We start from the raw sequence: 68,162 nt of genomic DNA on the forward strand, positions 1-68,162 counted from the left end.
TTTCAGTCAAATTTTAGTGATGATTTCCAATAAATGTTACTACTAATCTAATAGACCTAGCAGACTATTTTTCGGTTTTCCAATCAGTGTCGCAGAAAAAAATTCTGTTAACGGGTATGATGCATATAAACATAAACAAATAGAATAAGAACAAGTATGTGTTGAAAAAAGTTTTAACCCGTAACAGGAGAGGTGCAAAAGTAGGGCACAACAGCGGACGTAAGGTCTCAGAAACTGCTTATTTTCAAATTTTTTTTAAATCATGCGATTAAGATACATTCCTGTAATTTCCTTTAAATGTACTTTCATCAGCACGAGAAAAAATATTTTTGAACTTTGAATTGAAATATGCCTTTTCCAAAGAAATTTAACCAGAGCCTTTTGAGAGAAATCATATGCTGTAGTAAATAATTTACTACTCACAATAAAAATTAATCCCTTATCAATTAATGATTTTATTTTAGTTGTTTAGTATATACAGAAAATCTTAATACCAGAAAATTGATTATATCACATTACGGGAAATTTTTGACAGCCCATTAACTGCTAGTATTTCCAGTAATAGTTCAGCCCTCATTGTCCCTAGAACATTGTTACGTAACTTTTGTGAACATTTCACACAACCTCATCTAGAATATTTTGCATTTCTTCCGCATAACACTGATAAGATAAATGAACCTATCTCCGTTAAGAGCCACGTCCACTATTGCCAAAAATTGTAACACTGAAGGAGAGGTGTTTTCTCACAGACCGCTTCTAAAGAATGCAATGAAATTTAAACCAAATGTACTCTCCAAAAGATACTGATAAGCAAAGGAGGTGTTCAAGGTCACAAAATAAAAAGTTATTGGGAAAAACTATTCAATCAGACTGAAAATAAAATAGGGGTGATGGAATGAACTTTCAAGCGGTCTGTGAGACAGCACGTCCCTTGTTATGGGTTAAAAAACTTTTCTCACTATATGTCTGTTGTACCACAAATTAGCTCAGGGGTTGTTTCCAAAATAAACTAACAAGTAAGCAATTTAAAAAAAAATGCATAAATATTTTAAATCTAAACTTTGATTGTTATAGTTAATCGCTTTGTTCAAAAATTTTAGATGCAGTTTTGATTTTTTAAAGTATTTTTTCTTTTTCTTTTTTTCAATAGTGGTAAATAGAGCATGGGAAACTATGTATTAGCTGAATTCCCCCACAAGTACACTTTTAAAACATCTCCATATAAAAATTTCTTGCATCAAAACAATACCTTAACTTATGAGGGAAAGGGATTTAAGCTTATAACACAAATATTTAGAATGCTGAAGAACAAAATCTTTTTGGCAGCACACAGTAACAGAATTTAAAAAAAAGTTTTTTTTTTACATCTTACCAGAATATTAGAATATTTAAGTTAAACTTACACCTGAAGTGATAAAACAAATATTTAAAAGAAATAACAATTAATGATTCAATGAGGATTTCAACGTGGTTTCTTAATCCCACATTTAAAAGTTCTTTTCCGCTTTATTTCACCAGCTGATTGCAAACCAATTAGTTTATTATCCAAAATCTTCCTTCTGAATAATGGAGTGGCAGATTTTGAAAATTTCCCGAAGGAATAAAGTGCATATTCTAAAGATTGATCTGATGATAAATTTTCTAAATTTTTTAAAAATGTCCCAAGGGCAGGTTTGAACGTCTGTGGAGACCTTGAAGTTCTTTCTTTTAATTTTGTGCAAATTTGATCCAGTAAGTTCAACACCGTGTGTACTTGCTGATTAGGTCTATTTTCTACAGAGCACGGAGGAGGATGTGGTGGTGGATGAAGAGTAGTCAGTAGACTATGCGGAGAAATTATAGGCTCCGGATTCTGATTTAAAACAGTCAAATGTTGACCCATAGTTTCATTACTTTGAGAAGCTAGTGTGATCGATTGATGAGTAGTATGCTCCAGGCGAATCAATAAACTTGATTCAGTCAGCATTGACTCGTGAGGATTGAGAGCAGCACTATGCTGTTGCAGAATATGACTTGTCTGCAGTAACGTATTTGAAGGCATCAGATTATTTGGCGGATTCAACACAGAGCTATGAGTCATATCTGAGTTATGATTGAGATTTTCGCACGCTCCATTTTCATCTAAGAAAAAGTCATTTCCACAAGGTTCTAAATCATGAATAGAGATATCGGGAGTAATCTCTTGCATGGCAGGACCAGTTTTGATTGCAGGCTCAACAGGTTCATTATTCTCAACTTCTTGTCCAGTAGCTAAATGGAATAACAGATTTTTATCGTTAGGAGAATTCGGAAGCACGCAGTCATAAACTGGAATGGGGAAATTTCGAAAGACAAGCAACTGGTGCTTGCATGGTGCACCTAACTTCCCGACTCTGCATTCACACATGCCTAAAGTCACATCTACTTGGTACGTCGTGTCTTTAGTATCATTATGTACTTCATACTCACTTTCAGAATTCTGTGTAATAGTATAAGCTTCTCTGGGCAGTTCTATAAATAAAAATCTCGCCAAACGAACAGAATCTAAACGATTATTTGCTAAATCTATCAGTCTTCTTTCGTAGAATGTGTCTAACCGGGACAAAAAATCTACTACTTGCAATGGGTTATAAGTTCGAGTGCGACTCAAAATAGGATCTTTCAAAATCAACATGGATGACTCCCAAAATGTTGAAATATCATTCACTCCTGGTAGCAAATTAGGTCTATAAATTAATGACCAGTCATGTTTGTGATTATAAATATGCTTCACATAATCAAGAAATATCGTATATGATTTAACTAAATTATCACCTATGGTATAAGCATAGTTCATTTCCAATTCTTCAGCACTCTGAGAATATAACAGCATTTTTATTTTAGAAAACAACATTGATCGATGATCTTTTTTTACTGAATTCTTTCTATCCCACAAAAAATTCCATGACGCTTGTAGAATATGTGATAAACATATGAGTAAATGCGATTTCGGGTAACATATTTTCAAACTTTGTCGCTCAATTTCACTGTCATTAGTAAAGAAAATATCCGGGCCATCGCTTTTGTTATAAAAGCAGCCTCCTGGTAGAATTTGTTTCCACAATTCTAGAGCAGCTCTGTAGCATTCAACACTAACCGATGTAGTAACGATGCAGCCCAGAGGAATAGCACCAATAGAACTGTAAGTGACAAACAGCAAAATACGACAGCTGTTAGGTTCATCCATATCTCCGTATGCATCCACAAAAACAAGCTCTCCACTCTGTTTTATTAAATTGTGAACACGGTTCATGAAAGGCGTACTCAAAGCCATCACTATGTGGTCAGAAACTATCTGCATCCCTGCAAGGCCTCCACTTTCACAGAACTTGCAAAGTACGCCTTCAAGTTGGCTCAACATTTCACTTTTAGCAATCAGAGAACTTTCCAGCTTACGTTTCTTTTTATTCTTTTTTTCTGCACTGACAGCTGAAGCATCTTGGCATAACACTTCTTCATTGAAGGAATCAACCTGAGAAGAGTTGAGGGAAGATGAATTTTCACAACTGGTGAGGGGAGCAAAATTTTTCTTATCAACAGCGGCATTTCCCGGCACATCTGTACCTGGGTTTTCATCATTCGAAGGGCAGGATTGCTTTCGTACAATTTTATAATAGAGCCTAAAAGGATAATAAATTGATTTTAGGGCAATGAAATGATGCATATGTAGTTATTAAATACAGCACGTTTTATTTCTGCTAAAACTTTATTTGAAGTTTAGGTGTAATGAGCGTTCAAACTACAACTTCTTTGTACTTTTATTTTTCAACTGAATTCAAAGAGATAATTTTGTGCTACCTGCCAACATTAAAAGCTGAAAATTAGGAAGACATAGGTGTAATTAGGATAAATTTAGGATAAATTATGCATAAATAAATTTAACAACAACAATTTCAGTGTAAGAGGGATATTTAAAGAATCAGCAGGAATGTTTTAAATTATGCCTGTACAGGATCCAAAATTTGGCATTCAGAAATCTGGCAGGGCTCAAAATTCAAAAATTCAAAATACTTTTATTACCTTTTAAAAGTTAAAAAAAGAAAGAAAATTTTAAAAGATATTTCAAAAGAGGCATAAGTTTGTTTTCTTTTAAAAGTGGTTAATTAGACATTCCCTGCAGTAGGTAAAAATTTAGGAAACACATAAAAAATATGGAAAGTTTCACAACATTTTTTGGGGAAGTACAAATTTTAAAAGAAAGAAAATGAAATAAACATGCATAAAAATCGACTGTCCATTTTTGGATTGTGATTGTTTTACTGCATAGATCTTTCCTGAAATTCTTACACTGAAAAATCTTTTTTTTTTAATGGAATTTCATCTTTTTGATGAAAATTCAGGTGATATTTACTTCATTGGGGGAGTAAGAGAGAAGTTTGTAAAGTTTAGGAGGCTCCAGAATAAATTGGGATTGTTGGCAGCTGTGATATATTAGGGAACTAGATGGAACTATATTCTCTTGGTAGCTAAAGATGTCATATTCAATGATGAATGGAACCACTGGGCAGTGTGGAAGTTTTCTGTTAGATCACATTTAGACGGGGCAGTGTTAAACCAGGATTGCAGGGTTGGAGTCACACCAAAGGTAAAGGATTCAGATTTGGTTGTGTTACAATTTCAGGAGTCAGAGTTCCTTATTTTGCTTGAAGTCTACAGCTTTTCCACCAGATTAATTTTGGGGCAAAAGAATCGAGCATTCTAAAATTCTAGAAGTTGGAGCCGCTCATTTTCCCTCCAATCCTTAGCCCTGGTTAACAACATGAACAATTCTTACATTCAAAATCCTGAATCAATTTAGACAGAATGATCAATATTAGTAGTCACCAACAAAGAAAAAATCTAAGTTTAAATAGGTAGCTGATAAAAAATATTACCATGATTTGTCCTCTTATTACCTGAGTAATTGTCACTTTCCCCCAAAAATACTGTTTTATTTTTGCTAAATAAGCTTTGCACTGGGTGGCACTACTAAAACAAAACCCTCTATTGCGGAAAAGTTTAATAATATGTCTTGTTATATTTGTTCAATCAGTAGTGAAATCTTTACTTTGCAATTAATTAGTTACATTGCTGTTTGCTTAAACTGTTATTAAAAAAAAAACATTTTAGTTGCAATTTAAAAGATAATTTATAGTTCAATATATATATTTTTTTCAATTTCTAAAAAAAAAAAAGTAGTGTTTAGAAAAAATAGAAAAAGAAAAAGAGGGGCAATCAGTACATTTGCTTTTTCAGGCTACTGGTGACAAGGAGAAATTCCCAATAGTGACCTTTTAACGGTTACAAAAAGTATAAATTTCAACAAAAATAAATAAATAAAATTATTGAATAAATGCATTCAAATAATTTCAAAACCTTTTAAAAAATCTGAATTTTTAAGGAGCAAATAGTTTTAAAACAAAGAAATACTTCTTTCATAATGGTTACTCATAAATTTTTACACTCATGGTGTACTGAAATATAGTAAATGTAGCAACAAATGCCAACAATAATATTTTAATTAACTCCATGTTCCAGTTAGTATTCCTATTATTCACGTATAGGGTTGGTGTTATGAAGGTATCATGTGTTTTGCTCCAACTAGTAGAGAAATCTTTTTCAACTAATTCTTTGAATCTACTTCAAGTCTAAACTTTAACTGGGTTTCATTCTAGTAGTTTCATTTACTTTTCATGGAGCCAAGTATTAAAGTAAACGTTTCTTTAGAGACATTAAGTTTAAAAAAAACTTAAAACAATTATAATGTACTTTTTAGAAGCATAAATTAATATATCTTTTCTGTTATTAATTGCAGGAAATACCCAACATTTACAAACAGTTAAAACTAAGTATTATTATGTTGCATATCATATTTTCTTCTAATTTTGTCCTTGAGAAAAATATTTACACATATCCTGGTGTTATTGCGGCTCTACTCAATAGTTTAGCAACAAAATGGAATTTTATATTTACGTGTAATATGTCATCAATGTACCCATTAAAATAACATCATTGCAACATAAATTTCCACTCAGTTGCAAGGATAATTTTCAATATTTTTAATTCTTCTATCGTATTTTAAATTATTGTAAAATGGGGTCTAATTTTTAGTTCTTACCTGTAGCAAAATTGAGGATCTGGTAATAAAGCTCGATCATGACAGATTTTTTCAAAATTCTCACCATGCTCTAACAGTAAATCATACTTATGCATATCTAGGGCTGTAGCTGGATTGTGCCCCAGTTTGAATAATGTAAGGATTTTTTCTTTTACTTCTGGAAGTACACTTCGGTGTTTCAAAATTTCAGGGGTCAATATAGCATGGTTGTGACGGAAATCCATCTGAATTACTGAAGGATAATCAGGTAGGTGAGGGTCTTTGGACCTAGGAATACAATACAAAATTTGTAACAGAAAAAAAAAAATAAGTTGAAAGAAGATTTACTGCAGAAATTAATAAATTTACAAAATACATATTTTAAAGCAGAGGGTCTCAACTGGTGGCTCCTAATCTCAAATGATATTATTTAGCAATCCTCATGGGGTCATTACTCAAGATATCATTCTTACTTTTAAAATAATAAATTACATAATTTTAAAACTATTAAATTATATAAATAAATACCTTTGTGCTGAGCAGTAAAGGAAGAAAAACAACGTTAAAACGAGCTGATGTGTGCATCACATGACTTCCTTTTACACCAATTTAATGTTATTTCTCTATTATTGCAATTTTAATGTGATTCTCTCTCTAACTCTCTAAATGTCACCAACAATGGCTACATTAAAACCAGATTTTAAAAAAAATAGCCAAATTTGTCGCCAAGTTGGCGAAAAAATTTGGCAACAAAACGGCTACCAAAAGACTGGCGATATATCGCCAAGTGTCCGCCAAATTGTAACACCACTTGAGTTTGCATCGAAATTAACAATGAATTTCCCCCAAAAAGGGGCAAAAGTCCCCGTTAGAAACACCCGAATGCAACCAAAAAAGGAGGTGCACAACTAAACCTCACTAGGAGTCTACTTACCAAATTTCAACTTTCTAGGACATTACCTTCTTGAGTTATGCGACATACATACGCACATACGTACATACAGACGTCACGAGAAAACTCGTTGTAATTAACTCGGGAAACTTCAAAATGGATATTTCGAGCGTCTATACGTTCTTAGGTACATATGTACGTGTGGTCGGGTCGAAAAAAAAAACTCAGCATTCATTTGGGGGTGAGCAAAATGGAAATTAAGGCCGATTTTTGAGTGAACATTTTTTCGCGAATACAATACTTCCTTTTTTGTAAAAGGAAGTAAAAAAGAGTCACCACTGAGCTGAATATATGTTTTTTTAATCTCATTCTTATAAAATAACAAATCAGGAATGGCTAGGTATATTTGGCAGGAGAACAATTAATTTATAAGAAGCACAAAAAAAAAAAAAAAAAAAAAAAATCGTCGCCAAGTTGGCGAAAAAACTTGGCGACCAAAAGCTTGGCGATACGTCACCAAGTGTTTACCAAATTATAACACCACTTAAGTTTGCATTGATATTAACAATGATTTCCCCCCAAAAAGGTGCAAAAGACCCCCTTAGGAACATCCGAAAGCAACCAAAAGGGGAGGTGCACAACTAGACCCCACTACGAGTCTATGTACCAAATTTCAACTTTCTAGGACATACCATTTTTGAGTTATGCGAGATACATACGCACATACACACATACACACATACGCACATACATACAGACGTCACGAGAAAAGTCGTTGTAATTACCTCGGTGATGGTCAAAATGGATATTTCGCGTGTCTATACATTCTTAGGCACTTTTCCGCATGTGGTCGAATCGAAAAAAAAAACTCAACATTCATTTGGGGGTGAGCAAAATGGAAATTAAGGGCGATTTTTTGAGTGAAAATTTTTTTCGCGAATACAATACTTCCTTTTTTGTAAAAGGAAGTAAAAAGCACAAATTTGCCAATTACAGCAGACACATGTTTCGGCGTTACAGGGAACGCCTTTTTCAACGCAAAAAGTAATGAGCTTATGGATGAAAAGAATTCTTTTGTTTATCGCGCAATTAATATTTGTTTTTCATCAGAACTTCTTAAAGTGGAACTTAATTATCTTAAAGCTGTGGCAATTGATAGAGACTATCCGCCAACTTTGATTGATTCCATTTATAGAAAACTTTCAAATAAATCCCAAACTAATGTTCTTAACCAAACCTTCATCAGAAAGAATTTGGTTGTTTTGCCATTCTTTCCATCTGAAAGCTATCAGGTTGCTAAGATTCTAAAACGTTTCCAATTCCAGGCGGTGTTCTCTCCTATTAATAAACTTTCATTCTCTTCTCTTAAAGATCCTATTCACCCTCTTAATTGTTGTGGAATTTATAGAATTAACTGTAGTTGTAAACTTGCCTATATTGGACAGACTCGGCGTGCTTTAAAAATTCGCTTGAAAGAGCATCAAAATTATGTGAAAAAACAACAATTAAATAAGTCTAGTATTGCTCAACATTGTTGGGATTCGAATCACTCTTTTGATTATCAGATATCATTACTCTTATCAGATTATCCAAAAATGCCCCAATTCATCAGATCTTAAATTTTGGGAATCTTTTCATATTTTGAGGAACAGTTCAAACTTAGTTAATGATCTTAAAGCAGTTCCATATTTTTCCAACATTTGGCTCCCATATCTTTAATATTGTCCTTTCCTCATTCCTCCTTTTCCCATTCATTTTTATCTATATTCCTTTAATTTTACCTTTTTTGTCTTGTTGACATCCCCCCCCCCCCATTTTCTTCTATTTATCTTTATTTTTCCTTTTTTCGAATATTTTTTTTTTCCTGTTTATTTTTTTTTCGTGGTGTTTTTTGCTTCCATTCAGCTTTTCCTTTCTTGCTGTTCATGGTTACTGACATTTTCTTTTTGTTTAAGCTTCGGCTTAATCTTTGTCCAATTGAATTCTTTCTTTCTGGGTTCTGTACCTAAGAGAAAGCTCTTGGCCTTTGCTTGCATTCCTATTGGTTCCTGATCGGTTTATGATTTTCTCATTGGTGTTTGGCTAATCCGTTATTTTTATCTTTTAAGCTGCATGCTTATCTGCTCTTGGCTTTTGTTGGATGTCTTTTCATCCATAAGCTCATTACTTTTTGCATTGAAAAAGGCACTCATTCCCTGTAACGCCGAAACACATGTCTGCTGTAATTGGCAAATTTGTGCTTTTTTTTTAACGTTGTTTTTCTTACTTTATTAAATGATATGTCTGCTGCTGTAGAACTGCATATATAATCATTATGCACGCTTCACCTGCATCTTTTGTTATTGCCTATCAAATCTGAGTTTTTTTTCTTTACTTTTTTTTGACAATATATTTATATTTTTACTTTTGAGCCTTATTTAATAAATTTATTTATTTATAAAAGTTTATTACTAGGTAGTGTGTATGCAAATTATACTGTAATAATGAACCCAATCTCTTACCCAATTGCAATCCTCTTCCTAAAATATAGCATTGATTTATGATCATTTATAATGTCAAAAATAACAAAAGATGCATGTGAATTGTCACAATGTTATATCAAGGTGATTCCACGTCAACTGACCCTGCTCGATTTTAGCAATTTTATAGAGATGTGGAGATGTCTTTGAAACTGACTTATGCAAATTTTCAGCTTCCGAGATCCGAATCCTGAGTATCTACGATCTCCAAAATATAGTGCTCCAAAATGGCGGATCAGCTTTTTGAGAAGAATTGCCATGTTGTGGTCAAGGTTACAGAAAATTTTATAACACTGGAAGCATGAAATTTTAAGAGCTTAAAGTACATTTGTTTGTTCTATTATTTATGTGAATTTGAGCTCATAAGATTTTGAGTAGCACGCTCATAAATTTGTGAAAAAACGCTCTTTTATACTGAAATCATCATTTTTGAGACTTTAAATACGTAAGATGATTAGGTCTCATGGTTTCTAACATGAGTCTAAAACTACACAACGTAGAGCACAATTACAGCTCTTGCTCAGTCATTGGCTCAGGCGCTTTAGAGTAATTGACCTAAAACTGATTATTTTTGTTTCAAATTATCAACTTTAAGACCATATAATTAAAAAAGTTGATTAGTTGCCATGAGTTTCTAACCTGGGCCTTAAACTACACGTTTCTAACCTGGATCTTAAACTACACAACTCGGACTATAACTACAGCTGTGTCCCAAAGTTGTTGACCTGTCACGATCAAAGTTATTGACCTCTAAACTTGGGCATTTTTAAAAAATCATCGTTTTTGAGACCATTCAATTACTAAAGTCAAGAGAAACGAAAGCTATTTTATATTTTTCTTAGTATTATACTGTGGTGAGTAGTTCTTCATGTACTTATTTCTGAGGGTTACTCATGGCTTTAGCAGATATCCAGGCCTAAACAAGGCAAAAAAAGGGAAAAAGAAGTAGCAGTTTCAATTGACCTTTGCACTCAAAGCCATGAGTGAGCCACCAAAATATTTATGCTAGCATGTACCTAGTATTAAGTAGTATCCTTATTTAAAAGAATTGGCTTCGTTCACTCAATGCTTTTGAAGCAAAGCAAGCATATATTTAGCTCTTTTTTCTCACGATCATAAACTTTGACCTCCACTCGGGGGCAAACAAGTCAAATTAGGGAAGAAAAAAGCTTCACTTTTTCTTATCACAATACTAGTAAAGTATTCTGAAAGTTTCAGGAAAATTGAAAATGTCAACCCATTCACTTTGTCCAGCTTTAAAAAAAAAAAAAAAAACCTCTTAATAAACTTAGGTAGAACAAATTCAGACAAGCTGCAATATTGAAACAGCATTTTTTGATTACTGGGGTAAGCGGGACAACCGCCACGTCATTGACCCACTCCACTCCCCCCACCCCGGAAGGTATGTGAGCGGCGGGTTCACGGCCACATTGATTCACTACACTACTCCCAGAGGTGACGTGAACGGCACATCCTCCTCCATGTCGCCCTACTCTACTTCTTCCGGAGGTGATGTTATAAGCAAGATGATCTTTGCTGATATGTTAATCTTTATGCAATACTGAGGCACTAAATTTTGCTTACTGGGGTACACAAGACATCTACTGCCATGTCGACCCATTCGGCTTTTCCCGGAGGTGAGGTGAACAGCACAATCATCGCCACAATGCCTGACTCTGCTCCTCCCGGAGGTGACGTTAAGAGTTACATGATCTTTGCTGATATATCAACCTTTATGCAATAATAAGGCAGCATTATTTGCTTACTGGGGTTAGCGGGACACCTGCTGACTACGTTGACCCGCTCGGCTCTTCTCAAAGGTGATGTGAGCAGCACAATCACCTCCAGGACAGCCTACTCTGCTCCTCCTATAAGTGAAGTGAGCGGCAAGCACTGCCACGTCGCCCCACTCTGCCCCTTCCGCAGGTGAAATTATAAGTTACATGATCTTTGCTGATATGTCAACCTTTATGCAATACTGAGGGAGCATTATTTGCTTGCTGGGGTTAGCAGGACACCTGCTGACTATGTCCACCCACTCAGTTCTTCCGGGAGGTGACGTGAGCAGCACAATCGCCTCCACGACAGCCCATTCCGCTCCTTCCACAAGTGAGGTGAGCGGCAAGCGCTGCCACGTTGCCCACTCTGCCCCTCCCAGAGGTGACATTATAAGTTACATGATCTTTGCTGATATGTCAACCTTTACGCAATACGCCTCCACATCCGCCCACTCCACTCCTCCCAGAAGTGAGGGGAATGCCAGCGCCACCACATAGCACCTCCCGGAGGTGAGGTTAAAAGCTACATGATCTTTGCTGATATGTCAACTTTAATGCAATACTGTGGCAAAATTTTTGCTTACACAGGGGTAGAAGTGACCGACTTGTCACATATAGGACATTTTCCACAAAAAATATAGGACAAATATAGGACACATTATATGAATAATTTTGCTATGAAAAAAGAAATAATACATATCATATATTATTTAGTTATTCTTATCAATGTTTTTGTTTCAAAAAAAAAAAAAAAAAAAAAAAAAACCCTCAAACAAAATTATAATTTTCATCTCAAATGACTTTCCTGTAGTTGAAAGAATAATTTTTGGAAAAAGTGTACTTTATAGACTAAATAACTGAACAAAATTTGAACAAAGCTGATTTTTATTTTTCTTCCTCACTCATGACCCAAGTACAAATTCCACTGTTATTTGATTTTATACCTAAATTGAACCTTTTACCACTTCTATTAAGAACAAACAGAGCTTGAGGAGGATCCTCCTGACGTTTTTCAGAGTTTTCTTTACGTTCGAATGTTTTAGCATGCTGTCTCAAATGGTTGAAAAATGACAAACAGTTGCAAAAATGACAAAAAGCGGTAAAATCATCTTTTCCTTTAGTGCACATGCACCAAAAGTTGTACAATTAATGTCCTCCTGGTTCAACCACTCCACACCAAATTCTGTTAAGCCATACGATTTCGCCATTATAATTCCACTTAATACCACAAACTACATTTTAACGTCATAAGGAACTAACATTCGATGATCCCAAAATTTTACAAAAAGAAAAGATTGCAAAAAGAACATTAGAAAATTCCAATTAGAAAATGCACTGAACACAAAAATATACCAACGATTTGATTTATGGTAACAGACATTGGGGTATTTAGCTATTCTCAGCGGAGAAGATTTTACCTCTAATAATCCACAACCTTTTTCCATATTTTATTTCCAGGACAATACACATGAAAGATGTACATTACGTAGGAATAAAAGTACACTCATGACTAGACGGGAATCGAACCTGCGCCTCTCTGCTTACAAAGCAAGTTGGCGAAACCACACGGCCACCAAGGCCCCTATACCAACCAAAACGAAAACCCCCATGATGGAAAACAAAACAAACGACCCCTCCCAAACGCAAAATTCTAAAACCAACTTCAGACTTAGTTCTTGAGACTCCACCAACTATAGAGTGATGTCACATTGCTGTAGCCAATGAGAGAAGATGCCTGTTGCAGGATTTAGTCAGTTGCGTTTTTTAATTTGAAATTCGTTCGGGCACGTACTTTCAGCGAAAAATCCGATGTCAGAAAGTTTATTTACTGTTCTTTTTAAAAGATATATAGGGTAAAAAAAGGGAATATAGAAAATATACGACATTTTTGAAAAATATAGGATATATAGGACAATTTTGATGCTTTTTTTGAAAATATAGGAAATATAGGATATATAGGACTACTTCGACCCCTGCTTACAGAGGTAAGTGGGATATCCACCGCCACGTTGACCCAGTCCGCTCCTCTCGGAAGTCACATAAATTACAAACAGCAAGAAATATTTTTCGAAGAATGCATTCAAGTGATGCCAAAACATTTTGAGAAATTTTATTTTTGAAGATTTTTTTGGAAAGTAGTCTTTGCATTCATGACAGGAAAATTGATTCATTAAAATTGCTTATTTACTCATAGGTTTATTTGTAGATTTAATTCGGAACTCCAGCGCTCGAATACGCTACCTTGCGGTGATTTTCAAAACTGCAAATGAAACTTAAACATTGCCACGCTGCGTTCCACGTGTGTCTGTTGACGTAAACACTGGCAGTTTGTTTTGAGTATTTATTAACGCAATCGATGTGTCTTAGTTTGCTTTCAGCTACAGAAATTAATTCTTCCCTTAGTAGTATTCTCGAGCTTCTCAAAATAATGTTAGTTTTCATTATTTCCTTAACAATTGGTGAAAGCAAAAATTCTGGATTAACAAACTTGGCTAACGTTATACAAGGTAAAAATTTTTATTGTTTTGTATGAATTTGTAAGAATATGGGGTTTTTTTAATCTTAAATTAATTAAACTTACCATATTTTACAGCAGCATTTAGTTGGAATGGACAGTATGCAAAATATTTTCTTGAATATATTATCGTAGAACAAAATGAATAACCGAGAAAGAATTTACTTTATTCCTTTTATTCTCAGCTGAAAGGTTTCGCCAAATTTGTTTAGGGTTATAGTTTTAATATAGTGCGAGCAAAGTAGCCTTGGCGAGATTTTGCGTTTTTAGTTAAACCATTTTTAATTTTTATCATGAGTGGAATAAAATGGTAGTAAGATTACAGAATTCGATAAGTGAAAGGAAATAATGGTCAATCAACTGAAAAGAAAACTACCACCATATATCCGTGAGAATTTTGTTGATGATTTGCATAACATGACACAATTAAATCGTAACTCAGAAATTAGAAAAATCGAAACAGAAAATTTTTAAATGAACCGATTCAGGAATTCGAGAGAAATAACTCAGCTACAAATGGAAAAAAAATAAGTGCTAGCCAAGCAAGGCAAAAAAGTATCATCTTCTTTCGATAACAATTTGTAATGTCACATTGAATTTTCTAGCATTAATTGTTATTCTTGTCAGGCCACAATTATTATTTAGTTTTATCAAGAATTGATAAATATCGAATTCAACATCGTGGAAATAGCTGCTTAGAACTACGAACTACGTAGTTTGCATTAATCTTTGACGTTTAGTAATGCTTCTTGAATTCTCATTTCTTTCTACGTGGGCCAGAATATCCACAAGACTTTGAAAATTAATTTAAAAAGAATAAAGCGAAAAAATCATACGTACGAACAAAAATCACAACACTTTTAGCATTTTCTTCGTTACCATGTGCGTTTGTTTTAGTTTTCAATTCCACCATTAGACAGTGACTTCAGTGCCCCCTATAGTTTGTTGGAGTTGCGAATACTTTTGATGCAAAAGAGCTCTTCTATTTGAATCAATATAATGTGTTAGATGCGTCCATAGGTAGAGTTGTGGAGGAAAAGTTAAAAGAAGTTAAGTGATTAATACGCACGGAAAGATTTTCTTTCCTTTAGTAACTTTAAGTATTATACAAATCAGCTGTTGCATTTACTCGGAAAAAGCGAACAATTAAAATTCTTCTGCGGGCCAAGGCAGATCCACTTTCTAGTTTTGGAGGGGATTATTATCAGAAGAGGTTCATAAGTAATATTCAAGCACAAAGGTTCTTCTGGTATTATAGAGGAGTTTAGTAAGACCTTATTTGAAGTATGCTGTTCAGCTTTGGTCTCCTTACCTTAGGAAAGATATTTCTGTAGTGGAAGGATTCAAAGAAGAGTTACTAGACTAGTAAGGGGACTTTCAGACTTAAACTATGATAACAGATAATATGTATAGCGCAGAAAAGGAGAGCTAGAGGGGATATGTTTCAGTTCTTTAACTTTGTCAAAAGGAAATATGTTAATGGGTTAAATTTTCTCACGGAAAGCAGGACGAGGGGTCATTGTTTTAAGCTATTCAAATCTCAGGCTGAGCTGGAAATAAGGAAAAACTACTTCTTTAGTAGGGTCGTGGGCACTTGGAACAGCTTACCAGAAGAGGTGGTAATGAGCAAATGGGTGGATAGCTTTAAGAGGGCCATTGACATTCATTGGGGACTTACAGACTGACTAGGACCAGCCTAGCTGGGCCCAGAGCCTGCTGCTGGTTGTCACATTTGTATTTGTAGGGTGATTTGCCAGTAGTTGACCATTTAGTGGAAATTTCTACAAGTTCTATTTAATTTCACAGGAAAAAAACTGGAAAAAAATTGAAATTTTTTCTGTGTGTCTCTAAAACTATCATGATCAATGGTTACTAATCATTCTTCTGTTTTACTTACTATTTTTCAAGTTATTTCGAATAGAAGTTAAAAAGGGAGATTTCGCCAGTAGTTGACCGCTTTTTAAACACTGTAAAATCTGAAATCTACACTATTAAGATCGGACCGGATGCATGCCTGTATGTTCTTATGTTCCCTTAAAGGTTGCCCATGATTGGTTGCTGGGTGGATGACATCATCACAAATGTCATGTGACTTTGATGATGGTTACTCGACAGTGATGACTAATAGGTTAAAATGTCATGAAAACTTAGTGACTAGTTGACGATAAAACTAAGTCACCAAAAAATGCTGCCAACTTTATATTATATCTTCAATTTCTTGCCAAGCCTGTTGACTACAAACTCATATGACATCGTTGAGAGACACCGAAAGCACTTCAGGCGGAGAATCTAGCACCCTAGACCGGTATAATGCTTAAATATCAAAACATTACTACTAAAAATAATGCATTGATATTATGGGTGATCAGTGTAAGTGCAGTAAACTCCCAATTATCAGCAGAATAGGGAGTCATGGTAATTGCGGATAAGTGAATTTCACGAATAATCCGCAAAATAAATTAAACGCAATAACTAAATAAATCAACACTCGCACATATTTTTAAACTCAGCCAGCAATGACCTATTAAATTTAAAAAAGTCACCGAATTTGGTGACATTTAGCAAATTTCTCGCCAAAAATAATGCCAACCTAGCGATATCTCTTTAATTTCTCGCAAAGTCCGTAGCATCCAGGCCAAGCAGATATGACGTCACCATCATGTGTCCCCGCAGGACTCGAACGTTCCCGTCTACCCGAATCCAGTCAGCATAGTTGCCAGAATAATGCCTAAATATTATAACATTACTATCAAGTAACCCTTACATGAAAAATGTTTAATAGTTTATACGGGTGTCCAAAAGTAACTTTCCCTATATACGGAGTCCTAGCGGCCTATTCTCTGAATCTATCGATCCAAAATTTTAGATACGGTTATTTGAAGGTATACGTATGAGATTGATGATTTTAAACAATGCAGTGATCTCATAGATGCGGTTACAGTGATAGAATCTCAAAATTTTCAAATGACACCACCCACTTTTTCCGTGCTCAAATCGGGGCCCGATTAACTAAAATTGAGGTCCTAGGCCCACAATAATTTGGAGGCCCTGTGAAGATTCTATAGCCAAATACAGTGGCTGATTTATAAGTTTGAGGCTCGGTGGAATGCATTTTTGGCTCCTCTTTGTCTATCACAGAACTAAGTAAATCATTTATCGTGTGCATTTATGAATCTCCTTCGGGGCCCCTCATAATTTTGACAGGGTAAATTCACTGCTGGCAGAATGAATAAAAATTTTCCTCTAAAGAAGTTTTTTTTTTCCTATTAACAAGTCATTACTTTTCTACTATTACTTTAAAAATACATGTATTATTTGTATAATTGCAATACTATGCATAATTCTTCAAGTAATTTGGGGCCCCTTAGAAAGATAAGGCCCCAGGCCTAGTTGGCCTGTGCGGTAATCAGGCCCTGGCTCAAACTGATCAGTGTATTGAGCCAGAGATGGTGTTAGATCGATCGACGTGTGACGAAAATTGTTTGTTCAAAAATTTAAGCACCGACTGAAGAAACATGCTTTCCACTTTGCATTTTAAAGATTTTTTTTTTTTTAAAGTTTTGAACATAGTGTTTAGTGTTGGTGCTTCTACTACTGTCTTACCCTGTGAGTTATGCAAAACGCTTCTCTTTTATACTGTCACTGGGATAAACAATTTTCATCTTTGCAGTTTTTGTCACACGCCACTCGTTACAACGCAATTTGAGGTTTTTCAATACGCGGATCAATTTGAGCAAGAAAAATGTGGGTGTTGCAATACAAAAGTTCCAAAATTGGTTTACTGTAACAGAAAATGTGTTGGTGCTACGTTGTTTAAAATTTTTGCAATTAGGAGAACATCTGTTCAAATAACCATGTTACAAATTTTGGTTCTATTGGTTCAGTGGACAGGCGGCTAGTAAATTACTTGCAAAAATACTGTTTTTTTGAACAAAAGTAGCATTATACTTTATCTTAAGCTAAAAAATGTTTGAAATCACTTTAGTTTCGAGAAAAAAGCTTTAAAACCAACATAAATTCATTACAGTGGAATACCTTTATAACGCCGACCTATATAACGCAATTCTCTATAAACCACACAACTTTTCTGAAGTAAACAATAGGTTTTGAAATTTAAAAAATCCCTCTGTTTTGCTTTACAAACATAAAAATTGTTAAGCAAATTAAATTTTGAAACAGTTTTTTATCTTTCCATCTTAATTTAAAGCTTTTAAATGAAAATGAGTATTCATAGTAAGCAGAAAATACCAGGTGGCTCTTGAAGATGCAGCTGTTATGCAAATCATGAATCTAGCACAAGTGCAGGATATTTCACTTTCTTTTAATTGTGAAACATATTTATTTGTGAATGGCTAATTGTAATGTTAGTGCTTTAATACTCATTGCAGATAAAACTCACTCTGAAGTGCTTTTTTATAGATATATTCTGAACATTACTTTCAAAATTTGTGAAATACAAATAAATACAAATACAAAAGTGACGACCAGCAACAGGCTCTGGGCCCAGCTAGACTGGTCCTAGTCAATTAAAATATAATGATCTATATAACGCAAAAGCTCTGGTCCCAAGGTGTGCATTATAACGGTCTTCTACTGTACTTGACCGTTCTAGTCAACTACTGGCATTAATAGCACTTTAGACAACCAGTAGTTGACCACCCCTCAATTCCAGCATAAATGATTAGTAAATTAATGCATTTTTTTTTATTTTCTTAGAACAAACATGGATGATCAGCATATATCAGTAAATGAACATGAAGAATTAAATTTAAGCTCGAGAAATACGATTAAGCATTTTATCCCATAACAATTCTCACTAGTAAGAAAAGTGATTTTCTTGAAATCTTTTGGATGGCTTTGTAAGTGTACCGTCATTACCTCCAACCAAGACTTTAGTTACAACTATAAATTATGAGAGAACACTTCATGGAATGCTAGAAATTATTTCTAGCAACCATACTTAAAATATCTATTTATTTGTTCTTGTTTTGCACATACAGTAAAACCTGTAAAGTTGACCACCTTTGTAAGTTGACCACCTGTCTATGTTGACCACTTTTGTCAGGAACGGAATTAGTCCTATCTTGTATAATGAAGGAAAACCTCTGTAACTTGACCACCTGTCTATCTTGACCACTAATGTACCCCAAATTTGGTTTGGAGTATTGTAAAAAACCCTTTGTAAGTTGACCACATGGTTTATTTTTTAAAACTTAATTTAGCAAATTATTTTATTTTATCATTATTTTTTTATATCTTTTCAAGAATATTTTTGATGCCAGACCAGCATTTTACCAACTAAATAAAACAGCAGCATAATTGAACCTCCTTGTAAGTTTAACCACATTGGAAAACTACTAAAAACACTTTTATACTCCAAACTTGTTTTTCTTTTGTTGTTCTATTTGAGATTACCTTTTTACTCTCTGTTCAATGAAAACATGTGTCAGTAGAAAAGTACAAAGTATTTTTTTCCAGTTGCAATATTTTGTGGCAACACTGGAATTGTGCTAAAGAGTAAAGTTACTTGCATTGCAGTATTTCTGGTGCAAGGGATTAAGAGATACGACATTTTTATTTTCAGCTGCCTTTATGAACTAGGACAGTCCAGCTTGTTGCTATTTGTGTTATAAGTTTTACATAAAATGGCTTGAAAAAGAAAGTTAGTTAAACTTGAGATTGATAAAAAGTACGAAATATTAAAATTAATTGAAAATTGAGAACTCCAGAGAAAATTAGCTGACACATATGGAATTTCCAAAACTAGTGTCTAATAAGTGCGTCAAACTTCAATAAGGAGTTATTTTTTTGAAAAGTAGATCATCATGGTTATAAATGTATTAAATGTATATGAGAAAAAAAATAAGCGAAAAATGTGTTATTTTTGATTAGCTATGAATTTTTAGGAACTATTTATATCAAATAACTTCTTATAAACTTTTTTTTTTGATCAATTTACTGAAATTTTAAATTTGCACGACACATTATATGTCATTCTGGGAAAATAACCTCCTTAAATATTTGAATAAAATTTTAAATTATTGTTTCAAAGTAATGTCAAACAATGAAAGTGACTTGAACGGAAAGAATAAGTGTCAATTAGTCAAAAAATGAATATATGGTGCAAGAAATGACAAAAAAAAAAAAAAAAAAATCATTACCCCCTTTATAAGTTGACCACCTGTCTAAGTTGACCACCAAAGTACTGCACCGCAAGTGGTCAACTTACACAGGTTTCACTGTATTAGTGCTTAGGTGGTCAACTACTGGCAGGTGGTCAACCACTGGCAAATCACCCTATATGTAAATAAGGAGGTTGGGTTCAAAATTATCAAATAAAAACCTACAAAATTTGGCTTAAGTTTTCAGTTGCTTGAAAGGATATAATCACATCTGTGGATTCTCATAGGCCTGTAGTTGTAACTTTTGAACTGACACACTACTATTTTACATTGTTATGACAGCAAAAAGTACATCAAACTACAAGCTAGTTAGTGGTTGAGTTTGCACTTTTGTACTTTTCAAAACATAAATTCTCATGACGATGGGTGATGCAATCAAAGTTTTGACAGAATTATTCTAATTATAAATTGTAAATATTAAAAAAGTATTTTTTAGTATTGTAATTTTACAAACCTGCTTTTTCTTTCAGTAACAACACGTTTTATTGTAATTCCCATTTTTGCTGGACAATCTGTATTTTTACAAGATTCCTTTTCTCTTGATTTTTCACTTCGAGGACGAGTGTTATGCTGGCATCGCAAATCAACCTGTGTTAAAAAATTTGGATAAATAAATTACTTTTCTTGTTAAGCACTGAGCTTTCTATATGATTGACCTTAGTACAAATTGCACATCAAAAACACATGAGAAATCATAGAAATTATGGCAAAAGAGAACATTATAATCAAAGCAATCACTGTATGTTGTTAATCATACATAAGGTGAGAAATAAAATCCGTTTTTTAAATTTACAGAAATAGGGGAGTCTGAGAAATTTTTGAAACTAGTTCTAGAAAACTGCAATTTTAGATTATCATTAGTCATGTTCGGCGGAAGGAGAGCATTTTTCGAAATTGAAATCTTAAAAATACAATTGCAGGCCTTCTTTGGTATGTTGGATACAGTAATGTTGTTTGGGAAGGGTTGAATGTGCTCCTTCTTTGGAGGTAGTACAACAGTACAACATACAACGGTAGGGGGAGTTGGGTACATTGATCTGCTTTTCTACTTTTCATTTCATCAAAACATTAAATGAGCAGTTTGATTTTCTACCCATGAGTTTCATTAAATATTTCTCATTGTCCCAAATTGTTTTGAAAGTGTTCAAATCACTAACTTTTTTTAGATTAATATTTTAACAGAACTATGTAAAGCAAATCAACATGCCCTATGCCTGGGTTTGTATATGAAAACAACTTTTCTTGCAATGAATTTGAATGATAAATATTGTCCAATATTGTGACTAACTTATTTTCTTTTGTGTTTAGAATGTGAAAACATAATGTTTAAAGAATGAAAATAACATATGAGTAAACCAAAGTAAATCAAATATTGCATTCAGAAACATCTACTTTAGCACTATTTATTTATGCCAGAACAATCTTCATCTTCACACAACTTGGATCTTTATAAACTTCACTGCAGGAATATTTCATTTTAAATTCTTCTGTAAAGGTTGGTTTTTGTGGTCGTCTAAAAATAAATAAACATGCCCCAGGTCCATGGTCTCAAAAAAGGCTATCATAAATTTTTTTCTCACATGCAGAAAATAATGAAATAACAAATACAAATACAAAAGTGACGACAAGCAACAGGCTCTTGGCCCAGCTAGACTGGTCCTAGTCAATTTACAATCCCCAGTGAAGATCAATGGCCCTCTTAAAACTATCTACTCCCTTGCTCATTACCACCTCTTCCGGTAAACTGTTCCAAACCAAAGTTCCACTCCCCTGCTAAAATAATAATTTTTCCTAACATCCATGTTAGCCTGAGATTTAAATAGCTTAAAACAATGACTCCTAGTCCTGTTTTCAGTGCTAAACTTCAGCCCCGTAATATCTTTCATTTTAATAAATTTAAACAACTGAATCATTTCCCCTCGGTCTCTTCTTTGCTCAAGACTGTATAATAACAAATAACTGTAAACTAAAAGAACTTACTTTAGGACAGAGGAATTCTATTTCTCACTACCATTGTGAAAAAAAAAATAAGTTTCAGACTTCTGAAAATTACTTGAACAGCTGAAATAACTTTCTGAAAAAAATTGTAACTGTATCATGTGATTTTATTATACAGGATTTATAGGACTATATGAGCTACTTGTAGGTCATGAATTAAAAAAAGGATAGTAAGAATATTAAAATTATTAAAAGCATTCTAATGTCCCCCTAGGTCGAATGAGTCCCGACTCAGGCTCCATATTAGAAATAACAAAATATTTACAAACACATACTTGTTTAAATCCACAACATAATTTTATACCTTTGAACAATTTTCTGAAATGAATAATAATACAGGAGAGTTGAAAATCCGAGTCTCAAAAGTTTGAGGTTCAGTTTAATTCACAGTGCTTTATTTATATTTTCCAATGTTATTTTTTAATAGCTGAAAAATGATTTTCATTAAAATTTGAAATATACTTTGCTATATATGAAATATTTTGATATATATTCTTACTGCATAAAATAATAAAAAAGAGTTTAAAGGTGGGTGTACCAAAACACACCAAGTGGCACGAAATATTTATTGGCTGCTAGAGATGGAATAATAGATGCCTTGGATTATATTTCATCTCGTTTTTTGTGCTCTCCTTCTTAAATTTTTCGAAATTGTAATTTTTTCATTTTTAGATTTCTTACAAGAGCATTTGGTCCCTTGTCCGGAAATTTTTTGTAATATACGTCTAAAAAATGCGACTGTAGACCATATTTGGTAACGTTAGGGTTTCGGAAATTTTTCAAATTTGAAGTTCCAAAAAAGCAATATTAAACGATTCTCAATGTTTTTAGAATGCGAGGTGTTAGGTAGTTCTCCCCTGGAATTTTTTTGAAATTCAAACCCTGAAAACGAGATTTTGATACACTCTTTAAAGGTTTCGGTGTTGAAAAGAGGGCTTCCCAACGATGAAGACTCTTATTTTTAGACCGACTAGGGAAAAAAATAATAGGAAGGGATATAATTAACTGATCAATAAACCGCCACGATTGAAAGTTTTTATTTCAAAGTTCTTTTCAAAAGAAATTTAGATTTTTTGTGACATTCTTTCTTTCAACTTATTAAAATAACTTTTTCCAAGGTCCGTTCTATTATTCTCTTTAATTATAGCGAGGGGCACGGGCCCTGTGCCCCTCCCCCTCACCAGAGGTGACCATCCCCCCTAAGTTCAAATTCCCCTCCCCCCTCCAAAAAAAATGTCTCATGTCTTTGCCCTTTTTCTATTTTTTTTTATTTGTCGCCCTTTTTATTTTATTCATTAAAAAATATTTTTAAATCATTTATTTCATTTTAAATTATTTTCATTATTTTTTATTATTTTGTTAAAAAAGTTCCACACTACATCAATAACACATACACACACACACACAAAATAATTAAATAAAATAAAATTTAATTGAAATAAAAAATAATATGAAATAAATAGTTTAAACTAAAGATAAATCAACAAATAAACTTGAATAAATAAATTAAAAAAGTCCCCCCCCCCCCATGCCCATTTACCCACGAGCCTTGTTTGCCTTCTTCCCCTCAAAATTCGCCTATACATTTTTTTAAGAAAACAAAACCGAAAAATTTCGGTGCAGAAACCCCCGGACTCCTTATTTCTGAGTGAATATTAATATTCTTACGATTTAAGTTCATACTACTAACATCTTCCAAGTTTCTGATCAATTTGTTTATTCAATAAAAGCAAAAATTAGTTACTTTTCAAAAAAGTAATTATTTGCTCCCTTTTACCAAAATGTTGTTTATTGATTTTATAAATATTAGCTTAATATTTAAATCAGTATTCCATAATTTATTTTAAATAATTAGTTGATCAGTCAATAAAATTAACAGTTATTTTTAAAATAAAACATGAATCTTTTTAATAATTATGTCCCTTACTATTAATTAAATATTTAATAATTAATATGATTTGTTTCAATTAATTTGGGAAGCGCCAGTTTTCCCTGTATGCCCGAGTCAAATTTTACTGCCAGTCGGACCCTGTTAGGTACACATGAGATTTTGGGGGAAGAGGAGCATTCCCCAATTCCCCTCCATGGCTTCGTCTCTGCCATTGTTTGATCGCTTTTCTCGGAGTTTTTCTTCATGTTCAAGTTCTATAAAACAGAAGAATTTTGCTGTACTCTGTTGAGAAAATTTTTAGGTACACGTCAGATTCTTTGGGAGAAGGGAGGGGAACATTCTCCCAGTTCCCTTCCATGGATCCGCCACTGCTATTGTTTGATCGCTTTTCCTGGAGCCTTTCTTCACATTCTAAAAAACGGAAAACAAATTCCGGTACACTGTTTTTTGAACTGTTTTAGGATCACTTGAAATATTTTTTTTTTTTTTTTTTGAGTGGAGAGTAGAACATTCTCCAGTTCTCCTCCTTGGATCCGCTTTTGCAATTCTCTCTTTGCTTTTCCTTGCACCTTTCTTCAAGTTCAAGTTTTATAAAACAGAATTTTCTTGATCTCTGTTCTAAAATGTTTTAGGTACACATGCGATTTTGGGGGGAGGAACATTTCTCCAGTTCTCCTCCCTAGATGCGCTTCCACTATTGTTTAATCGATTTTCCTGGAGATTTTTGTCAAGTTCTAAAAAACAGAAAAAAAAAATCCTGTGATTTGTTTTCTCAACAGTTTTAGGATCACTTGGGATTTTTTTTGAGGGGAGAGGAAATAATTCCCCAGTTCCTCTTCTTGGATCCGCTTTTGCAATTCTCTCTTCGCTTTTCCTTGTGCCTTTCTTCAAGTTCAAGTTCTATAAAACAGAAGAATTTTGTTGCACTCTGTTGTGAAAATTTTTAGGTACACATGAGATTTTGAGAGGAGGGGAACATTCCCCAGTTCCCCTCCACGGATCCCCCATTTGCCTCTGCTATTGTCGGATCACTTTTCCTGGAGCCTATTTTCAAGTTCAAGTTCTATAAAACAGAATTTTCTTGCTCTCTGTTCTAAAACGTTTTAGGTACACATGATATTTGGGGGGTGGGTGGGAGGAGGAGAACATTCCTCCAGTTCTCCTCCGTAGATCTACTTCTGCTATTTTCTATTTTTTATGGAGCTTTTCTTCAAGTTCAAGTTCTATATAAAATAGGAGAATTTTCCTGCCCTCTGTTGTGAAAATTTTTAGGTATAGGATTGGGGGGGGGGGGGGGCCTTAGCTCCCCTCCATGGATCTGCTTCTGTTATTGTCTAAGTGCTTTTCTTGATGACTTAGTTAATGTTCTAAAAAACGGAAAAATTTCCTACACTCCTGTTTTCTGAACAGTTTTAGCACACTTCGGATTTTTTTTTTTTGGCTGGTACAGTACCAGCCACAAATAAAATCACTGGATTATAAAATCAGCCGCTTTTTAAAATCAAATCTGGAAGAACAGAATCATTGCAATATCAAAACCTGTTAAAACCATCCTTTAATAAAATCACTATCACCGTTTTATAAAATCACTTTTAAACATCTTGGGTAAAAAAAATGATGAAGAAGCATCAAGAAAAAAAGGAGATGGTCTCAGAAGATGAAGAAATCTTATTGCCAAATTTCCCTTCTCCAATAGATGTCAGAAAAGGGCTGGTGTTATACGATTCACTTTAGAGTAAAGAGAAAAATATAGTGTTGAAAGTTACAATGCATTTTGTAAATTTTCAAACGATATTGAATCTTTATTCTTTTTAAAATATTGGCGTATTGTTGTCTAATTAATATCCTTGTGTCAATAAAAAGAATTAACTCAAGTTTAAAATGTTGACGGTATTTTGAAATTTTAATAAAAATAAATGAAATAATTCATTCTGTTTTCAGAGTGTTTAAGCTTAAAAACCTATCATTGTTTAAAATTTAGTGTACGTATGCCGGTTAATAAAATCAAATGTCCTGAGAACGATTGTGATTTTAATAAACGGTGGACACTGTACATTCCCATAGTTGCCCTCTTTGTATCTGCTTTTACAACTCTCTCCTCGCTTTTCCTGGTGCCTTTCTTGAAGTTCAAGTTTTAAAAAACAGATGAATTTTGCTGTATTCTGTTCTGAAATTTTTTTAGGTACACTTGGGATTTCGGGGGAGGGGGGGACGTTCTTCCAGTTCCCCTCCAGTGAATCCGCGCTTGGATGAAACAACTACAGTTGCAAGTTTTGAAAATCATGGGAATATGTACCCTGACAGCAGAAAAATGACACTTTATAAAGACTCGAAGTTTTTGCAAAGGCAATACAATTTAAACTTGACATGAAAAGCTAAAGTCATTGTATAAAATTAGGGCAATGATCTAATTCCAACTAGTTCATTGATTTTGAGTTTGTTGTGTCACATATAATCCTACTTTCCGTTACCGTTTCAAAACTTTGAGGTGCTTGAGCTACCCCTACATATTAAAACATATTGTTCAAACTTTACATACATTGTTTTTATAGCAAATGTAACCAAATAAAAGGGTGAGGCCTTTAAAAATATGATTTTTTTTTTTTTTTTTTTTTTTATGGCTCATAATAGACACCCTACTATTCATTGAACAAGGAAGTAAAATGTGCACATCTTTATACCGTTTAGATCAATAATCAATAAATTTTTTTTAGATAATACGAATTTTCAGTAACTAGAAGTGGTATGAGTCCCAATTACCTCAGATTTTCAAGACTCTACTATATTAACTGTATACTGGATTTTCTGATCATAATTGTTCTTACCTTGAAAACATTTTTTGTTCCACTATGAGGATAGGTTCTTTCTATTCTCATAGTGCACTTTGAATGCATTTGAAAGTCATCAAGCCATTTGTGTGCATACTCTTGGTTTTTACCACTCGTTCTCAATCGTGTCTTAAAGTTGGAACTGTCAGAATTAAAGTTGCAAACCAAGTACTCGTAATCATCGGGTAGGTAAGACTATAAATATAAAAATAATTAGCCTTTTAAAGAAGTACAAGAACAAAACATTAAAATATGACCACACAAATAAAAGAGTTGGAAAGGTGTCAAAAAGGTAATTTAAACACAAAAATAGGACTCCAACGAAGTTAATAGTCCCCGAAACACAATTTTATGCTATTTTGTATTTTTGGTTGAATTAAGAGGAAGTCGAGTCATGACGCCCCTGATCTCCACACTTGTACACATGAGGAATAGAAAAATCGCTGTGAAGATCGCTATCAGATTTTTCAAACACAAAAGTTGGATTCACACGAAGTTCCAAAAATCATGAAAACTGACATAAAATTTCTATCAGCAGTTTAATATTTATTTTGAGCATTGCAGTAAAATTTGAAACATATGAATTATATATAAAAATACGGTACAAAAATAGAAATTACCCTTAAAACATTAAAATTTTCAATATCTGGTTTACAAAATTGACATTTCACAATATTTGACATTGTGAAATTTGTCAACTTTTCGATCCAAAACAATAATACATTACTGGAAATTTACTAATTTTAAAGAAATTTAAGAGCATTTTATAGATTCGAAGAAAATTTTGAATATGCAGTTCTACTATATAACTGATTAAACATCGATATATCTCAAAGAGAGATCAAAACTCTCCACAACTTTTGTAAACAAGTCGCCATGCTTTAAACATGCAGAGTTGAGAAGAGCACTGCTGCGCAAATAAATAAATAAATAAATAAATAAATGAACTAAGGTTTGAGCTCACAACTTGCACTTCTACTTGCTATCGCAATCGTTTACTTATGTTTACATCATTTTCATTATGGATGGCCGAATCTACACGATAAAATTAGTCCGAAGGTTTTGTACTCAATTCAATGTCAATGTCAAGCATGTAATATTTTGCTAAAAATTGAAGCCGGTCCAAAAAGAATTTCAGAATTAAGTGATTGGTGCAACTCTGTTAATAAATAGCATGTGTCATTGTATTTAATTACTTAATTTTATGACATTTAAATACTGCAATGTCATGGCAGTTTGTTATTTAAAATAGAGTTAAGTAAGTTTTTCTAAATTTTTGCATTGAATTTTCCTTTTGACCTTAGAAATATATAAGTGGTATGAAACTTATAAAGTATCAAAATGAATGCATTTGCTTTTTTATGCTCCTTTCTTTGCATGGTATTAAATGTCAAAAACCTTGCGACAACATATTAGTTTCTAATTTGCTGCATTATTTTTTTTAAACAACGTTGAAGATTCCTATTGTTAAAATAGCAATTTAAAAGTTTTACATGTATGAATTTCCCACACATTTAAATGCTAAAAATGCATTTTATTTCTACTTAAATTGTTTGGATTTTAGGTACCCGGAAAGTAATTCTTTACTTTCGTTTAAAAATAATTCTAGTAATGAATTTTAAGTAACTGCTGCAGCATTGCTGGAGTGTTTCAATATTTAATCCAAAACGTGTTTCTATAAATACCTCAAAAACTCATTTCTGCAGATACTGCCGTTTACCTGCACAGAAAGTATTTGCAACTATGTTATCAAAAAAGTTTTTAAATTTATTTTATGAAATCTTAGTGTTCCAGGAATGTTTAAACGTAGCTGTAAAAATACTCAAATTGTAATTTTGTTTTCCAATTTTAATCCTACTCTTGAATAATGCAGTGCAAATATGTTTACTAGAATTTTTTTATTGAAGTACAATGGTTTCTTTTAATTTAAGCAGCATTATTTTTCTATAGATCTACAGTAACCACGTTTTTTTAATCCTCGAATGGACGGCGTGCTACAGCGGCATTTGTCACGTCTTTATGGTAGGGCTTTGTATGAACGACTATGTGAAAGGAAGAAACAAGTACGTCAGGAAAGAATATCAGTTGATGGTGAAATTATCAGGTATAGTCCATGGTTAATTTTTTAAGACCTCAACATCTTCTCAATATTATTTTTAAATGTCATGATGACATTAAGATGCTTCTAACTGCATGCCTCATGGTTTAAAATATTATCTTATAAACTGTTGGCTGGGTGATGTAGGAATTTCTGTATTGTAATGCATCACCAACCTTGCATTGTGATGTTGTGATGCTTCACAATGTTTGTTTTTTTTTACCTTAAACATGCTTATTTAAATTTTGCTAAATATATACAAGGTATAAAAATTGTTCATCAGGTCAGTCATGGGCATCCATATGCAAAATTTTAAGGAAGGGCTCAGATATTTCTCCTATAGTTTAGCAGGATATTTTCCCTATAGAAACTGATTTCAGTACATATTGGAGCTGAGTCATTTCACAGTATTTTTGACATTTATGTAGAGTCTGTAACATGACTTTTTCTTGCCCTAACTTTTTAATTTACTGTTTAATTTGCAAATTATTTAATTTGAGGTAGTGTGTTGGTAGGAACAGCTCAAAATAAAATAAGCTAATCAAACAGTAAATTAAAAAGTTATGGCAAAAAAGGTCACGTTACGGACTCTACATAAATGCCAAAAATACCATGCAATGACCTGGCCAGCTATTAAAATTTGACATTTTTAATAACTTATTTATTAACGGATGAAGAAGAAATATTTTTACATTTTTGCAAAGAAAAAAAAAGGAAAAAAGTTCGAATTTCTAGGGGGGGGGGGGGGCTTTGAGCCCCCACTTGCCCATGGGCCAGATATGCATTTACAGATTCTAGAACCAGAAAAAAATTACATATATAAAGCAGTGTTAAAAGCGCAAGTTAGCAAAAAATGTTGTAGATAAGTTTTAAGATTACAATGAAACCTAGTTTGTTCAATGGAAAAAAAGGTGAGCAAATGTATCCAAAGTCATGTTTTCGATTCAAAACCTCACATCTTCTTGCATGAAAAACAGGTTCCTTGTAACCAGTAGCATCGCAAGAGGGGGGGGGGGGGGTCCACCAGGAATAAATGCAAATACATAATATAAACTTTAATTCGGAAAATGTTTTACTCTTATTTGGGATCATTTTTATTAGAAAATATTATTTCTTTATTGTTCTCATACATTCTTAAAATATCAGAATGGGACAGAAGTCTTCCATTTTTTGAAGCTTGTAATTAAATGTTACTATTTTGTTCATGTCTGTAAGCCAAGGGCGTATATAAGGAAGGGGCTGAGGGGGCCCGCGCCCCCTCCAAAATCTGGAGAAAAATTTAAATAAAGGTAGTTATTATTTGGTTTTAGCTTGCAACTTGAAAAGTTTAAATCCCTCCACCTAGTAGTACTTTAAAATTTCGTTTTTTAGGACTTCAATTTCGAAGCAGTCTTTGCAGAGAGCTCCAGAACCGCCTGCCCGTACCATCATCAAAGTTAGTCTGAAACTGCTTTTTTAGAATTTCAACTCCGAAAAATTGGGAGGGGTGATCGATTTAGCTCTATTTTAAAAAAAATCGATTGTAGGTAACTTCAAAAAGTCCCATTCCTTTCATTACCCTAACTTCAATAAATATAGCCTGAAATGGCATTTTTAAGATTTCAATTTCAAAAAATTTCCCCAGAAGGTCCCCCGATTTTTTCCCCCGTAGCTTCATCAGAGACTGTCTAAAACTGCGTTCTTAGGACCACAATTTCAAAAAATTTCCGGGAGAAACCCCGGGCGCCCCCTATCAGAAGCGAGAATTTCTGAATTTATTGTGCCCACTAAAACTATTTTTGGTTGCGTCACTGGGTGATAGTATGAAGTTCTTGCCTTAACTCGAAGAAAATGAGAAGCTCAGAGCACTGTTTCTCCCCCCCCCCCCCAAATTGAAATTACAAAAAAAAACGCTGGGAGGATATCTAAACTTTGTTATATTTTGGGCCCCCTCCAAAATAAAAACATATATACGCCACTGCTGTAAGCCAGAACTTAATTTGCATAGAAGCTCAAGGAAGCTGAGCTTCTGCACTTCGTTTCAGCTTTTCATGCAAATTTTAACATTTTAGACAAAGGCTGTTGTTTACATGTAAAAATAAGTTGTGAGGACTCATGGGCTCCTGCACTTCTTTTGGTAGAAAGTAGTCCCTGCTTTAAACTATATTATTTTTCATTTCTTTTTATGACGCATAAATCAACTGGCATTTGATACAATAACCTTCTTAATTGTAACTTTGAATATTTTATTGTGCATTAAAAAAATACAATGGAAATAAAATTCCTAGTTGTCTGTTGACAAAATAAAATTTTATGGCATATGGTCGCCTCAAAGCAACAGTAGGATATCTTAGTGTTATTCCTGGGATTAGATGTCTTACTGTTGCTCTAAGGTGACCTTATGCAAATTTCAGAAAAGCAATATATTCTGCAAAATTGCCCCAAAACACTTGCGTTCAATAATATCCCTGAGCGCTAAAAGCATTTTTATTATAATTTTTACTCCTTTTACTGTAGACCTTTAAAAATGTTTCTATATATCAGTGTTTCATAATAGTTCATATTGCAGTAAAATTATATAAAATTTGAACATACATCTGTGTACGGCTAGAGCAGGTTAGGGACATTATATTCTGATTTTGTTCGAGTGCATTACACACGATCAAGTCATCCCTGTGCTCAGCTAACTTGAAATTATGGATCAAAGCAAGGATTTTTCTAAAAAATCACACCACATTTATTGAACTCTAAATGATTAAAAACAAAATCAGTAATAACTATACCTGTCAGTTTTTATGCATATGCTTAAAATTTATGCAATTTAACCTTTATTTATGCTTGGGCAAACTTTTTTATGCAATCCTTAGCTCAGAATCATCTCCCAACACAGGCTGGTTTTACTACATTTTATCGGTATCTTCAGTTAAATATTTATATTTTTTGAAAGATTATTATTTTAAAAAAAATAGGTTTTTTGTAAATGAGTACTTGTTGTTTTGCTGCTTAAAATAAATAGCTCATGAAATAGTTTTGAACTGATTAATACATGAACACATGCTTATTATGAGTATTTCTAAGTTTAGTAAGACAGTTTTATAGGTTTTCCATATTCAGGTACAGAATTGCCTTATTTAGTTTCAGTGAGTGCATTGTGTGTAATTGGGGAACAATCTTCTAGCATGTGTTTGTAACTGCACTTTTTCTGAAAATTTCCTCAATTGTTCTACAAATTCTATTGCGCTAAAATGCAAGGGTAATTTTTTCATTCCTTGTTTTTATGCGAGACATAATCCAGAAGTCATTCTTCCTCTTGTATTCAGTCCTCCAGTTCTTAAGGCAGGGTTTGATGATTTAAATCAGCTTGATTTAAATCAAGTGATTTTTTTTTTAATCATTGATTTAAATCAATTAATTTGAATCAAGTAATTTTTTCTTCTTTTTTTTGACAAAATCACTAATTGAAATCAATTCAATTTCTTTACTAATAATAAAGCTGAATGTCCTCTGTCCGGATCTCTGTCTGTCAGGATCTCTGTGACGCGCATAGCGCCTAGACCGTTCGGCCGATTTTCATGAAATTTGGCACAAAGTTAGTTTGTAGCATGGGGGTGTGCACCTCGAAGCAATTTTTTAAAAATTCAGTTTTGTTCTTTTTCTATTTCAATTTTAAGAACATTTTCCGGAGCAAAATTATCATAAGATGGACAAGTAAATTACGAAATTATCATGACGTGGAATGTGAGAGCGAATGAACATAGCCAATTGGCGAGAAATTCGTCATCCATTATTTGTAAATATGCAGGCGAACCGAATGAGCTTTTAATTTTCAACTACGGGCAAAGCCGTGCCGGTACCGCTAGTATTTTTATAAATTAATTTAGCATTTTTAGAATGTTTTGCTCTAAATTCAACTACACTTTATTATACAAGGCAAAACTACATAGATCCCTACATCCCTTCCCTTTGCTGGAAATGACTGAGCTGGCGGTGTATTTCACGTATTTCTGCTTCAGCCCTGGCTAATGGGCGGTAATTTATTGAATATACATAGATCCCTCTTTCTGTGTGTGAAACAATTTCACTCTTGCAATGTTGCTTTTACTTCAAAATTAAAGTTTAATTCAGTTCAGAACAAAAGAAAAATTTGCAGTTTTTCTTATACCCATCACTAATATAGTTAAGAAAAGTAATTGCTCAACATATTATTTTACACTAAAACATACATGATGATGGAAACCTTATTTTTAAGCAAAGCATAAAACAAAATCACTTCTAATCTAAGTATTATAATGTATTTATAAATCTTTAAAATGTATTGAATAGTTACAGAACTTATCTTGGTGTTAAAAGTAAGCTGGTTGGATTCATGTACTGTATGAAGCATATTATGTTTATGAATATAAAGTAATAATTACAAATTTTTGAAGAATTAAAAAATCAAAAAAATCTTATTTAAATAAAAAAAAATTGATTTAAATTTTAAAAATCCAACTTTTTGGGTTTTTTTTTTTAAAAATCACAAAGCCTGCCCTAAGGTAACATGATGAAGAGAGACTGTATATGTTATATGATATTGAAATATACTGGTAGTTGTATTTGTAATTTTTGTTTCAGTTATGCTCCTGATGACTTCAACCATGTTGGTATGTATGTTGCTGCCGATGCTTTAAAGCCAGATCGAAATTATTTTGAAATAGAAATAATTGACAGTGGTGTGAGTGGCAGCATCGCTATTGGGTTAGTCTCTGCTAAACATCCACTGGACCAATATCCAGGATGGGTATGCAATTCAATAGGCTATCATGCTGAAGATGGAAGGTAGTTTTATTTATTTATTTATTTATTTTAATTTAAAAAAAAATGTTCTTTCAAAACTGAATATAAATATACATAGTATGTTTTTATAAAGTTACAATGTTTACTAGTTGCAATTAAATAGCATTTATATGTCTGTTGAAATGAATGAGTAATGGTATTATTCTGTAAATAAAATTGTCTTAGTTTTGTTTCTACTGCCAATTTCTATTTAAACCCCCAAAATAAATTGGTTTAAATAAATGCAAAAATAATTGCAATAAAAAACAAAAATAGAAATTTAGGGTCTTACACAGTATTTTATTATAAATATTTTTAAAAACTTAATGACGCTTTAAAAAAATTGTGTTTACAACATCAGCTATTTATTTACTTTTTAGCTCATTTAGCACCTTGGCCTTTATGCCCCCAAAAAATGGTTAATACATATTTGCTATAACCGTCCTATGTTAGGATAAAAATAAACCAACTTTTATCATTTGAGTATATGAATTTTAATTTATGTATTTTGCTAAAGCTTAATTCATTAGTTTCCCTAGCCTCAAATTTGCTTTCTGTACAAAATAATTAAGATTTCACAAAAAAAAACCTAATAAATTTTTTTGAGAGCCCCTACTGCTGTTATGTACTGATTTGGGTCAGTGATGTAACCTGAATTTTTCTTTGTGTGGCCGATGTCTTTAATTTGTATTTGCGTCATAGATTGCTTTTCTTATAGGTTGTACAGAGATGCTGATAAAGGAATGGAATTTGGCCCGAAATGTGATTCAGGTGATCGCATGGGGTGTGGTATAATTTATGATACACCTTCTCAAAATAACAAAAGATATGCTTTTGTATTCTTTACAAAAAATGGAAAAGCTGTAAGTATTTTAACAATACAAATAAGATTATGCATCATGTGTGTATGTGTGTGTATGCAAACTTGTTTTTATAAATGGGCATTAAATATTAGGCCACAGAGCTGCTACAACAAGAATATATGCAAGAGAGTTTGAATATTAAATTTAACATCTAGATTACTTTTTAGCAAGTCCTGTGGATTAAGTGCAAATATTGAGTAACTGTTGGTTAAATGCAAATAATTTGCACAAAAATATCAAGAGTTTGAAGGAAAATGTTGTAAATAAGGGGAAAATTTCCTGATAACTATGGAAAAATCTTAATGTTAGCTAGTTAGCTAGTAAACAATTCCTCACTAAGTCATTGGCATGCAGCTTATGAACCTATTGGTATAAGATAGAAAGAAAGCTCTTGGTGGGTAAATGATGATAACAAATCTTTTTGAAAGATAAAACATGAAATTAATTCAGAAAGCGTACTGCAAGTGAACTAAAATAAATGCAATTGGAATGAATTGTGATGCATTTCAATTCATGCACGTTTGACTAATTATAAAAGCTCCCATCTCATTTCAAAAAAAATGTCTAGGGAGCTGATTAAAAATAAAGGGTGTCCCAAAATTAACGCAAGATTTGAATTTGCCGCCATTTTTGCAATAAATTGTGGGCAATCTTGAAAAAAGAACAATTTGGCAGCTGAGGGTCTAGGGTTATTACAAATGGAGCATTTTCGATTCTATAATGCGTTTTCATTATCGAACAATTATTTGAAAAATAATGAAAGTTTGGGCAGGTCAAGCGGTTTACTGTTATTGGCGCTCGATATCGCAATTAGGTAATGCCCGGGTGGTTGTGGGATTGCTGACATAGACATTTGACTTCAAATAACCCCATAGGAAGAAGTCTAATGATGTAAAATCACACTATCTAGGGTACAATTTGTATCACCGAAACGAGAGAGTACACGAACAGGAAATTCCTCATGCAGTGATTGAATTGTTTCGCTGGCTGTATAATAGCATAACACTCCATTTTTACTAACCCTAAACTCCCAGCTGTAAAATTGTTCTTTTTCCATGGCTGCCAACAATTTACAGCAAAAATGGTGGCAAATTCAAATCTTGCGTTAATTTTGGGACACCCTTTACATATGAGGAAAAAACAATTGAAAATCCTTTTATTGACCTGTAAAATAACTAATTGAAAATCATTTTCGTGGAAAAACAAGTTGAAAAGTAATTTCTTTACCTATTAATTTTTCCACGGTTATTTTTTTCTAACTAGTCACCAAGGGAGCTGCACCAACCTTGCCCCCTCCGGTAGGTGTACAGCTCCATTTCCGCGAAGTAGCCACCTTCTTTGGGGGCTTCACTCTCTTTTTTCAGTTTCTAAGAAACTGGCAGAACCAAAAATTCTTGAAAAGAGTTTTTGGTGTGCAACTGCTACTTTCACAGCAACATCAAAGATCCTTATAAAAACTAACTGGTCCAGTGGACCAATAAGCTTAAAGATATACTGTTCTGCAAATACCATGACTGGTCCACTTAACATGAAATGTAGTTAAGGATGAACTATGTTTCTTCATAAATTTATAAATATTTTATTTACATCTTATTTACTTTCCACCAAATCTTTACAATGTAGCTTATTATTGGATTCAATTTAAAACTCATGTCAGAAAATTTTTCCTGAATGTAAGAAAACAAAAATAATGTAAATTAAAAAAATTGTGCGGAATTAAATGGCATGAATTTATTAATTGACTCTAATGGACCACTAGATTCAGACTATGAATTCTATTTAATAGTAGGCTGAAGCAACTGTCACTGGTCTAAGAGGAAAGGACCAATGATTTTGAATGCTGCACAGAACAGGGATAGATAATCAAGAATTAGTTATAATGCAATCAGGGCCGGATTTGGAAGTGTGGAGGCCCCTAATCAGGGTTCGAAAAGATCATCATAGTTTCGAAAATATCCAATACTTTGCTGCATATCCGAATACTTTGATATAGATGTATATATCCGCTGTTTTCGATTAGCACTTTAATAGTAAATACATCCTGAAGTTACTGATATTTATTTTTTATATTATTGTTGTTTTAATTTATAGACTTAAAATTACTGTTTCTTATTTGTATCTAAACATTTCATTTTAAATGTTATGTATTTTTAAGGTTATTTTCATATGATATTTATAATCATTTGCAAAATCTGATAACTTAATGTTATAAAAATAAAACACATATATGTATTGATATTGATTGGTTATTAGTTTGGATGTTGAATATTATATTTATACATGCTTTGTAAAACTGACATATATACCTTGACTCATAGGTATAAATTACAAATTAAATGAATAAAAAATATATATATATATAGCCACTGAAATGCTCGATCAAATGAAAAATTGACAGTTAATGGATACTTGCAATCAGGGCTTTCTGATATATCGATTATAATATTATTTTTGCGCATTCTTTGTAGAAATATTCTTTGTAGGGGCAGTAGCCCCGCCTGCCCTCCCCTAAATCCGGCCCTGAATGCAATTATTTTAACATACATTTCTAAAAACATTCAAAAGTGGTTGCATCATTTAATTATTTTTTTTTTCAAAGTAACCGAACATCATGCAAAATAACCTTTCACACTTTTTCTTTGTTGCAAAATTCAAGTTTTATGTGTATTTTCAGACTTTTTGTACTCTCATACCTCTTTTAACTTCAGGTTGGTGCTTCTGTGTATGGAATGCCAACAAGTGTAGTGTACCCAGCCGTAGGTCTTCATTCAGCTGGGGGAGAAGTTCGTTTAACCCTAGGAATTAAATGGCTCTCTGATGACGACATGCTTATGTGTGTTGATAGCAATGAAGAAGAGTGGTCTAGACTACATGATATAAAGTTGAATGGAACTGTAAGTATGCTAATTGTCTTGACTCAAAGATTATTTGGTGAGCTTTGAACAACCTATAGAAATTTATGTGGCATCCACATTCAACAGTGCCAGAGGTTTTTCCCATTGGAGAAAGTCATTTCTTCTTGAGCTACCTAGAAGAATTTCGGGAAATCTAGTAACCAGATGCTTGAATTTTTCCCCAGGATCTTGGCGCTTTCAATAAAAGCCTTAAAATCATGACATTTTGTGCAAAATTCTTGGGTTATGAGTTTTTTCATGAAAAAGATACACTTATTAACTATAAAAAAAGAATTATTCATCGAATTTTTTCAAATTAGACTATATACCTTCCCTTCACTAATCTAGGCAAACTGAAAATTTCAATGACATTGGTCTGGTAGTTTTGGAGTTTACCCCCAGACATAGAAATTTGGAGTTTGTGTTTTACTTATATGAAGATATTACCTATAAATAGGCTTGCCAGACATCCTAGTTTCCAAACAAAATCCTGGTGTCCAGGCTAGTTTGCTTCACATCCCAGTAAAAGATAAATTTGATTACAGATAACCAAAGTCTCAAAATAATTAACCTTGAAGGATTACTTAGGATAATAACTTTGTCATTTGTAATTTTTTAAATTTTATTTTATGAATGCCGATTATTTATGCCGATGATTTTATGAACTAGTTTTTTCCCCCAAAAAGTGTTACCTTAAGGGGATATCACACGAGAGAAATTGCAGGACATCGCAACCGCAATAGCAACCGTAACGCTATCTGGAACTGGTTTTTCTACTCACTTCCACAAACGATTGCTCCAAAATACTCGTGTGCTATGAAAATTCGCAGTTGCTCGTATAGGGGCAAATTTTTTCCTCCGCTAGAAAAAAATTGCCTTTAATTCTAGGCAAGTTACGGAGGAACCAATCAAGGCGCTGGGATTTCGTGACGTCAGGCAGCGTCACTGTAAAATACTTTTGCAATCGTGGCGACGGAAATGTGGGAATTCCTTTTTATTGTTGTATTTATTTTATGTTTCAATAATTTTCAGTTACACTTTAAAAAAACGTATGAGCGACATTTAACCTCTGGTTTTGCATCTGATTTTGAATTTAAATTGCTACTTATATGTTAGTTAACATCAGTGCAAATTTTATGCATTTATTAATTTATATTGTTTTTTTTTTTTGTTTCATTGGGTTTTTGAAAATTGTTTTGCACAAATGTTACAATGGGGTCGTTTCCAAAATTTTGAAAGTATTTTTTTTTTGAAAGAGCATGCTTAAAAACATAAGATCTGACCATTTTTTAAATAATTTGTTTTTGTTTAATATTTTAAAAAAATTACTTAAATCGTTGCGCTTTTATTGTTTATATTTCTGTCGTGTGACGTCACAAGTGATGAAATGCCATTTCGTGTTGCCATTCACAGCGCAAAATATTTAATTCGCATCTTTACTCACGTGTATTGGCAACGATAGGGTTGATAGCAAGCATAGAGTGCAATTTTAATTCGCTTCTTGATTATCATAACGTGGAAACATGGTGAAAGGTGCGGCTAAGTGCATCATTTTTGACGTCATCAAGATCACACCTTGTTTGAAAAATAGGGATTTAAAAAAATTGATTAAAAAATAACGGTTGGGAAAATGAAAGTATTTTCTGGGTCCAAATCAGGGTTGTCCGAATTGGACCCAATTGGGTTGGACCCAATGTTTTTTTTTGAAAAAACCCATTTAAAAAAACCCATTATTTAGCCCACTTTTGGGTTTTTTTTAATTTTGTGAGAAGTTAAAAAAAATTAATTAATTTAAATATTTTTACAATTTAAACTTTTTTTTTTATTTGTTCTTCACCACAGACAATGAACATAAAAAATGAATTTTGAGCTTTAATAGTATTTCTTAACTCTTAACAGCATTAAAAATATACTTCAAAGATTTTAAATAAATGTATTTAACTTTTTCTTCTGGTCAATAAATAACTCAAATTATCTTGACCAAGTCCTGTCACGTCTGATTTTCTCAATATTGGTAGATTGTACAGAGGAAACTAATCTAGTTAAAAGGCTTTCATGTAAATTATTTTCTGCTAACCAACACGTCACAAATCTTGAATAAACACAAGGTAAATTTTTTAGAAATAAACAGATTTTTCAAACGGTCGACGGAAAACAGAACAGGTACAGTATTTTCATTATTTTACAAAAAAGTTTAATATTTCTTACCCTGAAAACAAATAGAAAAACAGGCAACATAAAATTCAAAGAAATGTCTTGATTAAGCTGGAATTCAGTAAAAAGGGATTTAAACTAATTGAGGTTCTACAGTAGTTTTGCATAAAAAAAATGAAATACTATAAAGTAAAATGCAAAAAAAAAATTTAGTAATTAAAAACGAACAATAGATTTTATCACCCGAGAAGTAACTTAGCCTTAACTATTGGTAATATTGAAAATTAAAAAATCTGAAACTTAAACATTCTTGGGTTTTTTCGTCTTTTATACTTTTCTCCATAAAACTCTGAATTTTAACTAGTTTTCCAGCTTTTTACCCGAAGATAATTTTTGCGCTTTGTCCATATACTTATGCTACAATATGCTACAAGTACCCCACATTTTCCCTAAAAAAAGACAAAAAAACCCACATTTCTTTTAAAAAAACCCAACTTTAGTTGGTTTTTTTTTGGGTTTTATTTAAAAAATCCCAAAAAACCCTGGGTCCATGGGCTTTTTTAAAAAAACCCGGGTTTTTGCCAACCCTGGTCCAAATTATTATTTTTTTTTTTTTTCGCTTATTCTATCAATTTCATTGACTATAAGTACTACTTTTGACTGGAGGAAACCACCCCATTCTGATACTTGAACAATTACAGTAAGCTTTTTCCTTGAAAAAGTTACTTGAAAATTCCTTTTTAAAAATCATAGCATTGAAGCTGTACTTTTTTTTTTAATTCAAACTGATGGGTACATACAGTATCTTCCATTTTAAAATACTTGAAATGTAGGGGAATGTAAGGCAAAGTGAAGTGGTGAAATATTTACTCTACTTTTAGCGCCACCTATTTAGTAATATTTTGACTGTAGTAACACAGGTACTTTATTTCAGTCAAGAAAAAAAATCCCTCTGAAAATCAAAGAATATGATAATACAAAGAATTTTTTAAAAATGATACGCACATTGTAATATTTTGTTGAGATGTCAAAAAATGTTTGTCATTATTAAATGCTAAAGTTCTTTTTATTAACATTTGAAATATTGATTGAGACCTACTAATATTCAATGCAGTGTTTATTTGCTCAGTATTAAGCTTATTTGTATTATAAATGCTTGTATAGTTAAGCATGTCCATGCGGGGCAAAGTGAAATATTTCGTATCATATTCGGTCTTTGATAAAATCACTTATGTATTCATTTATTAATTAGTTCGTTTACATTCCTTCTACAATACTTCCCTTATTTATTCATTTATTGACTTATTTTCTTAATAATTCGCTATTTTATGTATTCATTAATTTATTTTCGTTTATTCCTTCATTTTCTTTTCACTTATTCATTCTTTCTTTTATTTACACACTTATTTGACAAAAAATATCTTTAACGATAGAATGAAAAAACTTTCGTTAGAAAAATATTTAATTTTTCACTTTGCCCCATGGAAAAAAAAAGATGAAAAATTACCACCTTTTTTTTTTTTTTTTTGAGGCACAAACTTACTGCCAAAAATAAAAAATACTTATTCAATGCGAGTTTTAACGCAAAACATATTTTCCTTCCTTTCTGTACCGTAATTTTCAGAAGGAATTTTTAATTTGTTCATTTTGAAAAAAGTAAGTTAACTATTTCACTTTGCCCCACATTCCCCTACAGTGTTTTTTAAATTTATTACTTTGATAATATTTATTATATTAATTTTTTATAATAAAATGAAATTTCCATCATACTATACAGAATGGTGTATAGTAGCATGTAAGGCAAACATCTATTGTACAATAGAAATCTAGAATATTATGAAAAGTTTTAATTTTCTCAACTTTTTAACGTTACTATGCAAGATTCTGATAGTGTTAAACAGTTTCGCAGCTCAAATTATGAGAGTTCAGTCTGCAATCCCAGTTATTTACACGTAGCATATTTAACTGAAATTTTAATGGTTTTATTAATCGACTAAAAGAATGTTTTTAAAAAGTTTCAAAATTGTACATTAAATAATACTGGCTTTTTGCGCTTCATCGTTTCATCACATTTTTTTTTAAGCGTCATTTTATTTTTAAATGTCTGGAACTATTTTAATAAACTCGAACAGACATTTTCCTGTGTGCAATATGTATCTAGAGGTATTATATTTGTGTAGGTTAAAGAGTTAGCACATCCAATAAACTCGAAGTTTAAAAAAACTATGAAAGACCTATTGATCAGAGTTTGCTGGCTTTTTTTTTTTTTTTGAATTCTTTATGTTTGTTTTTAGCAATGAATTTAGGTATAATTTGTTAGAGTTAATTTTTTTTCTTACTTGTCAATAAGTGACTAATAATTCCTATCTAAAATTAAAATTTTGTTTAGTAGTTATGGGAAAAATAAGCCTAGAGAAGTCATATATTCTGTATGTCTTCTTTAAATGTAACAAGAGTATCACTTTAAATCAAACATTCAATTAATAGTAATAAAATTTTTCTGTTTTTCTGAAATTTTCACCATAAGTTCTACAAATTAATGTTAAAACTCAACTATGAATTTAACAGGAGGAGCTTTGGTGACTGCATGAAATAATAATTGATGCTCTAGCTCTAAAATCATTGCCTTGATCATTTCCCTTTTTTTTTGGCCATCTTTTCACAAATCCGCATACAATTAAAGCTGCAAGAGCTGCATTAAGTATTTGATTACTAATTTCATCCATAAGTGTCAAATTAACGCGACGCAGTGTGATAACCAAATGCGGAATTGACGAAACGCGATGAACAAGCGCAAACACATGGATGTAAGCTAAAAAGTGGTAGCCCCCGTTGTGAACAAATCGAGCAACCGGCAGTAACCCTGTAGGCAACTTCCCGTCCGAAAAACCAGTTCCAGATAGCGTTGACGGTTCCAATTGCGGTTGCGATGTCCCGTAATTTCTCTCGTGTGATATCCCCTTTAAAACAATGTAATATTTCAAACCTTTTTATGAACTCAATGCAAGGTCAAAAGTAGCTGTCATTGCTTTTATCTCTATAAAGATGCTCAGCAGACCTTACAATATGAATCTTTGGTTATATGAGGTTTTTTTTTTATCTGGTGCTAAACAAAAATGAAATTATTTTTAGTATTGATAAAATAAAAAAATGTTCTGACATTATGTCTAAAGAAACCATAATTAAAATTTTCTTCAAAATGTGATGCTTATATATGGATAAGTAGTATTTTAATTTCTTGCAATATTTTTTTCTTAGCATGCAATGCACATGCAATTTGTTCCGTTTAAAATCTTTGTTTTACATATGGCTTACCATATAAATACATATACTATCTGGAGCATCTAGTTTTCAATGCTTTTCAATTTTATGCACTTTTGTTGTTACAAACTTTTTGTAGTTTCAAGGAGTTCATGTAATTCAGCCTGAAATGTATGCATTGACAAATTATTTTCTTTGAAAAAAAAGTTGTGTATTGATCAATTCAGTTGTGAATCCTTTAGTAAAATACAAAATAACTTTTTTTTTTTAATTTTAAACAGGTTTTGGAATATGCTGGTAGAGGGAAAAGTATCATCGATGTTGGGTTAGCTCAAGCCAAATACCCTTTAGACACAACTCACCATTACTTTGAAATAGAAATAATGGATCCTGGAGAAAATTGTTACATTGCTATTGGATTAGCTAGAAAAGTAATTGATTACTTTATACCATTTTCATAATGACTAGCTATGTGGTTGTAATTATTTTATTCGTCAAAATGCAGGTTTTTCCTATTATCTCTTTTCAGCATTGAAAGATTTTTTTTTTAAATAAAATGTTTTATATTAAATAAGGAAGGTTTTTAAATTGATCACCTAAATGTTATTAAATTGAATGCAGACTACAAAATGGATATTAAGCTTTAGAACTTGATAAAATTTAAATTGAGAAATGTTGAGAATTTTTTTAACTGTGGACATTTTTTCAGTCCTTTCAAACAAACATAACTCTCAAGTTTTAACGAGTAGTTATGCATGTAAAACTGTGTATAATTTTCTTATTTTTTTCTTCTTCATTAATTGCAATTGAATTTAGAATGCAGTGTTTCTGCTTTTTAATTACTTTAAAATGTCATTTGTGTCTTTAGAAAAGTTATTTAAGCCAGCATTTCTCAACTTTTTTTTTTTGACCTGCGAACCAGAAAGGGTTTGATTTTTTATTCTATTCATGTACCCCTTGTCCTGTTTTCAGTGCTAAACTTCAGCCCCGTAGCATCTTTCATTTTAATAAATTTAAACAACTGAATCATGTCCCCTCGGTCTCTTCTTTGCTCAAGGCTGTACATTTTTAGCCTTCTAAGCCTGGAATCATAGTCTAAATGAGAAAGTTCCCAGGTAGCATCAACTCATCGGATTTTGCTCGGCCGATCATTGACTCCTCCTAAACTCATCGCGTAATGCACGCTGATATCGTTGCGATCAGAATCCGAGAACGGTTTTCGATGAGCTGTTTTCTATCGGGAAAACTATATCCTTACGATCAAATTTTCCGATGAAAATTTGCTGAGCTGCATTTTGTCCGAAAAAGAGATCGTGACGATCAAATTTTCCGATGAAAATTTGCCGAGCTACATTTCATCGGAAAAAGAGATCGTAACGATCAAATTTTTCGATGAAAATTTGCCGAGCTACATTTTATCGGAAAAAGAGATCGTAATGATCAAATTTTCTGATGAAAATTTGCCGAGCTACATTTCATCGGAAGAAGAGATCGTAACGATCAAATTTTCCGATGAAAATTTGCCGAGCTGCATTTCATCGGAAAAAGAGATTGTAACGATCAAATTTTCCGATGAAAATTTGCCGAGCTGCATGTCATCAGAAAAAGAGATCGTAACGATCAAATTTTCTGATGAAAATTTGCCGAGTTACATTTCATCGGAAAAAAAGTAGATCGTTTAAATTTTCCAATAAAAATTTTCCCAATCTAAAATTTTTGGAAATCTCCCAACTGTTAAAATAGGATAAGTTTTATTATTCGAATATCCGACTATTGATCAAACGTAAGGCTATACGGATCAACATTCAGGGTTGAGAATTGGAGGAAAAATGACTGAGACGTTGACTCCGAATCCGACTCCTGGATTTTGGAAGGGTTTACTCCGATTTGCTGCAAAATCAATTCAACTTTAACTCCATGATTCCAACCCCGATTACCTCACTGGAATTGCGAACAAAATGAGACTCCGACTCTTGAATGATTTCTCTCTATCTCCAAAACAATTCCACTCCGTTCAATTTGACTCCCAAAACTACCGACTCCGACTCGGTTTGCGGGCAAAATGATCTACTCCGACTCTTTACTAGCTGGTGCCACAAGTATATTCACTGAATAAAATTCTCACTTTCCGTTCAGAAATCTGTCATGGCCTTGCCCCCCGATAGATCGCGCCACAAATGATTTTCCATTTAATATATTATTTTCCTCCTTGGAAAGAGCATTACTTGTCTAGTGGTTAGCATATGAATCTCGTATTCCACAGGTCTAGGGTTCGATTCCCGGCTAGAGCAACTTAGATTGAGCTCATGAATCACGTTCATCAAAAGTTGTTAAATTAGAAATTAAATAAACAAGTTATTAAAAAAATGAAAATATATTAAATAATTGTCCCAAATGACGTCATCCGAAAATACCCCTCCTGAAAGTTTTCAAGATGGCGGAAGGGTCACGTGATCATCCAAGATGAAGGACCCCCCCCCTTTCCCACTGTTAGTTTTTTTCCTCCTACTTGTCCCTATATCGCAGTTGTTACTACTTCTCATCGTATTTTCATCCTAAATTCATCGCCTCGGAACAGCACTGCTCGTATATTGCTCCAAATCTTATCGTATTTTCATCCAAAATTCATCGCCTCGGAACAGCACTGCTCGTATATTACTCCAAATCTCATTGTATTTTCATTCAAAATTCATCGCCTCGGAACAGCACTGCTCGTATATTGCTCCAAATCTCATCGGTATAGGGAGCAAAATTCATCGAATTCCGATGATCGGATTCTATTATTGCCGATGAGACATATTGGAGCAATTTCCGATGAAAACTCATCGGAATCCGATCATCGTCCGATCAAAGTTTCATCGGATTTCGATGACCGGCCGATGATCGTCCGATGAGTTGATGCTACTCGGGTTCATTTATTAACCTTGTAGCCCGCCTTTGAACCCTTTCCAATGCGTTAATGTCTTTCTTAAGATAAGGAGACCAAAACTGAACAGCATACTCCAAATGGGGTCTTACCAAACTTCTATATAAGGACAGAAGAACTTCTTTAGATTTGTTTGAAATAGATCTATTGATAAACCCAAGCATCTTATTGGCCTTGTTACTAGCAATGCTGCACTGTTGGCTAAACTTTAAATCCTGACTTATTAAGACCCCCAGATCAGTAACTTTGTCTGCCTGACTAATGACTGAGCCTTGCAAATAATAACTTGTACACTTATTTCCATGCCCTAAATGTAGCACTTGACATTTCCCAACATTAACAGCCATACCCCATTTATCAGCCCACTCTGTAATATGATCTAGATCAGCGGTTCCCAACCTTTTTCTCTTTGCGAACCCCTTGGAACAGGCAAAAAAGTTCGCGAACCCCCTGATGTTGAAATTAGTAACATGTAAGAAACAATAAAAAAACAGCATGTTTGCTTTCCATTTTTTGCAGCATTTGATTGCAATAAACAAAAATATAATTATAAAATATCATTAAGTGCAAACATTAATAAAAAGTTAAAACTACATCTACAAGAAAAATTATGAACAAGAAGTTGAAGTTTTATAAACCAACTATTTTTCTTAAGCATACTTTAAATTGGGGAAAAAATCCTTAATGCGATATTTGTGGCTGTTTGACGGAACAAAGAAACTGAAAGTTTGGTTTAATGTCTGACAGTTTGAGTCTTAAATCAGGCTCTGCATTCAATCTGCTTCGGTATTTATCTTTGAGATAAGTATAGGAGGAAAATCCTTTCTCGCACAGATATGTTGTACAAAATGGTAATAAAATTCGAATTGCTTTTTTGGACAAAACGGTATAGTCATTTCTTACATTGAGCCAGAAGTCAATTAACGAGAGCTCTTTAAAGGTAGTTTTCAATGAATTATCACAGGATAACTCGATGAGCATTTCCTTTTCAGGTAATGTCAGGGTGTTCTCTAAGCATGGATTTCCTTCAAAAGGATTGCGTATCCAGTTGTTTGAGAGAGGGACGTTACGCCTATTAGGAAAATACTCGTCAAAAGTTAGTTCAAGATGTTGCAGATGTTCACATACATTTCTTTTAACGCTTTCATCAAGTTTCATTGAGTTTTCTGATAAAAAACTACTAAGAGAAGTGAAACAAGAAAACTCACCCATTTCCAGGCATTGGATCCAGAAATTCAATTTTTTTACCATAGCTTCAATTTTATCATATACAACGAAAATATTAACAACTGCACCTTGCAAGGATAGATTTAATTCATTTAATTTTGAAAAGATGTCAGCTAAATATGCAAGCCTTTGCATCCAAAGAGGATCGAATATGCAAGTGGACAAGTGAAATGGATGATCAACAAAAAATGCTTGGACTTCTGACTTCAATTCAAATAAGCGTGTCAAAATTTTGCCACGGGAAAGCCATCTAACTTCTGTGTGAAGAAGTAAAGTAACATGAAGGCTTCTCAATTCCTCACAAAACGCGTGAAATAGACGGCAGTTTGTGGCACGTGATTTTATGAAATTTACAATTTTTACCGCATCATTCAAAGTAGCGGATAATTCTGCGGGAATACGCTTACATGCTAATGCTTGTCTATGAATGCAGCAATGAGTCCATTCAATTTTCTCGTTGATCGTCTTTACTCGCACCACAAAGCCAACAAATTTTCCTGTCATTGATTTTGCACCATCCGTGCACACACCCACACACAAAGACCAATCTATTCCATTTTCTTCAAAGTAACTGTTGACCAGTTCGAAAATTGCTTCTCCAGTTGTGTTGGTTTTCAAAGGTTTTGCAAATAGTACATCTTCTTTAATTGTATCGTTAAAAATATACCTAACATAGACAAGTAATATTGCAGCGTTTGCTACATCAGTCGACTCATCAAGCTGGATCGCAAAATTATTCTCTTTTATTCTATTCACAAGTTCTCCACATTACTTGCCAAATCAGTAATTCTGCGTGATACTGTGTTGTTTGATAGCGGAACCAGGTCAATTTTTTTGCTGACTTTTCTCCCTGCATACACTTAGGGCACCTTTATCTTTAGCACACGGTCCAATTAAATTTTCTGCAATTGTATGTGCCTGTCCAGATCTTGCAATTCTCTAACTGACTCGATATGAAACTTCAAGGGCCATTTTACTACCTTCGTTGGATTCTAACAGGAACGTAGAGACGCTACACTTTTTATTATATTCCAATTTTCTTTTAAAATATTCGATAGGTTTGTCCTTGTGTGTTGGATGCTTTGTTTCGAGGTGTCTTCTCAGAAGTGACGGTTTCAAACTGCTGTTCGCTAGAACTTCGTTGCAGAGAAGACAAAGCGGTCTAGGTTCAGACTCTTCTCCAGTAAAATAAAAGCCCATTTGTAAATAGTCACTGTCATATTTTCGCTTTTTTCCTTTCTTCTCCCCTAGTTCACTTTTCTGTTTAGTCGGGGGAGGCGGCAGTTCATTACAGCTATCTATTTCAATATCCTGTGTTGATTCGAAAGTTACTGCTGATGTTGAGGGTTGATCGATTGACTGCTTGTCCATTTGTCGCTCAACCAAACTACCAGTTTTCAACCATCGATCCATAACAGCAGAAAGTTATTAAATCATAAAAATTACCAACACGATTATAACTTCACAAACAGAGTAGCAAGTTCACGTAGCAAAACCAATTGCAAACAAAATCACTTGTTTTCAAGCATCTCTAAAGTATCTCTAAATACGTCTGTTAACAACTATTCCCCCAGAACTATGAGCATGCTGATGTTATATATTTTTGAAAACGAACAGATGGGTAAAATCCAGTAATAAATTTTAAGTTTGGAGCCTTTTGCTGTCATGTCTGCTATTCGATGACTGAATTCGAAGGAAATTCCCGAGTTATATTTCAACCAGATTAGAAATAATACTCTTATGATGCATTGTTTGAGAATTCTTTATTTTTTTCGACATATGTATATTATGTATATTGTTTGATTGACTCCACGCGATGGCGCCTTTTTAAAGGTCATCGTGATCCCCGCCACAGCTTAATACAACGTTTCTGCATGGCGCCTCGCAATAAAGAAGGAAGGATATCTCTTTTTGTTGTCTATCGAAAAAAAAATGAGAATTTCTTTTCAACCAAGATTATAAAACCGCTAAAAGATTTTTTTTTTTTTTTTTGAGCTTAATACAAGAGTCTGGCGCGTTTTCAAATTAAAAAAAAAATAGTAACTATGTGTGCAAATTTAATATTTTATAATTTTTTACCAAACTAGGAAAAATCCGCCATTGCACCGAAATTTTCGCGAACCCTCTTCCTGCACCTCGCGAACCCCTGGGGGTTCGCGAACCACCGGTTGGGAACCTCTGATCTAGATCCTCTTGCAGCTGTTTTGCTTGTTCTTCATTTTCTACAGTCCCCATAACTTTGACATCATCAGCAAAACAATTCATGTTCCCTGAATTATTTTTGTGAATATCGTTCATAAAAACAATGAACAAAACAGGCCCTAACACTGATCCTTGAGGAACCTCGCTTAAAACCTCACTCCAATTAGAATAATTTCCCTTTACAACTACCCTTTGTTTCTTTCCGGTCAGCCAGTTTTTTTCCCCAAATGAAAGTTTTCCCTCCTATTCCTATATCAGCTAATTTGCGAAGTAGAGCAACATGCAGTACCTTATCGAAAGCTTTTTGAAAATCAATGTAAACATCTACAGGCTTCTTATTGTCCAAAGCCATGGTAACTTTATCATAGAAATGTAATAAATTAATTGCACAAGATTTACTTTTCCTGAAACCGTACTGAAAACTAGTCAATAGATTATTAGTCTCTAGAAAATTTATTATCTTAATTTTCATCAATGTTTCAAAAATTTTGCAAACCACCGAAGTCAAGTTAGACTCAAGGGTCTATAATTTCCCACTTTCCCTTTAGACCCTTTCTTGAAGAGCGGTGTAATGTTAGCCAGCTTCCAGTCCTCTGGCACTGTCCCCGAGTTATAAGAATCATTGAAAGTATTTACGATTACATCTGCTAATTCCTCTGCACATTCAACTAAAATTTTTGAATAAATATTATCAGGTCCCGGAGCCTTAGTCTCTTTATTTTTTTTCAAATGAAGTAAAACGTCATCTCTGGATTTGTTTACAGTAGACCCTCGTTTTACGCGAGTTTATTTTATTCGGTTTCGATTATATGTGGTATAAGATTTGACACCTTTATTTTAATTTATGCGGATGCAGCAATGCAAACAGATAACATTTCACCCTTTTTAAAAATCCAAACTCCTAAATATTGCAGATTACACTCAATAAATTGCATTTTCCCTTGCTAATAATTGAGCTTGGCCACTGGAGACAATTTATGCGATTGGTTCCAGAGCTCTTTCCAGAAGTAAAGTTATTAAACTCACACACTTCGGAGCTTACTGGAAGAAGAGATTTTAGGAGTGACAAAGGAAGACAAAACCAACGAGGATACCAACAACCTTGACACACCACCAAAAGCATTCACATTGAAAATTTTGAGCCATTCCTAGACAATAGAAATGATCTTCCTGATTTGTTAGTGAAGGAAGATTCTATCATGGAAATAACCCAAGTGATCATGGATGCGTTAATGCTGTGCAAAGAATTACAGAGAAAAGTTCTCAATGAATGCCAAAAGACTATCATAGCCAGCTCTTCTTTACAAACAGAATATGAAATTAATTTATGTTTTCTTCAAACATGTTGTGCTTAAAAATCGATATAAGTACACATTAAGCTCCTTATACAATTAGTCGTCACTAGGATGAAGTATTCTTTTATCTACAGAACCTAACCCCTATTTTAACACTACTATTAGGTCTCAATTTACTCAGTTTCGATTTACATGGCATTTCTATGGAACATAACCACCACGTAAAATTAGGGTCTACTGTATTTAATTATTTCTTTAATTAATTTTTTTAATCTTATTTTTTTTTTCACAAAAAGAGAAAACAAAGAGGGACTTTATCTCACTGACCGTTAAGAGTTAATGAAAAAAAAAATGGACCAGTGAGGTTTTTCCTATCTTTTCTTTTGCGAATCATCAAAAACACATCATGACACATTAAAAACTGGTGAAAAATGTTTGTGAACCAGTGAGGGATTTTTTAAATTTTTTTTAAAGAAAATAAAGAAATAAATAAAAAATGAAACTTTTTTTTTTTTGATATTAAGTAATTTCACAAAGCAATATTTAAATGAAAAAATACGTAATTATTGCATCGGTTAGGTGTAAGTCAATAAGCATTTGGAAAAACTTATGTAAATTAAAGCAATTGCAAAATTCACGTAGAAAATGTGGTATATGATAGAATAATACTACTATGATTTTGTTTTCTTTTTTTTTCTCTTTTTTTAGTATGGAATTTTTTTTAACTTGAACTTGCATAAATCTCTGAGGTTCAATCAAATCCTTGTGCGGACTAGTGCCGGTTTGTCAGACCATTCGTTGAGAATCGCTGATTTAAGCAATCATCATTCTAAGTGCAACTTATCTGTCATTTATTAAACGACTTATCTATTCATTTATTTGTTAATTAATTCATTTGCATTCCTTTGTTTACTAATTCACTTATTTATTCATTCATTCACATATTTTCTTATTTATTTACTCATTTAGTTTTTCTTCTATATTAATTAGTTTGTTCATTTACTTATTTGTTCATTATCTATTCATTTGTTTACTTATTCATTTGATCAAAAATATTTTTATTTATCGAATAGAAAGTATTTCATTAGAAAAATATTTTATTTTTGACTTTGCCCCAAAAATAAATAAAAATGGTCCCTTTTTTTTTGAAGGTACAAATTTATTGCTGAAAATAAATAATATTTCAATGCAAGTTTTATCATAAAATACGTTGTTCTTTCTTTTGTGTACTGTAATTTTCAAAACAAATTTCTAACTTGTTCGTTTTGAACAAAGTTATCTTAACTATTTCACTTTGTCTTACATTCCTCTGCAACTCTTGCCCCAAAGCAGAGAAGAGGTTCTACTATTGGTACTGTTTATCTACAAATTTTTAATTTTGGATCCCTTTGCTTCTTGATGCTTCTATTTTCGAAATTTTCTGTCAGCTTAAAGCTAAATATTGGCCATTTATTATTTTGTGGGAAACACTAAAAACGATTTAATTTTGATAAGGTGACAAAAATTAATATGTCGTCATGTTAATCTTACATGTGTTTATGTATGTATGTGGTTTTATTTATTTTTAGGACTATCCCAAATATAGGCATCCTGGGTGGAATAAGGGATCTATAGCATATCATGCAGGTAAAAGTGTTTAATAGCATAAATATTTATTTCAGCACGTTGTAAAAAATTCACCTTTTTACTTATTAATTTATTTCATACATTTAGTTTCCTTAAAAGATTTATTCAGAATTGATTATTCATGTGTAATTTTTTTCTCCCAATATCTCAAACCTGAGCTGTAATGCCGAAATAATGCTCTTTTGAGATAACACATGTTAATTTTCGTGCAGCACTTTTAATACTAACATTCGACATAAATGTGAATATATATAACACCATTAATTGAGATTTTCTCTCCAGCAAGCACTTCAAGAGCATATAGTGCAGTACGTTTTAGTTTCTGTTAAATATAGACTATGAATTTTCCATTTAAAAGATATTAAGTATATTTAAAGACTGGATGTTTAATGTCGATTAAGTTTCTTGATAGTTACTTCATTTTCAACATATGAGAATAATGACTACACTATAATTTTTGTAAGGCCATTTTGGATTTGTCCAAGGAGGGGGTGGAGCAAAGAGGGATACAATCGGATCCTGCTACAATGCGATTCGACTTACGCGAAACGGCTATAACGCAAGTTTTTCATGAGTGATGAATTTTTTAATGCAGACACAAATGACTCACCTGCAACATGAAATTTTCCGGAAAAGAGCGGCAGACAGAATGGGCTTCGTTGACACTTAATATTGCTTTTGTTAATGGACTTTCATCCCTTTAGCATCACTGAAAGCGGAAGTTAACCCACTGTATTACTCTAAACAATGCTTTGCTTTAGTTTATACAAATAACCACTCCGATTCATAACTTTTTTTTTTCATTTTACATGTGAACATTGATAAAATACGTTGAACGTTGATAACAGTCTGATCGGGCAGCATAAACCTTCTTCATTTTTTAAATTACAAATATATTTACAATATTGATATTGTTAAATGCTATAATAATGCTGTAGTGTACACACTGTAAGTACCATACTGCTTTATTTTAAGTTTCTCCCCCCCCCCCCATTAATCATTGATTTTGTGCTAAATTACAGAATTTTATGTCAAATAATAACGCTTTTTCTAAAATACAGAGCAAGTCTGTTCTTTGTAAAAGATACTCCAATATATAGTTAATAAATGGTTTGAAACAATATGAGGGGTTCTTACAAACATCTGAAACAATTGGATATGCTTATAAAAAATAACTAAACATACCTTGTTCCACAACGCGAAATTCCGACTTACGCGAGGTGTCTTGGAACGCATCCCTCGCGTAAGTCGGGACTCGACTGTATACAGTCAAACCGGCTTAATGGAATAGCCATTTTTTCGCAAAAAATATTCTAAAAAGGAAGATATTCCAATTAACGGAATCAAAATAACACATTACATTGGTTTGGTACATTGAAAATATATTGTATTAAGCAGGATATTCTTTTAACGGATGTTCCAATAAGCGGGCTTGACTGTATTCAATGCAAGTTATACCAAAAAAAAACAGACCCATCCCCACTTACATGCAAATGCATTTATTTTTCAAAACCCAAGGGAGGGATCAACTCCCCCCCCCCCCCCAACCCCCACATGACGGGCCTGATTTGGGTGCAGTTTTAATTTATTTTATCTTACTTATTTTGTGGTTAGGATTTTATTTTTGGTGTTATTTTTGTATGCATTGCATTGCACAATTTTTGCTAAACTTTTTGCAACTTATACCCTTTATCCAAAAAAAAAAAAAAAACCTTTCCCTGCAGTACTTGTTTCAAATTTTAAACAATGAAGTATTACTCTTCTTTACTTGATGAATATTACTCAGAATGTTTTACCGTAAACCGTACAATTGAACTATTTTAAACTTTTATTTGAAAGATCTATAATTATTCTTCCTTTCATTTACAATAACATTTTAATGCTTTCTGCAGATGATGGTAAAATTTTTGTTGGCAGTGGTGTTGGTGATCCTTTTGGTCCTCGTTGTCATAAAGGCAAGTTGCATTTTTTGTTTTCAGTGTGTATGATTTACATAACAGTGTTGTGTCGTTGAACTGAACAAATGTTACTTTTATGTTATCTAATTGTAAAACAATTGCAGCAGTTCAGTATTTTGAAGTTACCGAATAATTGCTTGTTATCTGTTTCAAACTCAAGAAGTTAATTGCTTTTTTTTTTGTGAAAGGACCCACATTTCTTCCATTAATGGGTTCTTTGTAGTTCAGAGTGAAAACTTTCAAAATGCTTTCATTACTGAGGAAAAAACAAATGATCCAGGTTAATTTGGCTGTACTAACTTCAAATTTGAACTCCTTTCTCTAACACATCAGAATCTAAAGTTATAAAAGCTACCAATGTAGATTTGGCATTATTGAGACTTGTTTTTATGTCCAAAATTTAAGCAATATTATTATATTTAAACTTCTAAAGTAGCATTTAAAAAAGTAGATTTTGCCCTTTAGAAAGAGATAAAGCGTGCATGCTAAAGGATTTTCTCTGACCCTTTTGCCTATCATTAGTTTCCCTGTTCAGAAAAATCACCCATCGTGGTTTGATCATAAATGCTGTGTGCATTCATTTGCAAAATAATAATAAAGTTTATTATTTATAAATTGTAGCAGGAAGTTGAAATTGAAGTAGTTAGAAGCAATGGGATGTGGCTGAACATTTTAAAGGTTTTGAGTAAAAGCTCAAACCTTAGGTAGGATTTCATTGAAATTATTCTTTAAATCATGCTGTTCAGCAGCAACCTGAACTTAAATTTTTGGGAGAAGGGTATTTCTCAATTTTTCGATGGAAACTCTGAATTTTAATGATTGATAAAATATGAGCATAGGTACATACCTGCATTTACTGAGGAGAGACATAAAAGATCATGATTATTATTATATATGTATTTTTTTTTTAAGTTTGAAAAATGGCAACTTTACAATGCTGTCATCAAAATTGCTGAATCGTCTGACAAAGTTTGCTAAATTTTTGTGAGGTCACTGACCTGTGGTGACCTCCCATTGAGACCCCTCTGCCCACCAGAGCTACCAGTACAGTCTCTTGTCCCAAAACTGTTGAGAATTTCTTCTCCCATTTTAACTAGTTATCTCTAAATTTGGAATTTACCACTTGGTTTCTAAGTGCATCATTTTATATCTATTAGTTCAAGTATGTCTTAGTGTTTTTATTTTCGATTTTTTTTATATTTTGATCCATAAAACTATTATGTTATGAGTTACAATTTGAAGAAATGTAAAAATGTTTCTTTTCTTAGGTGATGTAATGGGTTGTGGAATCATATTTCCAAGAGACTTTGTGTGTTTCTATGACTGTGATGCTTCTAGTGAAAATAGTTCTCCTTTGAATGCAGACTATGACGATCTGTCAAATTCATTAAGTGAGTCTGAAGATGAAGAGTGGTGGAAAGAAAAGGAAAATGTTGAAACAGGTGTTACTGTACAGGTAACTTGTGAGGTATAATATGTTATATAAGTTGTGAGCAATGGAGAGCTTTTAATTGGTGATAATGAGTTATTTATTGTTTGAATATAATTTTTTCTATCATAAATAAAATGTTTGAAAACTTATAAACGTTTTATTTTGTTAATTTTTTAAAAATGTATTTTCTTTGATTTCTTTTTTTGGTCTTTTAACAATTTAGTGACACTAGAGCTTTGAAGATGCAAAACATATTATTTGTTGGAGATGAGTATTTACCCATTTATCTTCATCATTATCCTCTAACTCTATTGTAGAAACACCCCACCGCCTTTCTTTGTAATATATCCGTGTTGCTTTACGAATAGATTTCGGAGGCCTCTGTAATGCAGAAATATGAGGGGTTTTGTATTGCTTAAAATGCAGTGTTGTTGCTGTGCAATATAATTGTCCTTATAGCTGTTTGAGAACAGTTTTTTTTTTTTCAAATAGTACTTTGCAATAGAGAATGTAATTTATTTGACAGCGTCTTTTTTATTTGCTTCACATTTGTGATTAGTAGATTTTTTACCGTCATGTAAGACATTGTTTTCTGTGTAGTCATAAAGTTTAAAGGAATATATCCTTCCTTCAGAGCAACAGTAAGACATCTAATCCCACGAATAACATTCAGATATCCTACTGTTGCTCTAAGACGACGATGTTATCACATATTTATTTCTCAAGAACGGTTTATTTATGTTTTTATCTGGATCTTTTTCCCTTTTTACATTTCTACATTTTTTCATTTGGCCATTCTTAAGCTGTGGATCATAGGCTGCACAAAGCCCAGAAAGTTTTTGTGAGTGACCCATGCAGATTCTACAGTGGCAGACAAAAAATTTTACAAACCGTGTTTTTTTCCCATACATACCTTAAAAAATGTCAACCCTCGATGTCAAGAAGTGCTGGGTATCAAGAAAAACATTTGACTTAACTGAAAATCGAGGTAGCAAAAAAATTAAAATGACAGTCACTCTTAGTAGTAATTAAAAAACAGATGCACACAAGCACAGGTATCCCTTAACACAATTGATTCGTACCGTGTTGTATTGAAACAGTGTTATATGAGACTTTTCTGAATAGATTTTTTATTTATTTATTTTTTTTTTGAACCAATTAATCATGTATATAATACAAATCAGGTCAATATGTGCCGTGTTGTATTGAAACGGTTTTTGGTGTTATATCAAAACCATGCTAGACTTTCAAATACTATGAATCGATGCACTGTGCACCAGAATTATATCAAAGCCAAGTCTTTGGTGCAAATTTTGTTAATAGCTGAAATTTCTGTTCAATAAAACATACAAACAAACACTGGGAACCAAAACATACAACAGCCCACTGATCCTAAATAAGATTTGCTATAAACGATTCAACTTAATACTTTTATATGTCTCAAATTAAAATTATTATGCACAACAAGAAAAAACTTAATTCTTTTTCTTTACTGACAACAAAATACATATGAGGCAGTGAGAAGCAAAGGGATGTAGGTGGACTTTTTCAAGTTTTGAGTAAAACGCATTTAAAGATAACATCCTAGGTAGGCTTTCATTGATTTTTTTTCCAAATCATGCTGTATAGCAGCAACTACGGGGCTACTAGTACCATCTCTTGCCCCAAAACAGAGGAGAGGTGCACCTACCATAATTGTTGGTTATCTCCAAATTTTAAACTTTGCCACTTACATCCCTTTGCTTCTCACTGCCTCATATTATCTTCAAGAAAATCTGCACTTTTCTGTTGCAATAAAGTTCAACTGAGCAACAACTACTAAACAAAATAAAAAATAATTTCTCTGACCACTTTTTTGTTGTGTAGTGAGTGTCTTGCACTGATGAGGAGGCTCCATTGTAGCCTTAAAATAGCTATATCCTTTATTTTCTTGAGAATTTGTGCTTCACTAACGTTGGTTTTTCACTTTAATCCGACATATTGTCGCACATAAGACTCTAAATATGTTATACTCTTCGTTCATTTCATGAATTCCTAAAGAAATTGAATGAAATTAAATTGGAGTATTTCCATAAACAATATCTGAATATTTTTTTACTCAGTAACAGACATATGTCATAAGATTTGTCTGAGCAAAAAAAAAAAAAAAACATTTTTTAAATAATGTTTCTGTAAATCTTCGAAATATAATTTTATTACATAGGATTAGGGTTTTGATTCTTCATAAAATTCATGCAATGGGAGCAAGAATCTTAACATATTCAGTCTTAGTAGGACATTTTGTTCAACAAATGAAAGATTAATTGAAATGGAATTGGCCCATTACAGTTTGTCAAATTGATTATGCATGCTCTTTATTTATTTGCGTATTTTACGAATATCTCTTGCAATTTCAGTATTTTTATTTAATGTTATTTATATTTTCAGGTATTTTTCACTCGCAATGGTAAAACAGTAGGGAAAAAAGAAGTCTGTATACCAAAAGGTGGTTTTTATCCTACCATTGGTATGTTAAGCAGTGATGAAAAAGTAAAAGTTGATTTGCGTCCTCTGACTGGTTAAAGTTATATTGTTTTACATCATGGATTTGGACATTTTCTATGTCATCTTTTTGTTGGTGCTTTTTTCTACTGGGGGTTCCCAAAAATATTTATGAAATGGGTTAAATGTTGCTGTATATTACGTTATTTTTGATATTTTTAAAAGTTAACATGTGTGCGAAATACTACCAATGTTTGCTGTGTTAAACTAGTTAATAAGGAATCATTTAATCCATAAAAGGAAATTTTGAAATCTAGTTGATCCTTTGGCGTGCTGTGATTTTGTCATTTTCTCCATTACTCCCATTTTCTTCACCAAAAGATTTTTATGTTTCATATTTCATCAAAGAAATGTCACAAAATATTTTTAACTTTAAAAACATACCAAGTTTTCATTTTGTAAGCCAGTTCTTCGGAGCATTAAAATCTCGATAAGTCAAAATCAAAATGTATGAAATTTTTTTGTAAGATATAGCCACCCCTTGCTAGCTTTTCAGGAGTTGGGCAAAAGTAAGTGTATAGGGTACTTCTAAGAAAATAAAAATATTGTGGCATTATAGTTATATTAAAAGGCATTTGTATAAATATTGTACACACTTCTGTTCATGTAAACAAATATTTAAAAAGCTAAAGAAAGAGAAAATAAGTTTAAAGGAAAAAGAAATTTGTTTGGAAAAAAGAAACTTTTACAAAGTGTACTTTTTATTTATGCTATCTCTTTATTCACACCTAGATGCCAAATTCTGTAATGCTCATTTTCATTTGCTTGCTATCTATGAAATATCAAGTTAACTATCTCATTTAAATTTGTCTTACATTTACTGCAGTGTATTGAATAAAGCTAATTTCCCATATAAATTGGGTATCACTTTTGAAGTTAGTTTTCATCTAATTTCAACTGTAAAACATTGTGTAAAAAACTGAAGACATTAAAGAATTTCTAGTTTTATGAAATCTTACATTCAGCTATTTTATATACATCAACAAATCGCTATTTAGTTTTCTATTCAAACTAATACTGGTAAAATAATTTCTATAAAAATAAATCCCTAATTTATATGTACGATTCTTTTTATCATAAGCCTTGATTTTTTGTGAGACATATCAACAGAACCCCAGATAAGTGTAAGTGTTGAACTGCTGCCTCTTTTTGTCAAAAGCTAATTCTGGTCCTGCCATTTGTCAGTACCAAAGTATATTACTAAAATAGAATATATTCATGCATAGTATTTCATAATCTCAGTATGATTCATTGAGTTGAAAAAAATATATGCAATTTCATGCTATGGCTTATTGATTGAGTGAAATTATTCAATATGCATGTTGTTGACAGAGTACAATGCAACATGAATAGTCAAAATTATCTTTGGAAAAATAAAATCATTTGATAAACAATGTTTTTATTCTTAATTTGTTAAAGCAAAAAATTACATTGTGATGAATTTCATTACTCTGTTGGTTCTTGTTTTCATCGTGTCAATCTAAAATCTTTATGAAAAGAAAGTTTCATCAAAATATGCAATGTTGCTACTTTTTAACCTATTCTAGCAAATGTTACTTAAATCTTATATATTTTATTACTATAAAATTGGAGCATCAACTTTCTACTCATGTTTTTTTTTTCCCTTCTGTTAGTAAATATTTTCCTTTTAAATAATCTTTTTAAATCAGTGATTTTACTGTGAATAATTTGACTTGATATGTTTGTAAAAGTACCATCTCAATTTTTTCTGTGATCAAATATGTTGTGAAAGTCTGTATTTACTCATAAATACCATTTTCAGTGTGTTCTATTACTCTGAGAGATATGCTAGTTTTGTTTTACAAGACTAATCTGTCTTGATATACTAAGTCTTTGTAAGACTAATCTAACTCTATAAAATAGTATTCTAAACCTTTATTAGGCTATTTGAATATTGTGCAAATAGTATCATAGAAGCTTCTTTGGGGGTGGGAGGATCTGAATGTGTTTCATTTGAATTCGTCAGTAAAGACCAGAGAACGTGCACAAGTAACTAAAAACCTTGACACGAGTTTCAATTATTTTAGATTTCCTTCTGAAGCTGTATGTTTCCTACAAACATTTTAAATGTACTTTTAACATTGTTGTGGTTTTATTAAAGCTGAATGTTATTATTTTATTGTTATTTATTAAATGTGAAAAGATTTAATTACTGTGTTAAAAAATATTATGTCATAAGATTACCTCATGTTTAGTTATGAAGTTATATGTAGTAAATATTTATTTGTTATATAATGGACATATACTGTAATAAATTTTATTATATGAATGACAATAAAAAAGATGTGAGCTTTGTACTATCTATGCAGAAATTTTAACTCAATTGATTACTTCTTTCTCCAGATACTTATATTATTTCCCCTGTTATACCTGTCAGCTGCATAGTGATAAATATTAATTTTTCACTGAAGCTTGGATAGATATTATTGTAAGAGAATGTGTAAATAACTTCAACTCTGTATATTTTGCTACCAGAGAATTTACAATTTGGGAATTTTCAGCCTCTTTCCTGTTCTGTCATGCATAAAATATTTTTATATGTGTATTTGATACTCATACATATGCCAAAGTTTTATTTCATAGGTCTTGTGTACATGTTTCTCATGTCTTTGTTTGTTCTGAAATAGTTTATATTCCAACATGATTTGAATGCTTGTATTTTGTATATAAAAAAAGTTTCAAAAGCTCACATTTGAGTGTTCTTATATAGTTGATGTAACAAATGTATTTTTACTGATTTCGACTCCAAATTCCTTGTCATGAATCTTAAGGTATGAGTTCAATTTTGTTGCTATCATTGTTCTTTATCCTAATATAAATATATCTTACATTAAATTCATTACTTCATAATGCACTTAGTTTTTTAACTGCACAGTATTTGAAGATTAGTTTCCAACATTTGTGCAGGAAGAGTTTAAATTATAAGTACTGTGCCTATAATGAATGTTTTATGTTATTAATATCAAATATTCTCCCTTAATTATTTTTTTAAACTCTTGCATTTTCAACACATCAACAATTTTGTATGGCATAAATGTTTCATAAACTTGCTTGCTTACGACTGCCCATTGTATGATGTAAAACAACTTGTGTATGTCAGCAATTATCTGCACATCATTCATTTTCTAAAATTTGTGTTCATCAGATGTTTTAAAAAACATATTGAATTTAACTTGAAATTAAACTAACTTCAAACTTAACTTTTTTTTTTATCCCTTTCAGGGGCGCGTCATTAATTTTTGAGAAATCTTAAGAAAAAACACCACAAGTGGGTTTATTTGATTGTCTAGACATAGGTTTTTCAGTTAATTTTTTTTTTTTTTTTAGAATTTTTTTCGCTGGTTGTGATGTCCTCATTCGTTCACACACCCCATCTGGGGAAGGACAAAAACATGTTTATGCATGTAAAAATGAATTTGAATCTTTTCGAACAATATAATTAACTACCTCAGGTAAAATGAAGAAAAATGATTTACTCTTTCAACGCTAATTAAAAATTTTAAAATCTGAAAAAAATTCCAATTTTTGGGGTAAACAAAAAATTTAAAATTTGATTATTTGAACAAGAAATTGAGCCTACGAAAAAATATTTTTTTGTTAGTCTGCCATCTAATGTTGTTCATTGAACTTAAAAGAAGAGGACTCAAGCGGTTTTGATTCAAAAAATTCAGAAAAAACACAGAAAAAAAAAATTTATGAATTAGTGGTTTCACAGCGCAACCACTGCCCCTGAAAGGGTTAACTATAAGATACAGTTACACAACATATGCATGGAATCTGTTATGTTGCTAATTCCATGTCCCCTGATATTCTGAGAGATATACTTTTAATATCCCGTTTCCTTTCATGCAAGAAGTCTATACAGTCACACACATCCAGCTTTTTGCCATGTATATCCACTTCAGCCTACTGAGCTCTTTATGGTACAGGAAAATGTACTGTGTGTAATTTACAGCAAAATGTAATGAGTTTTTAGTACATTTTGAAAGACTAGCTCCATAGAGTTCATAAAAGAGAGTCTTTGACTTTTTTAAGACTTTTTTTTCTTTTACTTAGGGTAGCTCCAAAGCATTTTCATGCCATGTACGTTAACACTTGAATAAAATTGTATTAGTCAGTGGTGTACCTATCGCAGGTTTAACCCAGGGGCGGTAATTTGTGGTTGGGTCCCCCCCCCCACCCCTTTTCAATATTTTTTTTAAATATTGTATCTAAATAACTTAAAATTTTTTTAATGAAAGTTTAAAATACAAGTACAAATTATGAATGCATTTTTAGTAAAATTTGCCAAAGACACATGTGTAACCACCCCCTCCTTGCAATATTGTGTTCCATTTAACATTGAAATTTGATAGATTAAATAAAATATTGGAGAAATTTTTTAGAATTGAAGTATTTATGATTTTCATACACTTTAATAAATTTTTTGAATGTCCCCCCTCCTCGCCGTATTGTGACTCTATTGCATTAGTATCACCTTAAAAAATAATGATTCTATTTGAGACTTTATTTTGCATTATAAGGAACACCCTTAAATTACATGGAATTGATAATCACTCATGTTGTGATATGACAAGGCTTTTGTTATAAATTATTATATAAATGGTTGTTTCATGAAATTTCTCAAAACATTAGATAGTGCTGATATTCTGTGATTGATCGTTGAATCACTATATATGTGTTTTTCTTTTAAATTATTCATGTCATCATTTTGTCCTGATTCACAAAAACCAAAAATGCCAAATATTTTCTTGTCTTCATTATATATATTTGTACACATAAAGGTAATGATATAACTTTTATCGTCAAAGTGAAGTATATATTGGATATCATTTTTGTAATTATAAATATTGCCCTTCATTAAAATGCACTGCTAAGTAGTATGCTAATTGTGTTTACCTTTGTCATCAGCAAAGTCAGTAAGTCTTTTGCTCAGTTAGATGCAGTTACAGTTAAATAATAGATGCTTAAAGTTAAATGGCTCAAACCTGTAATGGGTGCAAGCTGCTTAGGATAAAACTCTAAATGCTTAGCAAAACTTTCATTTAAAATTAAAATATATATATATAATTTATTTCTAAAATATAGAGCTGTCACAGCTCAAATCCAAACGTCCAGCATTCAAAATACAACAATGGTATAATAGCTTGGATCTATTATCTGAATAAATCTGGCGATGAGGAAAGTATTATTGTCATTCATAATCTGCAGGTGTGCAGTATGAGCTAAATGGAATGTTCTGAACTTTGTGTGTATTTTTCCTGACTGAAATTTTAAGTTTTTCTCTAAATATATATGAAAAAATGTTTAAAATGTTCACGAAGAATTTTTTTTAATGTATCATTGTATTCCAATATATGTACATTTGCATGTCATTCTTTTATGGTAAGTTCTATCTTAGTAATTCTGTGTTGATTTATAACTAACTAGCTTCAAGTAAATTTTGCATAGTATGGGGAAGAGGACTGATGTTAATCTACTAAAAGAAAATGTAAGGTCTTTGATATACTAGTCATTATTATCAGTGTTTACTATTTTGATTTCCCTCTGAATAGTCTTATTATTATTGACCCTATTACTATCATTTTTGAACTGTAGCTTTTGTAAATTACCCTTTTTTCTAAGTTCTATTCCCCTCTCTCAATTGCTTGGTTATTTTCTTCATTTTAAAACATATTCAAAAAATATTTTTCATTTGATTTTAAAAAATATGAAGTAGGAATTTAAAATTTTGCAATTAGTTTAGTAAAATACCAGAAGACTACTTTAAATAACTGTTTTGCTAACTTTTTTCTTCTACACAAAGAATTATCTGCTGTGAACATTATATTTCATGCATACTCATGTGAAGAATTGAAGCTCACACCTTTGAATTGAAAAAGGGGTTCCTTGAAACCCCGAAACATGTGTATTCTGAAATCTGTGTATTTGTGCTAACAACGTTGGATATTTCCTGTTAATACTTTAAATTGTTTCTTAGTGTTAAAATTGACAATATAACTGCTTAGCAGGGTTCCCATGAGTCCTTTAAAGATCTTTAAAGTGCTTTATAGCAATGACCTGTTACAAAGAGCCCCTCAAAGTGATAAAGTTTTAACATAAATTCTTAATTATATCTTGTCAAGGTATTTATTTTTGATTTTTAAGGAAGTCCTTAAAAGATGAAAAATTATATTTTCTCTTCCTTTTTTCTTTTACTGAAATTTGAAATTTCATTGAATTACTGGAAGTAAAACTGGCCATCTTTCTTAATGTTTTGATTTTTTTTCTCAAAATTAATGTGTATTAAATGTTTTTAAAACTTGCCCAGCTTCCATTTTTTCAGTTTCCTTTTGTTTTCTCTTGAAAACTAATCACATTTTTTAATTGTTCGGGATAACTACAGGTCTTTGTTGACTTTTTTTTTTCATTGAGCAATTATTTTGATTATTGTACTTACCAGCTTTTATGCATTAGCAAGATGTGCCAGCTACTCCACATTTTGCAGTTTCCCTACAATAACAAACTCCTAAAAGAAATAAGTTTTGCTTTGCTCCTAAGCAAGGGCGCCCATATGCAAAATTTTAAGGGGGGGGGAGCTCAAAAATTTTCCCCAAGGTTTAGCAAAATGTTTTCCCCATGGAAACCGATTTCAGTACAGATTAGAGATATTAAATTTAACATTTTTAATAACTTATTCATTAATTGCTGGAAAATTTGTTTTATACATTCTTGCTAAGAAAAAAGCACTAAAAGCGAGGAAGTTCTCATTTCTAAGGAAGGGCTTGAGCCCCCACTTGCCCCCTACATGAGCGCCCTTGCTCCTAAGACTCCTTGGTTTCGCTTCCCAATTCCAAAATTCCTTTCTCTCCAAAATTCCTTAAACAAGCCTTTTCCAACAATCAGACAAATACTCCAAACAAAAAAAACCTTACATGATGTTCGTATTAAGATTTTTTGCTGAAATATATATTTTTCATTTTCTGGTCCCTTGTTATACTATTATAATTTTAATGATTATTCTTAAAGTTTTTAAACTTTAGCTAACTTTACATACTTCTAATATTGTCTTGCATTTTTGCTCTTAATATTCGTTTATGCTATTGTCTTATCCTTTTCATTCCATTTTATTAAATATTATAGTTTTTGTATTTGTCTATTTGTTTATTGGAATCTCCAGGAACCATTTATAAATCCCGATAGTCAGTAATGTATGGAATTCTTATGATTAAACCAAGAACACGATGAAAACATTCTAGGAAAAATAGGGTGCTTTAAAATGCTTTATTTTGATTTCCATTTTGCAGTGGGAACCCTGCTTAGGATTTATGTACACTTTGATGTTTAAGTACTTCTTAGTGTTTTGGTTATTAATAGAATACAAATTTGTGCTTTTATTTATAACTATATTTTTCTAATATTTTCAAATTTAGTCTTTACTGTGAGTAATTTTTCTTCATATGAGTTTTAGATTTCATAATGTCTATAGTGGGCAAGGGAAAGCAATTTTTGAGTCACAATACATCAAATAAAATTGAGGCACCCAGAAGCAAAGGGATGTAAGTGTCAAAATTAAAAATGTTGATCAATATATTTTATATATAAATAAATCCTTAATGCATGTTTCATTGAAGCGAGTCCAGGTCTGACCATCTGGTCGGAATCTGTGCTTCAAAATTATCTGCCATTGACATCCGTGACTTAATGTTGGCACATAAAATACTGGATGCCATATCAGGGGATCACACTAGGCCTGCAAAAGGCTAAGACGCCTAACGCAGCCCCATTTGAAAGAAATCATCACTTTGCTTCTCACTGCCTCAATAGTGGTATGTTGATTATACATTTATTTATTCTGTAAACATTTTAAAATAAAATAAGCACCTAATAGTAACATTTCCCGTGTGGATCCTATTGATGCTTCAATAAACCTTTTCTTCAGTGTAACGTGCAGCTTTGTAAGAAGAAAAGTATCACATTGTTTCATAACCGTAAAAAAAAAAGAAGGTACTTAGATACCTTTGAACAAGTCTGAAAAATAATTCGTGAGTATCTGTGGATATGTTGTTCACAAAATCTTAAAAATAAATCATAAACTATTGCAAATGCTGTTCTGAATTTTTGAAGAAATTGAAACAATGCTTTTAGTATTTCAAGTGATAAACAAAAACAAATCATTTACAAAAACATATAAATTTGTTTAGTTAGTCCCCTTCTGTGGTGTAGTCCAGGTGAAAAAAAAAGGTTAGGGGACACCTCTCAGACTTGAGCATAAAGCAATGAAATCTAAAAATGGAAAGACCGTGTACTATGTTTTTTCCTTTAACAGGGTTCGTACGCCCTTGAAAAACCTTGAAAAGTGCTTGAAAAAAAAAGTTCATTTTCGAGTGCTTGAAAACCTTGAAAAAGTTTCTTAGTGCCTAAATTCTCTCAAAAATCATCGAATTGTGCTTTAAAGTTTTAAAGTATTTCGCCAATGCAATTTTCTGAACATGTGTTCAATATGCAACATCGCAAAAAATTGCTTCCATGTTTGGGATTTCAATCCTTTTGCATCCTGCAAATTTTTTAATATTGGCTAATCAAATGTTATTTTCGCATATGCTACCTTAGATTAGTAATTTTTTTTGTTCAATTTTAATAAAAAGCAAATAAATTTATTTTATGGGAAACATGCCAACGTTGACGAACTCAGACTTCACGAAAAATTGCTTCTTGTGTTTGCAATTTCAATCTTTTTGCATCTTGCAAATATTTAAATATATTGACTAATCGGATGTTATTTTCATATATGCTACCTTAAATTAGTATATTTTATGCTTAATTTTGGTAAAATATAAAATTTATTTTACGGGAAACATAACATTTTTTGTGCTTTTACCTCTCTATATCTCCAATTTTTCCCTTTACCTCAAATGTTCAAAATTATTACTTTAGTAAGGTTGTGGGTACTTGGAACAGCTTACCAAAAGAGGCTGTAATCAGCAAAGGGCTAGATAGCTTAAGGAGGGTTATTGATCTTCATTTGGATCTTATAAATTGACTAGGACCAGCCTAGTGGGCACTGGCCAGACTAGGGCCTCAAACACTCCTCTCTGGCAATGTCATTGAACTTGGGTATTTTGGTTTCTTCCTATAAAAGTTAAAAGCACTCATGAAAGGGTTTTTTTTTTTAAATATTAGTTGATTCTAGAGAATATACTTCTTTAAATGTGGAGATTGCAAAATTGAACCTCTTGGGATCTGCCTCTCTTTATGACCAAACTTTTCAGACATTTTCAGAAAACTTCCGACACAGTAGATCTTTCATCAAAGTGTCTCTTGTTGTAGAAAAAGCAATTTTGTTTTCATACACTTTTTTGTATTATTGCCTTATTTCTATGTGTTTGCAGTAAATGAAATCTGCATACAATAATTTTAGTACAAATTTATTACATTGCCTTGAAAAAATTTTTTTTTGCAAAAAAAGCTTGATTTTTTTTTTCTTCTTGAAGGGTATGAACCCTGTTTAAGTTGGAGACTCAAGTGTAGAAATAAAAACTAGTGTAAAGTAGGCGAATGCCATACCTTATGTCCCCCCTTGACAACATCACTGGAAGCTTTTGTTAACAAAAAATACTATACAGAAGACTTCTCAATGTGCGGGGGTAGTTCTGCTCCGGTATTTTCATCTTCGAAAATACTGGAACTCCAGTATTTTTGGCAAAATCTAATTTTTTTCAAAATTCTACGGGAATCGATTTTATATAGAAACCAAAAGAGGACCCTTTACCAAGAGAAGAATGCGACAGTGGCTCTTCAGATCAACTGCAATGTATGAGAGATGCAAAATCGATGAAACAGAAATCAGACGAAATAACTATAAATTTGATAGAAATAGTTCAGTGTTGAAAAGGGAGTTGAATTTCGTCATTTTGAGTTCTAGGAACAACAAAAGATGGATGATTGGTATTTTCTAGTTAGAAATAATATAGCCTTGATTTTAAGAAGTTCTGAAATCGGAGACCATAAAAATGATCTCGGAGAAGTTCTGGAATTTCTCTGAGCGATGGGTTGAGTATCAGAAACAGCATAAGACTATAGAATATGGAAAAGGTCCACCTAAAAATGGTTTGAGATTTATAAAATCTTTCTGTTTCTAAAGAAATTGATTTGTACAACCTCGTTTATCTGGACTAACTGGCACCGAAGGCA

At 32.4% G+C, this 68,162-nt stretch overlaps 2 protein-coding genes across 2 annotated transcripts; one reads left to right on the forward strand and one right to left on the reverse strand.

Annotated features, from left to right (window-relative positions):
* Positions 1 to 389: 389 nt before the first annotated feature.
* LOC129226337 (uncharacterized) lies at positions 390 to 27,388 on the reverse strand. The gene is made up of 5 exons (XM_054860939.1): positions 27,318 to 27,388; positions 26,695 to 26,892; positions 20,435 to 20,568; positions 6,116 to 6,382; positions 390 to 3,638 (listed from the first exon to the last, which is right to left on the reverse strand). Exons 1-5 carry the CDS (start codon positions 27,378 to 27,380, stop codon positions 1,463 to 1,465), a joined length of 2,838 nt encoding a protein of 945 aa, XP_054716914.1. The 5' UTR covers positions 27,381 to 27,388; the 3' UTR covers positions 390 to 1,462.
* Positions 27,389 to 27,759: 371 nt separating this feature from the next.
* On the forward strand, positions 27,760 to 59,131 carry LOC129226381 (SPRY domain-containing protein 3-like). Its single transcript, XM_054860984.1, has 10 exons — positions 27,760 to 27,955; positions 28,648 to 28,801; positions 33,389 to 33,592; positions 34,308 to 34,452; positions 37,161 to 37,346; positions 43,043 to 43,192; positions 51,980 to 52,037; positions 53,930 to 53,992; positions 55,264 to 55,451; positions 57,855 to 59,131. Exons 2-10 carry the CDS (start codon positions 28,680 to 28,682, stop codon positions 57,987 to 57,989), a joined length of 1,251 nt encoding a protein of 416 aa, XP_054716959.1. The 5' UTR covers positions 27,760 to 27,955; positions 28,648 to 28,679; the 3' UTR covers positions 57,990 to 59,131.
* The last annotated feature ends 9,031 nt before the right edge of the window (positions 59,132 to 68,162 follow it).

The sequence above is a fragment of the Uloborus diversus genome, chromosome 7 (genome assembly GCF_026930045.1).
Source record: "Uloborus diversus isolate 005 chromosome 7, Udiv.v.3.1, whole genome shotgun sequence".
Classification (NCBI taxonomy): Eukaryota; Metazoa; Arthropoda; class Arachnida; order Araneae; family Uloboridae; genus Uloborus; species Uloborus diversus.

Bases quoted from the DNA above. Each gene is read 5' to 3' on its own strand.
- LOC129226381 (XM_054860984.1), top strand. From the start codon at position 28,680: ATGGACGGCGTGCTACAGCGGCATTTGTCACGTCTTTATGGTAGGGCT. The intron at 28,802-33,388 runs GTATAGTCCATG...TTTTTGTTTCAG, and splicing joins GTTGATGGTGAAATTATCAG to TTATGCTCCTGATGACTTCA. The intron at 43,193-51,979 runs GTAATTGATTAC...ATTTATTTTTAG, and splicing joins CTATTGGATTAGCTAGAAAA to GACTATCCCAAATATAGGCA.
- LOC129226337 (XM_054860939.1), bottom strand. From the start codon at position 27,380: ATGTCAAATATTGTGAAATGTCAATTTTGTAAACCAGATATTGAAAAT. The intron at 26,893-27,317 runs GTAATTTCTATT...TTATATTTATAG, and splicing joins AAAATTTTAATGTTTTAAGG to TCTTACCTACCCGATGATTA. The intron at 6,383-20,434 runs GTTTGTAAAATT...TTGTATTCCTAG, and splicing joins GTTACTGAAAGAAAAAGCAG to GTCCAAAGACCCTCACCTAC.